The sequence below is a fragment of the Ovis canadensis genome, chromosome 16 (assembly GCF_042477335.2).
Source record: "Ovis canadensis isolate MfBH-ARS-UI-01 breed Bighorn chromosome 16, ARS-UI_OviCan_v2, whole genome shotgun sequence".
Lineage (NCBI taxonomy): Eukaryota > Metazoa > Chordata > Mammalia > Artiodactyla > Bovidae > Ovis > Ovis canadensis.
Window position 1 is genome coordinate 5,172,958 of NC_091260.1, and position 69,934 is coordinate 5,242,891.

A 69,934-nucleotide genomic window follows, 5' to 3' on the forward strand; every position below is an offset into this window, starting at 1 on the left:
CTCCCCAGGGGAGTCAGTCCTCGTCTCGAATGCGGGCATGCACTTGCGCTTCCTCCAGAGCGGTAGCAGCAGTGTCACGCAGTCCGCCGCGTGGATCAAAGGATCTATGGTTTTCCCTCGAGTCTTTCCCACGAGGCTTTCCCACGACGCTTTCCCACAGGGCTGTCCCACGTGCACACGTTGTGGGAGTCGATCCTCGGCTTGAACTTCAAGGCAGTGCAGGGAAAACAGGTTCCTCTGGAATGGACTGACATATCTGGGGGACTCTTGGAATGGTGGCATGACCCTGGAGTTCCTCTCGCCTTTCCTGTGGAGAGCGCCTCCTCTTGAGATGCGACGGGAACGCCGGGAATTCTTTCCCTACGAAACAGGGAAAGGATCCCTCATCTCGAGCTAGGAGGCGGAAACGGGGCTCCCCTGAGTGTGTGCGGGACCCCACGTGCTTCCTCTCGAGTGGAGACGGGTATGTTGGGGAACTTCTTGAGTTGCAGCAAGGGTGTGAAGGACCCTTTGGAAGTTCCAGTGGTTAGATGTGATTGGCCTCGAGAAGCCTCAGCGGAAATGGGCCTCTTCTCGCCTGGAGGGCAAAACCTCCTGGATTTTCTCGAGTTGCGGCAGGTGCTCTCGACTTACGACGGGGACCTCAGGGACCCGCTCTGGTGGCCTCAGGAAAGGCCAGTCCCCATGCGAGTTCCTCGGGGGCCTCTCGGGATTCCTCTCCCGTCGATTCCGGGGCCTAAGACCTTGTGTGGAGTCGGGGCCGGAACCTGAGGATTCCTCTCCAGTGCTGACATGGATCTTGGGGTACTTCTGGAGTCTCCCCAGGGGAGTCAGTCCTCGTCTCGAATGCGGGCATGCACTTGCGCTTCCTCCAGAGCGGTAGCAGCAGTGTCACGCAGTCCGCCGCGTGGATCAAAGGATCTATGGTTTTCCCTCGAGTCTTTCCCACGAGGCTTTCCCACGAGGCTTTCCCACAGGGCTGTCCCACGTGCACACGTGGTGGGAGTCGATCCTCGGCTTGAACGTCAAGGCAGTGCAGGGAAAACAGGTTGTTCTGGAATGGACTGACACATCTGGGGGACTCTTGGAATGGTGTCACGACCCTGGAGTTCCTCTCGCCTTTCCTGTGGAGAGCGCCTCCTCTTGAGATGCGACGGGAACGCCGGGAATTCTTTCCCTACGAAACAGGGAAAGGATCCCTCATCTCGAGCTAGGAGGCGGAAACGGGGCTCCCCTGGATGTGTGCGGGACCCCACGTGCTTCCTCTCGAGTGGAGACGGGTATGTCGGGGAACTTCTTGAGTTGCAGCACGGGTGTGAAGGACCCTTTGGAAGTTCCAGTGGTTAGATGTGATTGGCCTCGAGAAGCCTCAGCGGAAATGGGCCTCATCTCGCCTGGAGGGCAAAACCTCCTGGATTTTCTCGAGTTGCGGCAGGTGCTCTCGACTTACGACGGGGACCTCAGGGACCCGCTCTGGTGGCCTCAGGAAAGGCCAGTCCCCATGCGAGTTCCTCGGGGGTGTCTCGGGATTCCTCTCCCGTCGATGCCGGGGCCTAAGACCTTGTGTGGAGTCGGGGCCGGAACCTGAGGATTCCTCTCCAGTGCTGACATGGATCTTGGGGTACTTCTGGAGTCTCCCCAGGGGAGTCAGTCCTCGTCTCGAATGCGGGCATGCACTTGCGCTTTCCTCCAGAGCGGTAGCAGCAGTGTCACGCAGTCCGCCGCGTGGATCAAAGGATCTATGGTTTTCCCTCGAGTCTTTCCCACGAGGCTTTCCCACAGGGCTGTCCCACGTGCACACGTGGTGGGAGTCGATCCTCGGCTTGAACGTCAAGGCAGTGCAGGGAAAACAGGTTGTTCTGGAATGATCTGACACATCTGGGGGACTCTTGGAATGGTGGCATGACCCTGGAGTTCCTCTCGCCTTTCCTGTGGAGAGCGCCTCCTCTTGAGATGCGACGGGAACGCCGGGAATTCTTTCCCTACGAAACAGGGAAAGGATCCCTCATCTCGAGCTAGGAGGCGGAAACGGGGCTCCCCTGGATGTGTGCGGGACACCACGTGCTTCCTCTCGAGTGCAGACGGGTATGTCGGGGAACTTCTTGAGTTGCAGCAAGGGTGTGAAGGACCCTTTGGAAGTTCCAGTGGATAGATGTGATTGGCCTCGAGAAGCCTCAGCGGAAATGGGCCTCATCTCGCCTGGAGGGCAAAACCTCCTGGATTTTCTCGAGTTGCGGCAGGTGCTCTCGACTTACGAAGGGGACCTCAGGGACCCGCTCTGGTGGCATCAGGAAAGGCCAGTCCCCATGCGAGTTCCTCGGGGGCCTATCGGGATTCCTCTCCCGTCGATGCCGGGGCCTAAGACCTTGTGTGGAGTCGGGGCCGGAACCTGAGGATTCCTCTCCAGTGCTGACATGGATCTTGGGGTACTTCTGGAGTCTCCCCAGGGGAGTCAGTCCTCGTCTCGAATGCGGGCATGCACTTGCGCTTTCCTCCAGAGCGGTAGCAGAAGTGTCACGCAGTCCGCCGCGTGGATCAAAGGATCTATGGTTTTCCCTCGAGTCTTTCCCACGAGGCTTTCCCACGAGGCTTTCCCACAGGGCTGTCCCACGTGCACACGTGGTGGGAGTCGATCCTCGGCTTGAACGTCAAGGCAGTGCAGGGAAAACAGGTACCTCTGGAATGGACTGACACATCTGGGGGACTCTTGGAATGGTGGCACGACCCTGGAGTTCCTCTCGCCTTTCCTGTGGAGAGCGCCTCCTCTTGAGATGCGACGGGAACGCCGGGAATTCTTTCCCTACGAAACAGGGAAAGGATCCCTCATCTCGAGCTAGGAGGCGGAAACGGGGCTCCCCTGGGTGTGTGCGGGACCCCACGTGCTTCCTCTCGAGTGGAGACGGGTATGTTGGGGAACTTCTTGAGTTGCAGCAAGGGTGTGAAGGACCCTTTGGAAGTTCCAGTGGTTAGATGTGATTGGCCTCGAGAAGCCTCAGCGGAAATGGGCCTCATCTCGCCTGGAGGGCAAAACCTCCTGGATTTTCTCGAGTTGCGGAAGGTGCTCTCGACTTACGACGGGGACCTCAGGGACCCGCTCTGGTGGCCTCAGGAAAGGCCAGTCCCCATGCGAGTTCCTCGGGGGCCTCTCGGGATTCCTCTCCCGTCGATGCCGGGGCCTAAGACCTTGTGTGGAGTCGGGGCCGGAACCTGAGGATTCCTCTCCAGTGCTGACATGGATCTTGGGGTACTTCTGGAGTCTCCCCAGGGGAGTCAGTCCTCGTCTCGAATGCGGGCATGCACTTGCGCTTCCTCCAGAGCGGTAGCAGCAGTGTCACGCAGTCCGCCGCGTGGATCAAAGGATCTATGGTTTTCCCTCGAGTCTTTCCCACGAGGCTTTCCCACGACGCTTTCCCACAGGGCTGTCCCACGTGCACACGTTGTGGGAGTCGATCCTCAGCTTGAACGTCAAGGCAGTGCAGGGAAAACAGGTTCCTCTGGAATGGACTGACATATCTGGGGGACTCTTGGAATGGTGGCATGACCCTGGTGTTCCTCTCGCCTTTCCTGTGGAGAGCGCCTCCTCTTGAGATGCGACGGGAACGCCGGGAATTCTTTCCCTACGAAACAGGGAAAGGATCCCTCATCTCGAGCTAGGAGGCGGAAACGGGGCTCCCCTGAGTGTGTGCGGGACCCCACGTGCTTCCTCTCGAGTGGAGACGGGTATCTTGGGGAACTTCTTGAGTTGCAGCAACGGTGTGAAGGACCCTTTGGAAGTTCCAGTGGTTAGATGTGATTGGCCTCGAGAAGCCTCAGCGGAAATGGGCCTCTTCTCGCCTGGAGGGCAAAACCTCCTGGATTTTCTCTAGTTGCGGCAGGTGCTCTCGACTTACCACGGGGACCTCAGGGACCCGCTCTGGTGGCCTCAGGAAAGGCCAGTCCCCATGCGAGTTCCTCGGGGGCCTCTCGGGATTCCTCTCCCGTCGATTCCGGGGCCTAAGACCTTGTGTGGAGTCGGGGCCGGAACCTGAGGATTCCTCTCCAGTGCTGACATGGATCTTGGGGTACTTCTGGAGTCTCCCCAGGGGAGTCAGTCCTCGTCTCGAATGCGGGCATGCACTTGCGCTTCCTCCAGAGCGGTAGCAGCAGTGTCACGCAGTCCGCCGCGTGGATCAAAGGATCTATGGTTTTCCCTCGAGTCTTTCCCACGAGGCTTTCCCACGAGGCTTTCCCACAGGGCTGTCCCACGTGCACACGTGGTGGGAGTCGATCCTCGGCTTGAACGTCAAGGCAGTGCAGGGAAAACAGGTTCCTCTGGAATGGACTGACACATCTGGGGGACTCTTGGAATGGTGGCATGACCCTGGAGTTCCTCTCGCCTTTCCTGTGGAGAGCGCCTCCTCTTGAGATGCGACGGGAACGCCGGGAATTCTTTCCCTACGAAACAGGGAAAGGATCCCTCATCTCGAGCTAGGAGGCGGAAACGGGGCTCCCCTGGATGTGTGCGGGACCCCACGTGCTTCCTCTCGAGTGGAGACGGGTATGTCGGGGAACTTCTTGAGTTGCAGCAACGGTGTGAAGGACCCTTTGGAAGTTCCAGTGGTTAGATGTGATTGGCCTCGAGAAGCCTCAGCGGAAATGGGCCTCATCTCGCCTGGTGGGCAAAACCTCCTGGATTTTCTCGAGTTGCGGCAGGTGCTCTCGACTTACGACGGGGACCTCAGGGACCCGCTCTGGTGGCCTCAGGAAAGGTCAGTCCCCATGCGAGTTCCTCGGGGGCCTCTCGGGATTCCTCTCCCGTCGATGCCGGGGCCTAAGACCTTGTGTGGAGTCGGGGCCGGAACCTGAGGATTACTCTCCAGTGCTGACAAGGATCGTGGGGTACTTCTCGAGTCTCCCCAGGGGAGTCAGTCCTCGTCTCGAATGCGGGCATGCACTTGCGCTTTCCTCCAGAGCGGTAGCAGCAGTGTCACGCAGTCCGCCGCGTGGATCAAAGGATCTATGGTTTTCCCTCGAGTCTTTCCCACGAGGCTTTCCCACGAGGCTTTCCCACAGGGCTGTCCCACGTGCACACGTGGTGGGAGTCGATCCTCGGCTTGAACGTCAAGGCAGTGCAGGGAAAACAGGTTCCTCTGGAATGGACTGACACATCTGGGGGACTCTTGGAATGGTGGCATGACCCTGGAGTTCCTCTCGCCTTTCCTGTGGAGAGCGCCTCCTCTTGAGATGCGACGGGAACGCCGGGAATTCTTTCCCTAAGAAACAGGGAAAGGATCCCTCATCTCGAGCTAGGAGGCGGAAACCGGGCTCCCCTGGATGTGTGCGGGACCCCACGTGCTTCCTCTCGAGTGCAGACGGGTATGTCGGGGAACTTCTTGAGTTGCAGCAAGGGTGTGAAGGACCCTTTGGAAGTTCCAGTGGTTAGATGTGATTGGCCTCGAGAAGCCTCAGCGGAAATGGGCCTCATCTCGCCTGGAGGGCAAAACCTCCTGGATTTTCTCGAGTTGCGGCAGGTGCTCTCGACTTACGACGGGGACCTCAGGGACCCGCTCTGGTGGCCTCAGGAAAGGCCAGTCCCCATGCGAGTTCCTCGGGGGCCTCTCGGGATACCTCTCCCGTCGATGCCGGGGCCTAAGACCCTGTGTGGAGTCGGGGCCGGAACCTGAGGATTCCTCTCCAGTGCTGACATGGATCTTGGGGTACTTCTGGAGTCTCCCCAGGGGAGTCAGTCGTCGTCTCGAATGCGGGCATGCACTTGCGCTTCCTCCAGAGCGGTAGCAGCAGTGTCACGCAGTCCGCCGCGTGGATCAAAGGATCTATGGTTTTCCCTCGAGTCTTTCCCACGAGGCTTTCCCACGAGGCTTTCCCACAGGGCTGTCCCACGTGCACACGTGGTGGGAGTCGATCCTCGGCTTGAACGTCAAGGCAGTGCAGGGAAAACAGGTTCCTCTGGAATGGACTGACACATCTGGGGGACTCTTGGAATGGTGGCAGGACCCTGGAGTTCCTCTCGCCTTTCCTGTGGAGAGCGCCTCCTCTTGAGATGCGACGGGAACGCCGGGAATTCTTTCCCTAAGAAACAGGGAAAGGATCCCTCATCTCGAGCTAGGAGGCGGAAACCGGGCTCCCCTGGATGTGTGCGGGACCCCACGTGCTTCCTCTCGAGTGTAGACGGGTATGTCGGGGAACTTCTTGAGTTGCAGCAAGGGTGTGAAGGACCCTTTGGAAGTTCCAGTGGTTAGATGTGATTGGCCTCGAGAAGCCTCAGCGGAAATGGGCCTCATCTCGCCTGGAGGGCAAAACCTCCTGGATTTTCTCGAGTTGCGGCAGGTGCTCTCGACTTACGACGGGGACCTCAGGGACCCGCTCTGGTGGCCTCAGGAAAGGCCAGTCCCCATGCGAGTTCCTCGGGGGCCTCTCGGGATACCTCTCCCGTCGATGCCGGGGCCTAAGACCCTGTGTGGAGTCGGGGCCGGAACCTGAGGATTCCTCTCCAGTGCTGACATGGATCTTGGGGTACTTCTGGAGTCTCCCCAGGGGAGTCAGTCCTCGTCTCGAATGCGGGCATGCACTTGCGCTTCCTCCAGAGCGGTAGCAGCAGTGTCACGCATTCCGCCGCGTGGATCAAAGGATCTATGGTTTTCCCTCGAGTCTTTCCCACGAGGCTTTCCCACGAGGCTTTCCCACAGGGCTGTCCCACGTGCACACGTGGTGGGAGTCGATCCTCGGCTTGAACGTCAAGGCAGTGCAGGGAAAACAGGTTCCTCTGGAATGGACTGACACATCTGGGGGACTCTTGGAATGGTGGCAGGACCCTGGAGTTCCTCTCGCCTTTCCTGTGGAGAGCGCCTCCTCTTGAGATGCGACGGGAACGCCGGGAATTCTTTCCCTACGAAACAGGGAAAGGATCCCTCATCTCGAGCTAGGAGGCGGAAACGGGGCTCCCCTGGATGTGTGCGGGACCCCACGTGCTTCCTCTCGAGTGCAGACGGGTATGTCGGGGAACTTCTTGAGTTGCAGCAAGGGTGTGAAGGACCCTTTGGAAGTTCCAGTGGTTAGATGTGATTGGGCTCGGGAAGCCTCAGCGGAAATGGGCCTCATCTCGCCTGGTGGGCAAAACCTCCTGGATTTTCTCGAGTTGCGGCAGGTGCTCTCGACTTACGACGGGGACCTCAGGGACCCGCTCTGGTGGCCTCAGGAAAGGCCAGTCCCCATGCGAGTTCCTCGGGGGTGTCTCGGGATACCTCTCCCGTCGATGCCGGGGCCTAAGACCTTGTGTGGAGTCGGCCCGGAACCTGAGGATTCCTCTCGAGTGCTGACATGGATCTTGGGGTACTTCTGGAGTCTCCCAAGGGGAGTCAGTCCTCGTCTCGAATGCGGGCATGCACTTGCGCTTTCCTCCAGAGCGGTAGCAGCAGTGTCACGCAGTCCGCCGCGTGGATCAAAGGATCTATGGTTTTCCCTCGAGTCTTTCCCACGAGGCTTTCCCACGAGGCTTTTCCACAGGGCTGTCCCACGTGCAAACGTGGTGGGAGTCGATCCTCGGCTTGAACGTCAAGGCAGTGCAGGGAAAACAGGTTCCTCTGGAATGGACTGACACATCTGGGGGACTCTTGGAATGGTGGCATGACCCTGGAGTTCCTCTCGCCTTTCCTGTGGAGAGCGCCTCCTCTTGAGATGCGACGCGAACGCCGGGAATTCTTTCCCTAAGAAACAGGGAAAGGATCCCTCATCTCGAGCTAAGAGGCGGAAACGGGGCTCCCCTGGATGTGTGCGGGACACCACGTGCTTCCTCTCGAGTGCAGACGGGTATGTCGGGGAACTTCTTGAGTTGCAGCAAGGGTGTGAAGGACCCTTTGGAAGTTCCAGTGGTTAGATGTGATTGGCCTCGAGAAGCCTCAGCGGAAATGGGCCTCATCTCGCCTGGAGGGCAAAACCTCCTGGATTTTCTCGAGTTGCGGAAGGTGCTCTCGACTTACGACGGGGACCTCAGGGACCCGCTCTGGTGGCCTCAGGAAAGGCCAGTCCCCATGCGAGTTCCTCGGGGGCCTCTCGGGATTCCTCTCCCGTCGATGCCGGGGCCTAAGTCCTTGTGTGGAGTCGGGGCCGGAACCTGAGGATTCCTCTCCAGTGCTGACATGGATCTTGGGGGTACTTCTGGAGTCTCCCCAGGGGAGTCAGTCCTCGTCTCGAATGCGGGCATGCACTTGCGCTTCCTCCAGAGCGTTAGCAGCAGTGTCACGCAGTCCGCCGCGTGGATCAAAGGATCTATGGTTTTCCCTCGAGTCTTTCCCACGAGGCTTTCCCACGAGGCTTTCCCACAGGGCTGTCCCACGTGCACACGTGGTGGGAGTCGATCCACGGCTTGAACGTCAAGTCAGTGCAGGGAAAACAGGTTCCTCTGGAATGGACTGACACATCTGGGGGACTCTTGGAATGGTGGCATGACCCTGGAGTTCCTCTCGCCTTTCCTGTGGAGAGCGCCTCCTCTTGAGATGCGACGGGGACGCCGGGAATTCTTTCCCTACGAAACAGGGAAAGGATCCCTCATCTTGAGCTAGGAGGCGGAAACGGGGCTCCCCTGGATGTGTGCGGGACCCCACGTGCTTCCTCTCGAGTGCAGACGGGTATTTCGGGGAACTTCTTGAGTTGCAGCAAGGGTGTGAAGGACCCTTTGGAAGTTCCAGTGGTTAGATGTGATTGGCCTTGAGAAGCCTCAGCGGAAATGGGCCTCATCTCGCCTGGTGGGCAAAACCTCCTGGATTTTCTCGAGTTGCGGCAGGTGCTCTCGACTTACGACGGGGACCTCAGGGACCCGCTCTGGTGGCCTCACGAAAGGCCAGTCCCCATGCGAGTTCCTCGGGGGCCTCTCGGGATTCATCTCCCGTCGATGCCGGGGCCTAAGACCTTGTGTGGAGTCGGGGCCGGAACCTGAGGATTCCTCTCCAGTGCTGACATGGATCTTGGGGTACTTCTGGAGTCTCCCCAGGGGAGTCAGTCCTCGTCTCGAATGCGGGCATGCACTTGCGCTTTCCTCCAGAGCGGTAGCAGCAGTGTCACGCAGTCCGCCGCGTGGATCAAAGGATCTATGGTTTTCCCTCGAGTCTTTCCCACGAGGCTTTCCCACGAGGCTTTCCCACAGGGCTGTCCCACGTGCACACGTGGTGGGAGTCGATCCTCGGCTTGAACGTCAAGGCAGTGCAGGGAAAACAGGTTCCTCTTGAATGGACTGACACATCCGGGGGACTCTTGGAATGGTGGCACGACCCTGGAGTTCCTCTCGCCTTTCCTGTGGAGAGCGCCTCCTCTTGAGATGCGACGGGAACACCGGGAATTCTTTCCCTACGAAACAGGGAAAGGATCCCTCATCTCGAGCTAGGAGGCGGAAACGGGGCTCCCCTGGATGTGGGCGGGACACCACGTGCTTCCTCTTGAGTGGAGACGGGTATGTCGGGGAACTTCTTGAGTTGCAGCAAGGGTGTGAAGGACCCTTTGAATTTCCAGTGGTTAGACGTGATTAGCCTCGAGAAGCCTCAGCGGAAATGGGCCTCATCTCGCCTGGAGGGCAAAACCTCCTGGATTTTCTCGAGTTGCGGCAGGTGCTCTCGACTTACGACGGGGACCTCAGGGACCCACTCTGGTGGCCTCAGGAAAGGCCAGTCCCCATGCGAGTTCTTTGGGGGCCTTTCGGGATTCCTCTCCCGTCGATGCCGGGCCTAAGACCTTGTGTGGAGTCGGGGCCGGAAACTGAGGATTCCTCTTCAGTGCTGACATGGATCTTGGGGTACTTCTGGAGTCTCCCCAGGGGAGTCAGTCCTCGTCTCGAATGCGGGCATGCACTTGCGCTTTCCTCCAGAGCGGTAGCAGCAGTGTCACGCAGTCCGCCGCGTGGATCAAAGGATCTATGGTTTTCCTCGAGTCTTTCCCACGAGGCTTCCCCACGAGGCTTTCCCACAGGGCTGTCCCACGTGCACACGTGGTGGGAGTCGATCCTCGGCTTGAACGTCAAGGCAGTGCAGGGAAAACAGGTTCCTCTGGAATGGACTGACACATCTGGGGGAATCTTGGAGTGGTGTCACGACCCTGGAGTTCCTCTCGCCTTTCCTGTGGAGAGCGCCTCCTCTTGAGATGCGACGGGAACGCCGGGAATTCTTTCCCTACGAAACAGGGAAAGGATCCCTCATCTCGAGCTAGGGGGCGTAAACGGAGCTCCCCTGGATGTGTGCGGGACCCCACGTGCTTCCTCTCGAGTGGAGACGGGTATGTCGGGGAACTTCTTGAGTTGCAGCAATGGTGTGAAGGACCCTTTGGAACTTCCAGTGGTTAGATGTGATTGGCCTTGAGAAGCCTCAGCGGAAATGGGCCTCATGTCGCCTGGAGGGCAAATCTCCTGAATTTTCTCGAGTTGCGGCAGGTGCTCTCGACTTACGACGGGGACCTCAGGGACCCGCTCTGGTGGCCTCAGGAAAGGCCAGTCCCCATGCGAGTTCCTCGGGGGCCTCTCAGGATTCCACTCCCGTCGATGCCGGGGCCTAAGACCTTGTGTGGAGTCGGGGCCGGAACCTGAGGATTCCTCTCCAGTGCTGACATGGATCATGGGGTACTTCTGGAGTCTCCCCAGGGGAGTCAGTCCTCGTCTCGAATGCGGGCATGCACTTGCGCTTTCCTCCAGAGCGGTAGCAGCAGTGTCACGCAGTCCGCCGCGTGAATCAAAGGATCTATGTTTTTCCCTCGAGTCTTTCCCACGAGGCTTTCCCACGAGGCTTTCCCACAGGGCTGTCCCACGTGCACACATGATGGGAGTCGATCCTCGGCTTGAACGTCAAGGCAGTGCAGGGAAAACAGGTTCCTCTGGAATGGACTGACACATCTGGGGGACTCTTGGAATGGTGGCACGACCCTGGAGTTCCTCTCGCCTTTCCTGTGGAGAGCGCCTCCTCTTGAGATGCGACGGGAACGCCGGGAATTCTTTCCCTACGAAACAGGGAAAGGATCCCTCATCTCGAGCTAGGAGGCGGAAACGGGGCTCCCCTGGATGTGTGCGGGACCCCACGTGCTTCCTCTCGAGTGCAGACGGGTATGTCGGGGAACTTCTTGAGTTGCAGCAAGGGTGTGAAGGACCCTTTGGAAGTTCCAGTGGTTAGATGTGATTGGGCTCGGGAAGCCTCAGCGGAAATGGGCCTCATCTCGCCTGGTGGGCAAAACCTCCTGGATTTTCTCGAGTTGCGGCAGGTGCTCTCGACTTACGACGGGGACCTCAGGGACCCGCTCTGGTGGCCTCAGGAAAGGCCAGTCCCCATGCGAGTTCCTCGGGGGTGTCTCGGGATACCTCTCCCGTCGATGCCGGGGCCTAAGACCTTGTGTGGAGTCGGCCCGGAACCTGAGGATTCCTCTCGAGTGCTGACATGGATCTTGGGGTACTTCTGGAGTCTCCCAAGGGGAGTCAGTCCTCGTCTCGAATGCGGGCATGCACTTGCGCTTTCCTCCAGAGCGGTAGCAGCAGTGTCACGCAGTCCGCCGCGTGGATCAAAGGATCTATGGTTTTCCCTCGAGTCTTTCCCACGAGGCTTTCCCACGAGGCTTTTCCACAGGGCTGTCCCACGTGCAAACGTGGTGGGAGTCGATCCTCGGCTTGAACGTCAAGGCAGTGCAGGGAAAACAGGTTCCTCTGGAATGGACTGACACATCTGGGGGACTCTTGGAATGGTGGCATGACCCTGGAGTTCCTCTCGCCTTTCCTGTGGAGAGCGCCTCCTCTTGAGATGCGACGCGAACGCCGGGAATTCTTTCCCTAAGAAACAGGGAAAGGATCCCTCATCTCGAGCTAAGAGGCGGAAACGGGGCTCCCCTGGATGTGTGCGGGACACCACGTGCTTCCTCTCGAGTGCAGACGGGTATGTCGGGGAACTTCTTGAGTTGCAGCAAGGGTGTGAAGGACCCTTTGGAAGTTCCAGTGGTTAGATGTGATTGGCCTCGAGAAGCCTCAGCGGAAATGGGCCTCATCTCGCCTGGAGGGCAAAACCTCCTGGATTTTCTCGAGTTGCGGAAGGTGCTCTCGACTTACGACGGGGACCTCAGGGACCCGCTCTGGTGGCCTCAGGAAAGGCCAGTCCCCATGCGAGTTCCTCGGGGGCCTCTCGGGATTCCTCTCCCGTCGATGCCGGGGCCTAAGTCCTTGTGTGGAGTCGGGGCCGGAACCTGAGGATTCCTCTCCAATGCTGACATGGATCTTGGGGGTACTTCTGGAGTCTCCCCAGGGGAGTCAGTCCTCGTCTCGAATGCGGGCATGCACTTGCGCTTCCTCCAGAGCGTTAGCAGCAGTGTCACGCAGTCCGCCGCGTGGATCAAAGGATCTATGGTTTTCCCTCGAGTCTTTCCCACGAGGCTTTCCCACGAGGCTTTCCCACAGGGCTGTCCCACGTGCACACGTGGTGGGAGTCGATCCACGGCTTGAACGTCAAGTCATTGCAGGGAAAACAGGTTCCTCTGGAATGGACTGACACATCTGGGGGACTCTTGGAATGGTGGCATGACCCTGGAGTTCCTCTCGCCTTTCCTGTGGAGAGCGCCTCCTCTTGAGATGCGACGGGGACGCCGGGAATTCTTTCCCTACGAAACAGGGAAAGGATCCCTCATCTTGAGCTAGGAGGCGGAAACGGGGCTCCCCTGGATGTGTGCGGGACCCCACGTGCTTCCTCTCGAGTGCAGACGGGTATGTCGGGGAACTTCTTGAGTTGCAGCAAGGGTGTGAAGGACCCTTTGGAAGTTCCAGTGGTTAGATGTGATTGGCCTTGAGAAGCCTCAGCGGAAATGGGCCTCATCTCGCCTGGTGGGCAAAACCTCCTGGATTTTCTCGAGTTGCGGCAGGTGCTCTCGACTTACGACGGGGACCTCAGGGACCCGCTCTGGTGGCCTCACGAAAGGCCAGTCCCCATGCGAGTTCCTCGGGGGCCTCTCGGGATTCATCTCCCGTCGATGCCGGGGCCTAAGACCTTGTGTGGAGTCGGGGCCGGAACCTGAGGATTCCTCTCCAGTGCTGACATGGATCGTGGGGTACTTCTGGAGTCTCCCCAGGGGAGTCAGTCCTCGTCTCGAATGCGGGCATGCACTTGCGCTTTCCTCCAGAGCGGTAGCAGCAGTGTCACGCAGTCCGCCGCGTGGATCAAAGGATCTATGGTTTTCCCTCGAGTCTTTCCCACGAGGCTTTCCCACGAGGCTTTCCCACAGGGCTGTCCCACGTGCACACGTGGTGGGAGTCGATCCTCGGCTTGAACGTCAAGGCAGTGCAGGGAAAACAGGTTCCTCTTGAATGGACTGACACATCCGGGGGACTCTTGGAATGGTGGCACGACCCTGGAGTTCCTCTCGCCTTTCCTGTGGAGAGCGCCTCCTCTTGAGATGCGACGGGAACACCGGGAATTCTTTCCCTACGAAACAGGGAAAGGATCCCTCATCTCGAGCTAGGAGGCGGAAACGGGGCTCCCCTGGATGTGGGCGGGACACCACGTGCTTCCTCTCGAGTGGAGACGGGTATGTCGGGGAACTTCTTGAGTTGCAGCAAGGGTGTGAAGGACCCTTTGAATTTCCAGTGGTTAGACGTGATTAGCCTCGAGAAGCCTCAGCGGAAATGGGCCTCATCTCGCCTGGAGGGCAAAACCTCCTGGATTTTCTCGAGTTGCGGCAGGTGCTCTCGACTTACGACGGGGACCTCAGGGACCCACTCTGGTGGCCTCAGGAAAGGCCAGTCCCCATGCGAGTTCTTTGGGGGCCTTTCGGGATTCCTCTCCCGTCGATGCCGGGCCTAAGACCTTGTGTGGAGTCGGGGCCGGAAACTGAGGATTCCTCTTCAGTGCTGACATGGATCTTGGGGTACTTCTGGAGTCTCCCCAGGGGAGTCAGTCCTCGTCTCGAATGCGGGCATGCACTTGCGCTTTCCTCCAGAGCGGTAGCAGCAGTGTCACGCAGTCCGCCGCGTGGATCAAAGGATCTATGGTTTTCCCTCGAGTCTTTCCCACGAGGCTTCCCCACGAGGCTTTCCCACAGGGCTGTCCCACGTGCACACGTGGTGGGAGTCGATCCTCGGCTTGAACGTCAAGGCAGTGCAGGGAAAACAGGTTCCTCTGGAATGGACTGACACATCTGGGGGAATCTTGGAGTGGTGTCACGACCCTGGAGTTCCTCTCGCCTTTCCTGTGGAGAGCGCCTCCTCTTGAGATGCGACGGGAACGCCGGGAATTCTTTCCCTACGAAACAGGGAAAGGATCCCTCATCTCGAGCTAGGGGGCGTAAACGGAGCTCCCCTGGATGTGTGCGGGACCCCACGTGCTTCCTCTCGAGTGGAGACGGGTATGTCGGGGAACTTCTTGAGTTGCAGCAATGGTGTGAAGGACCCTTTGGAACTTCCAGTGGTTAGATGTGATTGGCCTTGAGAAGCCTCAGCGGAAATGGGCCTCATGTCGCCTGGAGGGCAAATCTCCTGAATTTTCTCGAGTTGCGGCAGGTGCTCTCGACTTACGACGGGGACCTCAGGGACCCGCTCTGGTGGCCTCAGGAAAGGCCAGTCCCCATGCGAGTTCCTCGGGGGCCTCTCAGGATTCCACTCCCGTCGATGCCGGGGCCTAAGACCTTGTGTGGAGTCGGGGCCGGAACCTGAGGATTCCTCTCCAGTGCTGACATGGATCATGGGGTACTTCTGGAGTCTCCCCAGGGGAGTCAGTCCTCGTCTCGAATGCGGGCATGCACTTGCGCTTTCCTCCAGAGCGGTAGCAGCAGTGTCACGCAGTCCGCCGCGTGAATCAAAGGATCTATGTTTTTCCCTCGAGTCTTTCCCACGAGGCTTTCCCACGAGGCTTTCCCACAGGGCTGTCCCACGTGCACACATGATGGGAGTCGATCCTCGGCTTGAACGTCAAGGCAGTGCAGGGAAAACAGGTTCCTCTGGAATGGACTGACACATCTGGGGGACTCTTGGAATGGTGGCACGACCCTGGAGTTCCTCTCGCCTTTCCTGTGGAGAGCGCCTCCTCTTGAGATGCGACGGGAACGCCGGGAATTCTTTCCCTACGAAACAGGGAAAGGATCCCTCATCTCGAGCTAGGAGGCGGAAACGGGGCTCCCCTGGATGTGGGCGGGACACCACGTGCTTCCTCTCGAGTGGAGACGGGTATGTCGGGGAACTTCTTGAGTTGCAGCAAGGGTGTGAAGGACCCTTTGGAAGTTCCAGTGGTTAGACGTGATTAGCCTCGAGAAGCCTCAGCGGAAATGGGCCTCATCTCGCCTGGAGGGCAAAACCTCCTGGATTTTCTCGAGTTGCGGCAGGTGCTCTCGACTTACGACGGGGACCTCAGGGACCCGCTCTGGTGGCCTCAGGAAAGGCCAGTCCCCATGCGAGTTCTTTGGGGGCTTTTCGGGATTCCTCTCCCGTCGATGCCGGGCCTAAGACCTTGTGTGGAGTCGGGGCCGGAAAATGAGGATTCCTCTTCAGTGCTGACATGGATCTTGGGGTACTTCTGGAGTCTCCCCAGGGGAGTCAGTCCTCGTCTCGAATGCGGGCATGCACTTGCGATTTCCTCCAGAGCTGTAGCAGCAGTGTCACGCAGTCCGCCGCGTGGATCAAAGGATCTGTGGTTTTCCCTAGAGTCTTTCCCACGAGGCTTTCCCACGAGGCTTTCCCACAGGGCTGTCCCACGTGCACACGTGGTGGGAGTCGATCCTCGGCTTGAACGTCAAGGCAGTGAAGGGAAAACAGGTTCCTCTGGAATGGACTGACACATCTGGGGGACTCTTGGAATGGTGTCACGACCCTGGAGTTCCTCTCGCCTTTCCTGTGGAGAGCGCCTCCTCTTGAGATGCAACGGGAACGCCGGGAATTCTTTCCCTACGAAACAGGGAAAGGATCCCTCATCTCGAGCTAGGAGGCGGAAACGGGGCTCCCCTGGATGTGTGCGGGACCCCACGTGCTTCCTCTCGAGTGGAGACGGGTATCGGGGACCTTCTTGAGATGCAGCAAGGGTGTGAAGGACCCTTTGGAAGTTCCAGTGGTTAGATGTGATTGGCCTCGAGAAGCCTCAGCGGAAATGGGCCTCATCTCGCCTGGAGGGCAAAACCTCCTGGATTTTCTCGAGTTGCGGCAGGTGCTCTCGACTTACGACGAGGACCTCAGGGACCCGCTCTGGTGGCCTCAGGAAAGGCCAGTCCCCATGCGAGTTACTCTGGGGATTCCTCTCCCGTCGATGCCGGGGCCTAAGACCTTGTGTGGAGTCGGGGCCGGAACTTGAGGATTCCTCTCCAGTGCTGACATGGATCTTGGGGTACTTCTGGAGTCTCCCCAGGGGAGTCAGTCCTCGTCTCGAATGCGGGCATGCACTTGCGCTTTCCTCCAGAGCGGTAGCAGCAGTGTCACGCAGTCCTCCGCGTGGATCAAAGGATCTATGGTTTTCCCTCGAGTCTTTCCCACGAGGCTTTCCCACGACGCTTTCCCACAGGGCTGTCCCACGTGCACATGTGGTGGGAGTCGATCCTCGGCTTGAACGTCAAGGCAGTGCAGGGAAAACAGGTTCCTCTGGAATGGACTGACACATCTGGGGGACTCTTGGAATGATGGCACGACCCTGGAGTTCCTCTCGCCTTTCCTGTGGAGAGCGCCTCCTCTTGAGATGCGACGGGAACGCCGGGAATTCTTTCCCTACGAAACAGGGAAAGGATCCCTCATCTCGAGCTAGGAGGCGGAAACGGGGCTCCCCTGGATGTGTGCGGGACCCACGTGCTTCCTCTCGAGTGGAGACGGGTATGTCGGGGAACTTCTTGAGTTGCAGCAAGGGTGTGAAGGGCCCTTTGGAAGTTCCAGTGGTTAGACGTGATTAGCCTCGAGAAGCCTCAGCGGAAATGGGCCTCATCTCGCCTGGAGGGCAAAACCTCCTGGATTTTCTCGAGTTGCGGCAGGTGCTCTCGACTTACGACGGGGACCTCAGGGACCCGCTCTGGTGGCCTCAGGAAAGGCCAGTCCCCATGCGAGTTCCTCGGGGGCCTCTCGGGATTCCTCTCCCGTCGATGCCGGGGCCTAAGACCTTGTGTGGAGTCGGGGCCGGAACCTGAGGATTCCTCTCCAGTGCTGACATGGATCTTGGGGTACTTCTGGAGTCTCCCCAGGGGAGTCAGTCCTCGTCTCGAATGCGGGCATGCACTTGCGCTTTCCTCCAGAGCGGTAGCAGCAGTGTCACGCAGTCCGCCGCGTGGATCAAAGGATCTATGGTTTTCCCTCGAGTCTTTCCCACGAGGCTTTCCCACGAGGCTTTCCCACAGGGCTGTCCCACGTGCACACGTGGTGGGAGTCGATCCTCGGCTTCAACTTCAAGGCAGTGCAGGGAAAACAGGTTCCTCTGGAATGGACTGACACATCTGGGGGACTCTTGGAATGGTGGCACGACCCTGGAGTTCCTCTCGCCATTCCTGTGGAGAGCGCCTCCTCTTGAGATGCGACGGGAACGCCGGGAATTCTTTCCCTACGAAACAGGGAAAGGATCCCTCATCTGGAGCTAGGAGGCGGAAACGGGGCTCCCCTGCATGTGTGCAGGACCCACGTGCTTCCTCTCGAGTGGAGACGGGTATGTCGGGGAACTTCTTGAGTTGCAGCAACGGTGTGAAGGACCCTTTGGAAGTTCCAGTGGTGAGATGTGATTGGCCTCGACAAGCCTCAGCGGAAATGGGCCTCATCTCGCCTGGAGGGCAAAACCTCCTGGATTTTCTCGAGTTGCGGCAGGTGCTCTCGACTTACGACGGGGACCTCAGGGACCCGCTCTGGTGGCCTCAGGAAAGGCCAGTCCCCATGCGAGTTCCTTGGGGGCCTCTCGGGATTCCTCTCCGGTCGATGCCGGGGCCTAAGACCTTGTGTGGAGTCGGGGCCGGAACCTGAGGATTCCTCTCCAGTGCTGACATGGATCTTGGGGTACTTCTGGAGTCTCCCCAGGGGAGTCAGTCCTCGTCTCGAATGCGGGCATGCACTTGCGCTTCCTCCAGAGCGGTAGCAGCAGTGTCACGCAGTCCGCCGCGTGGATCAAAGGATCTATGGTTTTCCCTCGAGTCTTTCCCACGAGGCTTTCCCACGAGGCTTTCCCACAGGGCTGTCCCACGTGCACACGTGGTGGGAGTCGATCCTCGGATTGAACGTCAAGGCAGTGCAGGGAAAACAGGTTCCTCTGGAATGGACTGACACATCTGGGGGACTCTTGGAATGGTGGCACGACCCTGGAGTTCCTCTCGCCTTTCCTGTGGAGAGCGCCTCCTCTTGAGATGCGACGGGAAAGCCGGGAATTCTTTCCCTACGAAACAGGGAAAGGATCCCTCATCTCGAGCTAGGAGGTGGAAACGGGGCTCCCCGGATGTGTGCTGGACCCCACGTGCTTCCTCTCGAGTGGAGACGGGTATGTCGGGGAACTTCTTGAGTTGCAGCAAGGGTGTGAAGGACCCTTTGGAAGTTCCAGTGGTTAGATGTGATTGGCCTCGAGAAGCCTCAGCGGAAATGGGCCTCATCTCGCCTGGAGGTGAAAACCTCCTGGATTTTCTCGAGTTACGGCAGGTGTTCTCGACATACGACGGGGACCTCGGGGACCCGCTCTGGTAGCCTCAGGAAAGGCCAGTCCCCATGCGAGTTCCTCGGGGGCCTCTCGGGATTCCTCTCCCGTTGATGCCGGGGCCTAAGACCTTGTGTGGAGTCGGGGCCGGAACCTGAGGTTTCCTCTCCAGTGCTGACATGGATCTTGGGGTACTTCTGGAGTCTCCCCAGGGGAGTCAGTCCTCGTCTCGAATGCGGGCATGCACTTGCGCTTCCTCCAGAGCGGTAGCAGCAGTTTCACGCAGTCCGCCGCGTGGATCAAAGGATCTATGGTTTTCCCTCGAGTCTTTCCCACGAGGCTTTCCCACGAGGCTTTCCCACAGGGCTGTCCCACGTGCACACGTGGTGGGAGTCGATCCTCGGCTTGAACGTCAAGGCAGTGCAGGGAAAACAGGTTCCTCTGGAATGGACTGACACATCTGGGGGACTCTTGGAATGGTGGCACGACCCTGGAGTTCCTCTCGCCATTCCTGTGGAGAGCGCCTCCTCTTGAGATGCGACGGGAACGCCGGGAATTCTTTCCCTACGAAACAGGGAAAGGATCCCTCATCTCGAGCTAGGAGGCGGAAACGGGGCTCCCCTGGATGTGTGCGGGACACCACGTGCTTCCTCTCGAGTGCAGACGGGTATGTCGGGGAACTTCTTGAGTTGCAGCAAGGGTGTGAAGGACCCTTTGGAAGTTCCAGTGGTTAGATGTGATTGGCCTCGAGAAGCCTCAGCGGAAATGGGCCTCATCTCGCCTGGAGGGCAAAACCTCCTGGATTTTCTCGAGTTGCGGCAGGTGCTCTCGACTTACGACGGGGACCTCAGGGACCCGCTCTGGTGGCCTCAGGAAAGGCCAGTCCCCATGCGAGTTCCTCGGGGGCCTCTCGGGATTCCTCTCCCGTCGATGCCGGGGCCTAAGTCCTTGTGTGGAGTCGGGGCCGGAACCTGAGGATTCCTCTCCAGTGCTGCCATGGATCTTGGGGGTACTTCTGGAGTCTCCCCAGGGGAGTCAGTCCTCGTCTCGAATGCGGGCATGCACTTGCGCTTCCTCCAGAGCGGTAGCAGCAGTGTCACGCAGTCCGCCGCGTGGATCAAAGGATCTATGGTTTTCCCTCGAGTCTTTCCCACGAGGCTTTCCCACGAGGCTTTCCCACAGGGCTGTCCCACGTGCACACGTGGTGGGAGTCGAACCTCGGCTTGAACGTCAAGGCAGTGCAGGGAAAACAGGTTCCTCTGGAATGGACTGACACATCTGGGGGACTCTTGGAGTGGTGTCACGACCCTGGAGTTCCTCTCGCCTTTCCTGTGGAGAGCGCCTCCTCTTGAGATGCGACGGGAACGCCGGGAATTCTTTCCCTACGAAACAGGGAAAGGATCCCTCATCTCGAGCTAGGGGGCGGAAACGGAGCTCCCCTGGATGTGTGCGGGAACCCACGTGCTTCCTCTCGAGTGGAGACGGGTATGTCGGGGAACTTCTTGAGTTGCAGCAATGGTGTGAAGGACCCTTTGGAACTTCCAGTGGTTAGATGTGATTGGCCTTGAGAAGCCTCAGCGGAAATGGGCCTCATCTCGCCTGGAGGGCAAATCTCCTGAATTTTCTCGAGTTGCGGCAGGTGCTCTCGATTTACGACGGGGACCTCAGGGACCCGCTCTGGTGGCCTCAGGAAAGGCCAGTCCCCATGCGAGTTCCTCGGGGGCCTCTCAGGATTCCACTCCCGTCGATGCCGGGGCCTAAGACCTTGTGTGGAGTCGGGGCCGGAACCTGAGGATTCCTCTCCAGTGCTGACATGGATCATGGGGTACTTCTGGAGTCTCCCCAGGGGAGTCAGTCCTCGTCTCGAATGCGGGCATGCACTTGCGCTTTCCTCCAGAGCGGTAGCAGCAGTGTCACGCAGTCCGCCGCGTGGATCAAAGGATCTATGGTTTTCCCTCGAGTCTTTCCCACGAGGCTTTCCCACGAGGCTTTCCCACTGGCTGTCCCACGTGCACACGTGGTGGGAGTGGATCCTCGGCTTGAACGTCAAGGCAGTGCAGGGAAAACAGGTTCCTCTGGAATGGACTGACACATCTGGGGGACTATTGGAATGGTGGCACGACCCTGGAGTTCCTCTTGTCTTTCCTGTGGAGAGCGCCTCCTCTTGAGATGCGACGGGAACGCCGGGAATTCTTTCCCTACGAAACAGGGAAAGGATCCCTCATCTCGAGCTAGGAGGCGGAAACGGGGCTCCCCTGGATGTGTGCGGGACACCACGTGCTTCCTCTCGAGTGGAGACGGGAATGTCGGGGAACTTCTTGAGTTGCAGCAACGGTGTGAAGGACCCTTTGGAAGTTCCAGTGGTTAGACGTGATTCGCCTCGAGAAGCCTCAGCGGAAATGGGCCTCATCTTGCCTGGAGGGCAAAACCTCCTGGATTTTCTCGAGTTGCGGCAGGTGCTCTCGACTTACGACGGGGACCTCAGGGACCCGCTCTGGTGGCCTCAGGAAAGGCCAGTCCCCATGCGAGTTCCTCGGGGGCCTCTCGGGATTCCTCTCCCGTCGATGCCGGGGCCTAAGACCTTGTGTGGAGTCGGGGCCGGAACCTGAGGATTCCTCTCCAGTGCTGACATGGATCTTGGGGTACTTCTGGAGTCTCCCCAGGGGAGTCAGTCCTCGTCTCGAATGCGGGCATGCACTTGCGCTTTCCTCCAGAGCGGTAGCAGCAGTGTCACGCAGTCCGCCGCGTGGATCAAAGGATCTATGGTTTTCCCTCGAGTCTTTCCCACGAGGCTTTCCCACGAGGCTTTCCCACAGGGCTGTCCCACGTGCACACGTGGTGGGAGTGGATCCTCGTCTTGAACGTCAAGGCAGTGCAGGGAAAACAGGTTCCTCTGGAATGGACTGACACATCTGGGGGACTCTTGGAATGGTGGCACGACCCTGGAGTTCCTCTCGCCTTTCCTGTGGAGAGCGCCTCCTCTTGAGATGCAACGGGAACGCCGGGAATTCTTTCCCTACGAAACAGGGAAAGGATCCCTCATCTCGAGCTAGGAGGCGGAAACGGGGCTCCCCTGGATGTGGGCGGGACACCACGTGCTTCCTCTCGAGTGGAGACGGGTATGTCGGGGAACTTCTTGAGTTGCAGCAAGGGTGTGAAGGACCCTTTGGAAATTCCAGTGGTTAGACGTGATTAGCCTCGAGAAGCCTCAGCGGAAATGGGCCTCATCTCGCCTGGAGGGCAAAACCTCCTGGATTTTTTCGAGTTGCGGCAGGTGCTCTCGACTTAAGACGGGGACCTCAGGGACCCGCTCTGGTGGCCTCAGGAAAGGCCAGTCCACATGCGAGTTCTTTGGGGGCCTTTCGGGATTCCTCTCCCGTCGATGCCGGGCCTAAGACCTTGTGTGGAGTCGGGGCCGGAACCTGAGGATTCCTCTTCAGTGCTGACATGGATCTTGGGGTACTTCTGGAGTCTCCCCAGGGGAGTCAGTCCTCGTCTCGAATGCGGGCATGCACTTGCGATTTCCTCCAGAGCTGTAGCAGCAGTGTCATGCAGTCCGCCGCGTGGATCAAAGGATCTATGGTTTTCCCTCGAGTCTTTCCCACGAACTTTCCCACGAGGCTTTCCCACTGGGCTGTCCCACGTGCACACGTGGTGGGAGTGGATCCTCGGTTTGAATGTCAAGGCAGTGCAGGGAAAACAGGTTCCTCTGGAATGGACTGACACATCTGGGGGACTCTTGGAATGGTGTCACGACCCTGGAGTTCCTCTCGCCTTTCCTGTGGAGATCGCCTCCTCTTGAGATGCGACGGGAACGTCGGGAATTCTTTCCCTACGAAACAGGGAAAGGATCCCTCATCTCGAGCTAGGAGGCGGAAACGGGGCTCCCCTGGATGTGTGCGGGACATCACGTGCTTCCTCTCGAGTGGAGACGGGTATGTCGGGGAACTTCTTGAGTTGCAGCAAGGGTGTAAAGGACCCTTTGGAAGTTCCAGTGGTTAGATGTGATTGGCCTCGAGAAGCCTCATTGGAAATGGGCCTCATCTCGCCTGGAGGGCAAAACCTCCTGGATTTTCTCGAGTTGCGGCAGGTGCTCTCGACTTACGACGGGGACCTCAGGGACCCGCTCTGGTGGCCTCAGGAAAGGCCAGTCCCCATGCGAGGTCCACGGGGGCCTCTCGGCATTCCTCTCCCGTCGATGCCGGGGCCTAAGACCGTGTGTGGAGTCGGGGCCGGAACCTGAGGATTCCTCTCCAGTGCTGACATGGATCTTGGGGGTATTTCTGGAGTCTCCCCAGGGGAGTCAGTCCTCGTCTCGAATGCGGGCATGCACTTGCGCTTTCCTCCAGAGCGGTAGCAGCAGTGTCACGCAGTCCGGCGCGTGGATCAAAGGATCTATGGTTTTCCCTCGAGGCTTTCCAACGAGGCTTTCCCACGAGGCTTTCCCTCAGGGCTGTCCCACGTGCACACGTGGTGGGAGTCGATCCTCGGCTTGAACGTCAAGGCAGTGCAGGGAAAACAGGTTCCTCTGGAATGGACTGACACATCTGGGGGACTCTTGGAATGGTGGCACGACCCTTGAGTTCCTCTCGCCTTTCCTGTGGAGAGCGCCTCCTCTTGAGATGCGACGGGAACGCCGGGAATTCTTTCCCTACGAAACAGGGAAAGGATCCCTCATCTCGAGCTAGGAGGCGGAAACGGGGCTCCCCTGGATGTGTGCAGGACCCACGTGCTTCCTCTCGAGTGGAGACGGGTATGTCGGGGAACTTCTTGAGTTGCAGCAAGGGTGTGAAGGACCCTTTGGAAGTTCCAGTGGTTAGACGTGATTAGCCTCGAGAAGCCTCAGCGGAATTGGGCCTCATCTCGCCTGGAGGGCAAAACCTCCTGGATTTTCTCGAGTTGCGGCAGGTGCTCTCGACTTACGACGGGGACCTCAGGGACCCGCTCTGGTGGCCTCAGGAAAGGCCAGTCCCCATGCGACTTCCTCGGGGGCCTCTCGGGATTCCTCTCCCGTCGATGCCGGGGCCTAAGACCTTGTGTGGAGTCGGGGCCGGAACCTGAGGATTCCTCTCCAGTGCTGACATGGATCTTGGGGTACTTCTGGAGTCTCCCCAGGGGAGTCAGTCCTCGTCTCGAATGCGGGCATGCACTTGCGCTTTCCTCCAGAGCGGTAGCAGCAGTGTCACGCAGTCCGCCGCGTGGATCAAAGGATCTATGGTTTTCCCTCGAGTCTTTCCCACGAGGCTTTCCCACGAGGCTTTCCCACAGGGCTGTCCCACGTGCACACGTGGTGGGAGTCGATCCTCGGCTTGAACGTCAAGGCAGTGCAGGGAAAACAGGTTCCTCTGGAATGGACTGACACATCTGGGGGACTCTTGGAATGGTGGCACGACCCTGGAGTTCCTCTCGCCTTTCCTGTGGAGAGCGCATCCTCTTGAGATGCGACGGGAACGCCGGGAATTCTTTCCCTACGAAACAGGGAAAGGATCCCTCATCTCGAGCTAGGAGGCGGAAACGGGGCTCCCCTGGATGTGTGCGGGACACCACGTGCTTCCTCTCGAGTGGAGACGGGTATGTCGGGGAACTTCTTGAGTTGCAGCAAGGGTGTGAAGGACCCTTTGGAAGTTCCAGTGGTTAGATGTGATTGGCCTCGAGAAGCCTCAGCGGAAATGGGCCTCATCTCGCCTGGAGGGCAAAACCTCCTGGATTTTCTCGAGTTGCGGCAGGTGCTCTCGACTTACGACGGGGACCTCAGGGAACCGCTCTGGTGGCCTCAGGAAAGGCCAGTCCCCATGCGAGTTCCTCGGGGGCCTCTCGGGATTCCTCTCCCGTCGATGCCGGGGCCTAAGACCTTGTGTGGAGTCGGGGCCGGAACCTGAGGATTCCTCTCCAGTGCTGACATGGATCTTGGGGTACTTCTGGAGTCTCCCCAGGGGAATCAGTCCTCGTCTCGAATGCGGGCATGCACTTGCGCTTTCCTCCAGAGCGGTAGCAACAGTGTCACGCAGTCCGCCGCGTGGATCAAAGGATCTATGGTTTTCCCTCGAGTCTTTCCCACGAGGCTTTCCCACGAGGCTTTCCCACAGGGCTGTCCCACGTGCACACGTGGTGGGAGTGGATCCTCGGCTTGAACGTCAAGGCAGTGCAGGGAAAACAGGTTCCTCTGGAATGGACTGACACATCTGGGGGACTCTTGGAATGGTGGCACGACCCTGGAGTTCCTCTCGTCTTTCCTGTGGAGAGCGCCTCCTCTTGAGATGCGACGGGAACGCCGGGAATTCTTTCCCTACGAAACAGGGAAAGGATCCCTCATCTCGAGCTAGGAGGCGGAAACGGGGCTCCCCTGGATGTGTGCGGGACACCACGTGCTTCCTCTCGAGTGGAGACGGGTATGTCGGGGAACTTCTTGAGTTGCAGCAAGGGTGTGAAGGACCCTTTATAAGTTCCAGTGGTTAGACGTGATTCGCCTCGAGAAGCCTCAGCGGAAATGGGCCTCATCTTGCCTGGAGGGCAAAACCTCCTGGATTTTCTCGAGTTGCGGCAGGTGCTCTCGACTTACGACGGGGACCTCAGGGACCCGCTCTGGTGGCCTCAGGAAAGGCCAGTCCCCATGCGAGGTCCACGGGGGCCTCTCGGCATTCCTCTCCCGTCGATGCCGGGGCCTAAGACCGTGTGTGGAGTCAGGGCCGGAACCTGAGGATTCCTCTCCAGTGCTGACATGGATCTTGGGGGTACTTCTGGAGTCTCCCCAGGGGAGTCAGTCCTCGTCTCGAATGCGGGCATGCACTTGCGCTTTCCTCCAGAGCGGTAGCAGCAGTGTCACGCAGTCCGCCGCGTGGATCAAAGGATCTATGGTTTTCCCTCGAGTCTTTCCCACGAGGCTTTCCCACGAGGCTTTCCCACAGGGCTGTCCCACGTGCACACGTGGTGGGAGTCGATCCTCGGCTTGAACGTCAAGGCAGTGCAGGGAAAACAGGTTCCTCTGGAATGGACTGACACATCTGGGGGACTCTTGGAATGGTGGCACGACCCTGGAGTTCCTCTCGCCTTTCCTGTGGAGATCGCCACCTCTTGAGATGCGACGGGAACGCCGGGAATTCTTTCCCTACGAAACAGGGAAAGGATCCCTCATCTCGAGCTAGGAGGCGGAAACGGGGCTCCCCTGGATGTGTGCAGGACCCACGTGCTTCCTCTCGAGTGGAGACGGGTATGTCGGAGAACTTCTTGAGTTGCAGCAAGGGTGTGAAGGACCCTTTGGAAGTTCCAGTGGTTAAACGTGATTAGCCTCGAGAAGACTCAGCAGAAATGGGCCTCATCTCGCCTGGAGGGCAAAACCTCCTGGATTTTCTCGAGTTGCGGCAGGTGCTCTCGACTTATGACGGGGACCTCAGGGACCCGCTCTGGTGGCCTCAGGAAAGGCCAGTCCCCATGCGAGTTCCTCGGGGGCCTCTCGGGATTCCTCTCCCGTCGATGCCGGGGCCTAAGACCTTGTGTGGAGTCGGGGCCGGAACCTGAGGATTCCTCTCCAGTGCTGACATGGATCTTGGGGTACTTCTGGAGTCTCCCCAGGAGAGTCAGTCCTCGTCTCGAATGCGGGCATGCACTTGCGCTTTCCTCCAGAGCGGTAGCAGCAGTGTCACGCAGTCCGCCGCGTGGATCAAAGGATCTATGGTTTTCCCTCGAGTCTTTCCCACGAGGCTTTCCCACGAGGCTTTCCCACAGGGCTGTCCCACGTGCACACGTGGTGGGAGTCGATCCTCGGCTTGAACGTCAAGGCAGTGCAGGGAAAACAGGTTCCTCTGGAATGGACTGACACATCTGGGGGACTCTTGGAATGGTGGCACGACCCTGGAGTTCCTCTCGCCTTTCCTGTGGAGAGCGCCTCCTCTTGAGATGCGACGGGAACGCCGGGAATTCTTTCCCTACGAAACAGGGAAAGGATCCCTCATCTCGAGCTAGGAGGCGGAAACGGGGCTCCCCTGGATGTGTGCGGGACACCACGTGCTTCCTCTCGAGTGGAGACGGGCATGTCGGGGAACTTCTTGAGTTGCAGCAAGGGTGTGAAGGACCCTTTGGAAGTTCCAGTGGTTAGATGTGATTGGCCTCGAGAAGCCTCAGCGGAAATGGGCCTCATCTCGCCTGGAGGGCAAAACCTCCTGGATTTTCTCGAGTTGCGGCAGGTGCTCTCGACTTACGACGGGGACCTCAGGGAACCGCTCTGGTGGCCTCAGGAAAGGCCAGTCCCCATGCGAGTTCCTCGGGGGCCTCTCGGGATTCCTCTCCCGTCGATGCCGGGGCCTAAGACCTTGTGTGGAGTCGGGGCCGGAACCTGAGGATTCCTCTCCAGTGCTGACATGGATCTTGGGGTACTTCTGGAGTCTCCCCAGGGGAGTCAGTCCTCGTCTCGAATGCGGGCATGCACTTGCGCTTTCCTCCAGAGCGGTAGCAGCAGTGTCACGCAGTCCGCCGCGTGGATCAAAGGATCTATGGTTTTCCCTCGAGTCTTTCCCACGAGGCTTACCCACGAGGCTTTCCCATAGGGCTGTCCCACGTGCACACGTGGTGGGAGTGGATCCTCGGCTTGAACGTCAAGGCAGTGCAGGGAAAACAGGTTCCTCTGGAATGGACTGACACATCTGGGGGACTATTGGAATGGTGGCACGACCCTGGAGTTCCTCTCGTCTTTCCTGTGGAGAGCGCCTCCTCTTGAGATGCGACGGGAACGCCGGGAATTCTTTCCCTACGAAACAGGGAAAGGATCCCTCATCTCGAGCTAGGAGGCGGAAACGGGGCTCCCCTGGATGTGTACGGGACACCACGTGCTTCCTCTCGAGTGGAGACGGGTATGTCGGGGAACTTCTTGAGTTGCAGCAAGGGTGTGAAGGACCCTTTGGAAGTTCCAGTGGTTAGACGTGATTCGCCTCGAGAAGCCTCAGCGGAAATGGGCCTCATCTTGCCTGGAGGGCAAAACCTCCTGGATTTTCTCGAGTTGCGGCAGGTGCTCTCGACTTACGACGGGGACCTCAGGGACCCGCTCTGGTGGCCTCAGGAAAGGCCAGTCCCCATGCGAGGTCCACGGGGGCCTCTCGGCATTCCTCTCCCGTCGATGCCGGGGCCTAAGACCGTGTGTGGAGTCAGGGCCGGAACCTGAGGATTCCTCTCCAGTGCTGACATGGATCTTGGGGGTACTTCTGGAGTCTCCCCAGGGGAGTCAGTCCTCGTCTCGAATGCGGGCATGCACTTGCGCTTTCCTCCAGAGCGGTAGCAGCAGTGTCACGCAGTCCGCCGCGTGGATCAAAGAATCTATGGTTTTCCCTCGAGTCTTTCCCACGAGGCTTTCCCACGAGGCTTTCCCACAGGGCTGTCCCACGTGCACACGTGGTGGGAGTCGATCCTCGGCTTGAACGTCAAGGCAGTGCAGGGAAAACAGGTTCCTCTGGAATGGACTGACACATCTGGGGGACTCTTGGAATGGTGGCACGACCCTGGAGTTCCTCTCGCCTTTCCTGTGGAGAGCGCCTCCTCTTGAGATGCGACGGGAACGCCGGGAATTCTTTCCCTTCGAAACAGGGAAAGGATCCCTCATCTCGAGCTAGGAGGCGGAAACGGGGCTCCCCTGGATGTGTGCGGGACACCACGTGCTTCCTCTCGAGTGGAGACGGGTATGTCGGGGAACTTCTTGAGTTGCAGCAAGGGTGTGAAGGACCCTTTGGAAGTTCCAGTGGTTAGATGTGATTGGCCTCGAGAAGCATCAGCGGAAATGGGCCTCATCTCGCCTGGAGGGCAAAACCTCCTGGATTTTCTCGAGTTGCGGCAGGTGCTCTCGACTTACGACGGGGACCTCAGGGAACCGCTCTGGTGGCCTCAGGAAAGGCCAGTCCCCATGCGAGTTCCTCGGGGGCCTCTCGGGATTCCTCTCCCGTCGATGCGGGGGCCTAAGACCTTGTGTGGAGTCGGGGCCGGAACCTGAGGATTCCTCTCCAGTGCTGACATGGATCTTGGGGTACTTCTTGAGTCTCCCCAGGGGAGTCAGTCCTCGTCTGGAATGCGGGCATGCACTTGCCCTTTCCTCCAGAGCGGTAGCAGCAGTGTCACGCAGTCCGCCGCGCGGATCAAAGGATCTATGGTTTTCCCTCGAGTCTTTCCCACGAGGCTTTCCCACGAGGCTTTCCCACAGGGCTGTCCCACGTGCACTCGTGGTGGGAGTGGATCCTCGGCTTGAACGTCAAGGCAGTGCAGGGAAAACAGGTTGTTCTGGAATGGACTGACACATCTGGGGGACTCTTGGAATGGTGGCACGACCCTGGAGTTCTTCTCGCCTTTCCTGTGGAGAGCGCCTCCTCTTGAGATGCGACGGGAACGCCGGGAATTCTTTCCCTACGAAACAGGGACAGGATCCCTCATCTCGAGCTAGGAGGCGGAAACGGGGCTCCCCTGGATGTGTGCGGGACACCACGTGCTTCCTCTCGAGTGGAGACGGGTATGTCGGGGAACTTCTTGAGTTGCAGCAAGGGTGTGAAGGACCCTTTGGAAGTTCCAGTGGTTAGATGTGATTGGCCTCAAGAAGCCTCAGCGGAAATGGGCCTCATCTCGCCTGGAGGGCAAAACCTCCTGGATTTTCTCGAGTTGCGGCAGGTGCTCTCGACTTACGACGGGGACCTCAGGGACCCCCTCTGGTGGCCTCAGGAAAGGCCAGTCCCCATGCGACTTCCTCGGGGGCCTCTCGGGATTCCTCTCCCGTCGATGCCGGGGCCTAAGACCTTGTGTGGAGTCGGGGCCGGAACCTGAGGATTCCTCTCCAGTGCTGACATGGATCTTGGGGTACTTCTGGAGTCTCCCCAGGGGAGTCAGTCCTCGTCTCGAATGCGGGCATGCACTTGCGCTTCCCTCCAGAGAGGTAGCAGCAGTGTCACGCAGTCCGCCGCGTGGATCAAAGGATCTATGGTTTTCCCTCGAGTCTTTCCCACGAGGCTTTCCCACGAGGCTTTCCCACAGGGCTGTCCCACGTGCACACGTGGTGGGAGTGGATCCTCGGCTTGAACGTCAAGGAAGTTCAGGGAAAACAGGTTCCTCTGGAATGGACTGACACATCTGGGGGACTCTTGGAATGGTGGCACGACCCTAGAGTTCCTCTCGCCTTTCCTGTGGAGAGCGCCTCCTCTTGAGATGCGACGGGAACGCCGGGAATTCTTTCCCTACGAAACAGGGAAAGGATCCCTCATCTGGAGCTAGGAGGCGGAAACGGGGCTCCCCTGGATGTGTGCGGGACCCCACGTGCTTCCTCTCGAGTGGAGACGGGTATGTCGGGGAACTTCTTGAGTTGCAGCAATGGTGTGAAGGACCCTTTGGAAGTTCCAGTGGTAGATATGATTGGCCTCGAGAAGCCTCAGCGGAAATGGGCCTCATCTCGCCTGGAGGGCAAAACCTCCTGGATTTTCTCGAGTTGCGGCAGGTGCTCTCGACTTATGACGGGGACCTCAGGGACCCGCTCTGGTGGCCTCAGGAAAGGCCAGTGCCCATGCGAGTTCCTCGGGGGCCTCTCGGGATTCCTCTCCCGTCGATGCCGGGGCCTAAGACCTTGTGTGGATTCGGGGCCGGAACCTGAGGATTCCTCTCCAGTGCTGACATGGATCTTGGGGTACTTCTGGAGTCTCCCCAGGGGAGTCAGTCCTCGTCTCGAATGCGGGCATGCACTTGCGCTTTCCTCCAGAGCGGTAGCAGCAGTGTCACGCAGTCCGCCGCGTGGATCAAAGGATCTATGGTTTTCCCTCGAGTCTTTCCCACGAGGCTTTCCCACGAGGCTTTCCCACAGGGCTGTCCCACGTGCACACGTGGTGGGAGTCGATCCTCGGCTTGAACGTCAAGGCAGTGCAGGGAAAACAGGTTCCTCTGGAATGGACTGACACATCTGGGGGACTCTTGGAATGGTGGCACTACCCTGGAGTTCCTCTCGCCTTTCCTGTGGAGAGCGCCTCCTCTTGAGATGCGACGGGAACGCCGGGAATTCTTTCCCTACGAAACAGGGAAAGGATCCCTCATCTCGAGCTAGGAGGCGGAAACGGGGCTCACCTGGATGTGTGCGGGACACCACGTGCTTCCTCTCGAGTGGAGACGGGTATGTCGGGGAACTTCTTGAGTTGCAGCAAGGGTGTGAAGGACCCTTTGGAAGTTCCAGTGGTTAGACGTGATTAGCCTCGAGAAGCCTCAGCGGAAATGGGCCTCATCTCGCCTGGAGGGCAAAACCTCCTGGATTTTCTCGAGTTGCGGCAGGTGCTCTCGACTTACGACGGGGACCTCAGGGACCCGCTCTGGTGGCCTCAGGAAAGGCCAGTCCCCATGCGAGTTCCTCGGGGGCCTCTCGGGATTCCTCTCCCGTCGATGCCGGGGCCTAAGACCTTGTGTGGAGTCGGGGCCGGAACCTGAGGATTCCTCTCCAGTGCTGACATGGATCTTGGGGTACTTCTGGAGTCTCCCCAGGGGAGTCAGTCCTCGTCTCGAATGCGGGCGTGCACTTGCGCTTTCCTCCAGAGCAGTAGCAGCAGTGTCACGCAGTCCGCCGCGTGGATCAAAGGATCTATGGTTTTCCCTCGAGTCTTTCCCACGAGGCTTTCCCACGAGGCTTTCCCACAGGGCTGTCCCACGTGCACACGTGGTGGGAGTCGATCCTCGGCTTGAACGTCAAGGCAGTGCAGGGAAAACAGGTTCCTCTGGAATGGACTGACACATCTGGGGGACTCTTGGAATGGTGGCACGACACTGGCGTTCCTCTCGCCTTTCCTGTGGAGAGCGCCTCCTCTTGAGATGCGACGGGAACGCCGGGAATTCTTTCCCTACGAAACAGGGAAAGGATCCCTCATCTCGAGCTAGGAGGCGGAAACGGGGCTCCCCTGGATGTGTGCGGGACACCACGTGCTTCTTCTCGAGTGCAGACGGGTATGTCGGGGAACTTCTTGAGTTGCAGCAAGGGTGTGAAGGACCCTTTGGAAGTTCCAGTGGTTAGATGTGATTGGCCTCAAGAAGCCTCAGCGGAAATGGGCCTCATCTCGCCTGGTGGGCAAAACCTCCTGGATTTTCTCGAGTTGCGGCAGGTGCTCTCGACTTACGACGGGGACCTCAGGGACCCGCTCTGGTGGCCTCAGGAAAGGCCAGTGCCCATGCGAGTTCCTCGGGGGCCTCTCGGGATTCCTCTCCCGTCGATGCCGGGGCCTAAGACCTTGTGTGGAGTCGGGGCCGGAACCTGAGGATTCCTCTCCAGTCCTGACATGGATCTTGGGGTACTTCTGGAGTCTCCCCAGGGGAGTCAGTCCTCGTGTCGAATGCGGGCATGCATTTGCCTTTTCCTCCAGAGCGGTAGCAGCAGTGTCACGCAGTCCGCCGCGTGGATCAAAGGATCTATGGTTTTCCCTCGAGTCTTTCCGACGAGGCTTTCCCACGAGGCTTTCCCACAGGGCTGTCCCACGTGCACACGTGGTGGGAGTCGATCCTCGGCTTGAACGTCAAGGCAGTGCAGGGAAAACAGGTTCCTCTGGAATGGACTGACACATCTGGGGGACTCTTGGAATGGTGGCACGACCCTGGAGTTCCTCTCGCCTTTCCTGTGGAGAGCGCCTCCTCTTGAGATGCGACGGGAACGCCGGGAATTCTTTCCCTACGAAACAGGGAAAGGATCCCTCATCTCGAGCTAGGAGGCGGAAACGGGGCTCCCCTGGATGTGTGCGGGACCCCACGTGCTTCCTCTCGAGTGGAGACGGGTATGTCGGGGAACTTCTTGAGTTGCAGCAAGGGTGTGAAGGACCCTTTGGAAGTTCCAGTGGTAGATATGATTGGCCTCGAGAAGCCTCAGCGGAAATGGGCCTCATCTCGCCTGGAGGGCAAAACCTCCTGGATTTTCTCGAGTTGCGGCAGGTGCTCTCGACTTACGACGGGGACCTCAGGGACCCGCTCTGGTGGCCTCAGGAAAGGCCAGTGCCCATGCGAGTTCCTCGGGGGCCTCTCGGGATTCCTCTCCCGTCGATGCCGGGGCCTAAGACCTTGTGTGGATTCGGGGCCGGAACCTGAGGATTCCTCTCCAGTGCTGACATGGATCTTGGGGTACTTCTGGAGTCTCCCCAGGGGAGTCAGTCCTCGTCTCGAATGGGGGCATGCACTTGCGCTTTCCTCCAGAGCGGTAGCAGCAGTGTCACGCAGTCCGCCGCGTGGATCAAAGGATCTATGGTTTTCCCTCGAGTCTTTCCCACGAGGCTTTCCCACGAGGCTTTCCCACAGGGCTGTCCCACGTGCACACGTGGTGGGAGTGGATCCTCGGCTTGAACGTCAAGGCAGTGCAGGGAAAACAGGTTCCTCTGGAATGGACTGACACATCTGGGGGACTCTTGGAATGGTGGCACTACCCTGGAGTTCCTCTCGCCTTTCCTGTGGAGAGCGCCTCCTCTTGAGATGCGACGGGAACGCCGGGAATTCTTTCCCTACGAAACAGGGAAAGGATCCCTCATCTCGAGCTAGGAGGCGGAAACGGGGCTCACCTGGATGTGTGCGGGACACCACGTGCTTCCTCTCGAGTGGAGACGGGTATGTCGGGGAACTTCTTGAGTTGCAGCAAGGGTGTGAAGGACCCTTTGGAAGTTCCAGTGGTTAGACGTGATTAGCCTCGAGAAGCCTCAGCGGAAATGGGCCTCATCTCGCCTGGAGGGCAAAACCTCCTGGATTTTCTCGAGTTGCGGCAGGTGCTCTCGACTTACGACGGGGACCTCAGGGAACCGCTCTGGTGGACTCAGGAAAGGCCAGTCCCCATGCGAGTTCCTCGGGGGCCTCTCGGGATTCCTCTCCCGTCGATGCCGGGGCCAAAGACCTTGTGTGGAGTCGGGGCCGGAACCTGAGGATTCCTCTCCAGTGCTGACATGGATCTTGGGGTACTTCTTGAGTCTCCCCAGGGGAGTCAGTCCTCGTCTCGAATGCGGGCATGCACTTGCACTTTCCTCCAGAGCGGTAGCAGCAGTGTCACGCAGTCCGACGCATGGATCAAAGGATCTATGGTTTTCCCTCGAGTCTTTCCCACGAGGCTTTCCCACGAGGCTTTCCCACAGGGCTGTCCCACGTGCACACGTGGTGGGAGTCGATCCTCGGCTTGAACGTCAAGGCAGTGCAGGGAAAACAGGTTCCTCTGGAATGGACTGACACATCTGGGGGACTCTTGGAATGGTGGCACGACCCTGGAGTTCCTCTCGCCTTTCCTGTGGAGAGCGCCTCCTCTTGAGATGCGACGGGAACGCCGGGAATTCTTTCCCTACGAAACAGGGAAAGGATCCCTCATCTCGAGCTAGGAGGCGGAAACGGGGCTCCCCTGGATGTGTGCGGGACACCACGTGCTTCTTCTCGAGTGCAGACGGGTATGTCGGGGAACTTCTTGAGTTGCAGCAAGGGTGTGAAGGACCCTTTGGAAGTTCCAGTGGTTAGATGTGATTGGCCTCAAGAAGCCTCAGCGGAAATGGGCCTCATCTCGCCTGGAGGGCAAAACCTCATGGATTTTCTCGAGTTGCGGCAGGTGCTCTCGACTTACGACGGGGACCTCAGGGACCCGCTCTGGTGGCCTCAGGAAAGGCAAGTGCCCATGCGAGTTCCTCGGGGGCCTCTCGGGATTCCTCTCCCGTCGATGCCGGGGCCTAAGACCTTGTGTGGAGTCGGGGCCGGAACCTGAGGATTCCTCTCCAGTCCTGACATGGATCTTGGGGTACTTCTGGAGTCTCCCCAGGGGAGTCAGTCCTCGTGTCGAATGCGGGCATGCATTTGCCTTTTCCTCCAGAGCGGTAGCAGCAGTGTCACGCAGTCCGCCGCGTGGATCAAAGGATCTATGGTTTTCCCTCGAGTCTTTCCGACGAGGCTTTCCCACGAGGCTTTCCCACAGGGCTGTCCCACGTGCACACGTGGTGGGAGTCGATCCTCGGCTTGAACGTCAAGGCAGTGCAGGGAAAACAGGTTCCTCTGGAATGGACTGACACATCTGGGGGACTCTTGGAATGGTGGCACGACCCTGGAGTTCCTCTCGCCTTTCCTGTGGAGAGTGCCTCCTCTTGAGATGCGACGGGAACCCCGGGAATTCTTTCCCTACGAAACAGGGAAAGGATCCCTCATCTCGAGCTAGGAGGCGGAAACGGGGCTCCCCTGGATGTGTGCGGGACCCCACGTGCTTCCTCTCGAGTGGAGACGGGTATGTCGGGGAACTTCTTGAGTTGCAGCAATGGTGTGAAGGACCCTTTGGAAGTTCCAGTGGTAGATATGATTGGCCTCGAGAAGCCTCAGCGGAAATGGGCCTCATCTCGCCTGGAGGGCAAAACCTCCTGGATTTTCTCGAGTTGCGGCAGGTGCTCTCGACTTACGACGGGGACCTCAGGGACCCGCTCTGGTGGCCTCAGGAAAGGCCAGTGCCCATGCGAGTTCCTCGGGGGCCTCTCGGGATTCCTCTCCCGTCGATGCCGGGGCCTAAGACCTAGTGTGGATTCGGGGCCGGAACCTGAGGATTCCTCTCCAGTGCTGACATGGATCTTGGGGTACTTCTGGAGTCTCCCCAGGGGAGTCAGTCCTCGTCTCGAATGCGGGCATGCACTTGCGCTTTCCTCCAGAACGGTAGCAGCAGTGTCACGCAGTCCGCCGCGTGGATCAAAGGATCTATGGATTTCCCTCGAGTCTTTCCCACGAGGCTTTCCCACGAGGCTTTCCCACAGGGCTGTCCCACGTGCACACGTGGTGGGAGTGGATCCTCGGCTTGAACGTCAAGGCAGTGCAGGGAAAACAGGTTCCTCTGGAATGGACTGACACATCTGGGGGACTCTTGGAATGGTGGCACGACCCTGGAGTTCCTCTCGCCTTTCCTGTGGAGAGCGCCTCCTCTTGAGATGCGACTGGAACGCCGGGAATTCTTTCCCTACGAAACAGGGAAAGGATCCCTCATCTCGAGCTAGGAGGCGGAAACGGGGCTCCCCTGGATGTGTGCGGGACATCAAGTGCTTCCTCTCGAGTGGAGATGTGTATGTCGGGGAAGTTCTTGAGTTGCAGCAAGGGTGTGAAGGACCCTTTGGATGTTCCAGTGGTTAGACGTGATTGGCCTCGAGAAGCCTCAGCGGAAATGGGCCTCATCTCGCCTGGAGGGCAAAACCTCCTGGATTTTCTCGAGTTGCGGCAGGTGCTCTCGACTTACGATGGGGACCTCAGGGACCCGCTCTGGTGGCCTCAGGAAAGGCCAGTCCCCATGCGAGTTCCTCGGGGGCCTCTCGGGATTCCTCTCCCGTCGATGCCGGGGCCTAAGACCTTGTGTGGAGTCGGGGCCGGAACCTGAGGATTCCTCTCCAGTGCTGACATGGATCTTGGGGTACTTCTGGAGTCTCCCCCGGGGAGTCAGTCCTCGTCTCGAATGCGGGCATGCACTTGCGCTTTCCTCCAGAGCGGTAGCAGCAGTGTCACGCAGTCCGCCGCGTGGATCAAAGGATCTATGGTTTTCCCTCGAGTCTTTCCCACGAGGCTTTCCCACGAGGCTTTCCCACAGGGCTGTCCCACGTGCACACGTGGTGGGAGTCGATCCTCGGCTTGAACGTCAAGGCAGTGCAGGGAAAACAGGTTCCTCTGGAATGGTCTGACACATCTGGGGGACTCTTGGAATGGTGTCACGACCCTGGAGTTCCTCTCGCCTTTCCTGTGGAGAGCGCCTCCTCTTGAGATGCGACGGGAACGCCGGGAATTCTTTCCCTACGAAACAGGGAAAGGATCCCTCATCTCGAGCTAGGAGGCGGAAACGGGGCTCCCCTGGATGTGTGCGGGACACCACGTGCTTCCTCTCGAGTGGAGACGGGTATGTCGGGGAACTTCTTGAGTTGCAGCAAGGGTGTGAAGGACCCTTTGGAAGTTCCAGTGGTTAGATGTGATTGGCCTCGAGAAGCCTCAGCGGAAATGGGCCTCATCTCGCCTGGAGGGCAAAACCTCCTGGATTTTCTCGAGTTGCGGCAGGTGCTCTCGACTTATGACGGGGACCTCAGGGACCCGCTCTGGTGGCCTCAGGAAAGGCCAGTCCCCATGCGAGTTCCTCGGGGGCCTCTCGGGATTCCTCTCCCGTCGATGCCGGGGCCTAAGACCTTGTGTGGAGTCGGGGCCGGAACCTGAGGATTCCTCTCCAGTGCTGACATGGATCTTGGGGTACTTCTGGAGTCTCCCCAGGGGAGTCAGTCCTCGTCTCGAATGCGGGCATGCACTTGCGCTTTCCTCCAGAGCGGTAGCAGCAGTGTCACGCAGTCCGCCGCGTGGATCAAAGGATCTATGGTTTTCCCTCGAGTCTTTCCCACGAGGCTTTCCCACGAGGCTTTCCCACAGGGCTGTCCCACGTGCACACGTGGTGGGAGTCGATCCTCGGCTTGAACGTCAAGGCAGTGCAGGGAAAACAGGTTCCTCTGGAATGGACTGACATATCTGGGTGACTCTTGGAATGGTGTCACGACCCTGGAGTTCCTCTCGCCTTTCCTGTGGAGAGCGCCTCCTCTTGAGATGCGACGGGAACGCCGGGAATTCTTTCCCTACGAAACAGGGAAAGGATCCCTCATCTCGAGCTAGGAGGGGGAAACGGGGCTCCCCTGGATGTGAGCGGGACCCCACGTGCTTCCTCTCGAGGGGAGACGGGTATGTCGGGGAACTTCTTGAGTTGCAGCAATGGTGTGAAGGACCCTTTGGAAGTTCCAGTGGTTAGATGTGATTGGCCTCGAGAAGCCTCAGCGGAAATGGGCCTCATCTCGCCTGGAGGGCAAAACCTCCTGGATTTTCTCGAGTTGCGGCAGGTGCTCTCGACTTACGACGGGGACCTCAGGGAACCGCTCTGGTGGCCTCAGGAAAGGCCAGTCCCCATGCGAGTTCCTCGGGGGCGTCTCGGGATTCCTCTCCCGTCGATGCCGGGGCCTAAGACCTTGTGTGGAGTCGGGGCCGGAACCTGAGGATTCCTCTCCAGTGCTGACATGGATCTTGGGGTACTTCTGGAGACTCCCCAGGGGAGTCAGTCCTCGTCTCGAATGCGGTCATGCATTGCGCTTTCCTCCAGAGCGGTAGCAGCAGTGTCTCGCAGTCCGCCGCGTGGATCAAAGGATCTATGGTTTTCCCTCGAGTCTTTCCCACGAGGCTTTCCCACGAGGCTTTCCCACAGGGCTGTCCCACGTGCACACGTGGTGGGAGTCGATCCTCGGCTTGAACGTCAAGGCAGTGCAGGGAAAACAGGTTCCTCTGGAATGGACTGACACATCTGGGGGTCTCTTGGAATGGTGCCACGACCCTGGAGTTCCTCTCGCCTTTCCTGTGGAGAGCGCCTCCTCTTGTGATGCGACGGGAACGCCGGGAATTCTTTCCCTACGAAACAGGGAAAGGATCCCTCATCTCGAGCTAGGAGGCGGAAACGGGGCTCCCCTGGATGTGTACGGGACACCACGTGCTTCCTCTCGAGTGGGGACGGGTATGTCGGGGAACTTCTTGAGTTGCAGCAAGGGTGTGAAAGACCCTTTGGAAGTTCCAGTGGTTAGATGTGATTGGCCTCGAGAAGCCTCAGCGGAAATGGGCCTCATCTCGCCTGGAGGGCAAAACCTCCTGGATTTTCTCGAGTTGCGGCAGGTGCTCTCGACTTACGACGGGGACCTCAGGGACCCGCTCTGGTGGCCTCAGGAAAGGCCAGTCCCCATGCGAGTTCCTCGGGGGCCTCTCGGCATTCCTCTCCCGTCGATGCAGGGGCCTAAGACCTTGTGTGGAGTCGGGGCCGGAACCTGAGGATTCCTCTCCAGTGCTGACATGGATCTTGGTGTACTTCTGGAGTCTCCCAAGGGGAGTCGTCCTCGTCTCGAATGCGGGCATGCACTTGCGCTTTCCTCCAGAGCGGTTGCAGCAGTGTCACGCAGTCCGCCGCGTGGATCAAAGGATCTATGGTTTTCCCTCGAGTCTTTCCCATGAGGCTTTCCCACGAGGCTTTCCCACTGGGCTGTCCCACGAGCACACGTGGTGGGAGTCGATCCTGGGCTTGAACGTCAAGGGAGGGCAGGGAAAACAGGTTCCTCTGGATTGGACTGACACATCTGGGGGACTCTTGGAATGGTGGCATGACCCTGGAGTTCCTCTCGCCTTTCCTGTGGAGAGTGCCTCCTCTTGAGATGCGACGGGAACGCCGGGAATTCTTTCCCTACGAAACAGGGAAAGGATCCATCATCTCGAGGTAGGATGCGGAAACGGGGCTCCCCTGGATGTGTGCGGGACCCCACGTGCTTCCTCTCGAGTGGAGACGGGTATGTCGGGGAACTTCTTGAGTTGCAGCAAGGGTGTGAAGGACCGTTTGGAAGTTCCAGTGGTTAGATGTGATTGGCCTCGAGAAGCCTCAGCGGAAATGGGCCTCATCTCGCCTGGAGGGCGAAACCTCCTGGATTTTCTCGAGTTGCGGCAGGTGCTCTCGACTTACGACGGGGACCTCAGGGACCCGCTCTGGTGGCCTCAGTAAAGGCCAGTCCCCATACGAGTTCCTCGGGGGCCTCTCGGGATTCCTCTCCCGTCAATGCCAGGGCCTAAGACCTTGTGTGGAGTCGGGGCCGGAACCTGAGGATTCCTCTCCAGTGCTGACATGGATCTTGGGGTCTTTCTGGAGTCTCCCCAGGGGAGTCAGTCCTCGTCTCGAATGCGGGCATGCACTTGCGCTTTCCTCCAGAGCGGTAGCAGCAGTGTCACGCAGTCCGCCACGTGGATCAAAGGATCTATGGTTTTCCCTCGAGTCTTTCCCACGAGGCTTTCCCACGAGGCTTTCCCACAGGGCTGTCCCACGTGCACACGTGGTGGGAGTTGATCCTCGGCTTGAACGTCAAGGCAGTGAAGGGAAAACAGGTTCCTCTGGAATGGACTGACACATCTGGGGGACTCTTGGAATGGTGGCATGACCCAGGAGTTCCTCTCGCCTTTCCTGTGGAGAGCGCCTCCTCTTGAGATGCGACCGGAACGCCGGGAATTCTTTCCCTGCGAAACAGGGAAAGGATCCCTCATCTCGAGCTAGGAGGCGGAAACGGGGCTCCCCTGGATGTGTGCGGGACCCCACGTGCTTCCTCTCGAGTGGAGACGGGTTGTCGCGGAACTGCTTGAGTTGCAGCAAGGGTGTGAAGGAACCTTTGGAATTTCCAGTGGTTAGATGTGATTAGCATCGAGAAGCCTCAGCGGAAATGGGCCTCATCTCGCCTGGAGGGCAAAACCTGGATTTTCTCGAGTTGCGGCAGGTGCTCTCGACTTACGACGGGGACCTCAGGGACCCGCTCTGGTGGCCTCAGGAAAGGCCAGTCCCCATGCGAGTTCCTCGGGGGCCTCTCGGCATTCCTCTCCCGTCGATGCCGGGGCCTAAGGCCTTGTGTGGAGTCGGGGCCGGAACCTGAGGATTCCTCTCCAGTGCTGACATGGATCTTGGGGGTACTTCTGGAGTCTCCCCAGGGGAGTCAGTCCTCGTCTCGAATGCGGGCATGCACTTGCGCTTTCCTCCAGAGCGGTAGCAGCAATGTCACGCAGTCCGCTGCGTGGATCAAAGGATCTATGGTTTTCCCTCGAGTCTTTCCCACGAGGCTTTCCCACGAGGCTTTCCCACAGGGCTGTCCCACGAGCACACGTGGTGGGAGTCGATCCTCGGCTTGAACGTCAAGGCAGTGCAGGGAAAACAGGTTCCTCTGGAATGGACTGACACATCTGGGGGACTCTTGGAATGGTGGCATGACCCTGGAGTTCCTCTCGCCTTTCCTGTGGAGAGCGCCTCCTCTTGAGATGCGACGGGAACGCCGGGAATTCTTTCCCTACGAAACAGGGAAAGGATCCCTCATCTCGAGCAAGGAGTCGGAAACGGGGCTCCCCTGGATGGGTGCGGGACCCCACGTGCTTCCTCTCGAGTGGAGACGGGTATGTCGGGGAACTTCTTGAGTTGCAGCAAGGGTGTGAAAGACCCTTTCGAAGTTCCAGTGGTTAGATGTGATTGGCCTCGAGAAGCCTCAGCGGAAATGGGCCTCATCTCGCCTGGAGGCCAAAACCTCCTGGATTTTCTCGAGTTGCGGCAGGTGCTCTCGACTTACGACGGGGACCTCAGGGACCCGCTCTGGTGGCCTCAGGAAAGGCCAGTCCCCATGCGAGTTCCTCGGGGGCCTCTCGGGATTCCTCTCCCGTCGATGCCGGGGCCTAAGACCTTGTGTGGAGTCGGGGCCGGAACCTGAGGATTCCTCTCCAGTGCTGACATGGATCTTGGGGTACTTCTGGAGTCTCCCCAGGGGAGTCAGTCCTCGTCTCGAGTGCGGGCATGCACTTGCGCTTTCCTCCAGAGCGGTAGCAGCAGTGTCACACAGTCCGCCCCGTGGATCAAAGGATCTATGGTTTTCCCTCGCGTCTTTCCAACGAGGCTTTCCCACGAGGCTTTCCCACAGGGCTGTCCCACGTGCACACGTGGTGGGAGTCGATCCTCGGCTTGAACGTCAAGGCAGTGCAGGGAAAACAGGTTCCTCTGGAATGGACTGACACATCTGGGGGACTCTTGGAATGGTGTCACGACCCTGGAGTTCCTCTCGCCTTTCCTGTGGAGAGCGCCTCCTCTTGAGATGCGACGGGAACGCCGGGAATTCTTTCCCTACGAAACAGGGAAAGGATCCCTCATCTCGAGCTAGGAGGCGGAAACGGGGCTCCCCTGGATGTGTGCGGGACCCACGTGCTTCCTCTCGAGTGGAGACGGGTATGTCGGGGAACTTCTTGAGTTGCAGCAAGGGTGTGAAGGACCCTTTGGAAGTTCCAGTGGTTAGATGTGATTAGCCTCGAGAAGCCTCAGCGGAAATGGGCCTCATCTCGCCTGGAGGGCAAAAACTCCTGGATTTTCTCGAGTTGCGGCAGGAGCTCTCGACTTACGACGGGGACCTCAGGGACCCGCTCTGGTGGCCTCAGGAAAGGCCAGTCCCCATGCGAGTTCCTCGGCGGCCTCTCGGGATTCCTCTCCCGTCGATGCCAGGGCCTAAGACCTTGTGTGGAGTCGGGGCCGGAACCTGAGGATTCCTCTCCAGTGTTGACATGGATCTTGGGGTACTTCTGGAGTCTCCCCAGGGGAGTCAGTCCTCGTCTCGAATGCGGGCATGCACTTGCGCTTTCCTCCAGAGCGGTAGCAGCAGTGTCACGCAGTCCGCTGCGTGGATCAAAGGATCTATGGTTTTCCCTCGAGTCTTTCCGACGAGGCTTTCCCACGAGGCTTTCCCACAGGGCTGTCCCACGAGCACACGTGGTGGGAGTCGATCCTCGGCTTGAACGTCAAGGCAGTGCAGGGAAAACAGGTTCCTCTGGAATGGACTGACACATCTGGGGGACTCTTGGAATGGTGGCATGACCCTGGAGTTCCTCTCGCCTTTCCTGTGGAAAGCGCCTCCTCTTGAGATGCGACGGGAACGCCGGGAATTCTTTCCCTACGAAACAGGGAAAGGATCCCTCATCTCGAGCAAGGAGTCGGAAACGGGGCTCCCCTGGATGGGTGCGGGACCCCACGTGCTTCCTCTCGAGTGGAGACGGGTATGTCGGGGAACTTCTTGAGTTGCAGCAAGGGTGTGAAAGACCCTTTCGAAGTTCCAGTGGTTAGATGTGATTGGCCTCGAGAAGCCTCAGCGGAAATGGGCCTCATCTCGCCTGGAGGGCAAAACCTCCTGGATTTTCTCGAGTTGCGGCAGGTGCTCTCGACTTACGACGGGGACCTCAGGGACCCGCTCTGGTGGCCTCAGGAAAGGCCAGTCCCCATGCGAGTTCCTCGGGGGCCTCTCGGGATTCCTCTCCCGTCGATGCCTGGGCCTAAGACCTTGTGTGAAGTCGGGGCCGGAACCTGAGGATTCCTCTCCAGTGCTGACATGGATCTTGGGGTACTTCTGGAGTCTCCCCAGGGGAGTCAGTCCTCGTCTCCAATGCGGGCATGCACTTGCGCTTTCCTCCAGAGCGGTAGCAGCAGTGTCACGCAGTCCGCCGCGTGGATCAAAGGATCTATGGTTTTCCCTCGAGTCTTTCCCACGAGGCTTTCCCACGAGGCTTTCCCACAGGGCTGTCCCACGTGCACACGTGTTGGGAGTCGATCCTCGGCTTGAAAGTCAAGGCAGTGCAGGGAAAACTGGTTCCTCTGGAATGGACTGACACATCTCGGGGACTCTTGGAATGGTGTCACGACCCTGGAGTTCCTCTCGTCTATCCTGTGGAGAGCGCCTCCTCTTGAGATGCGACGGGAACGCCGGGAATTCTTTCCCTACGAAACAGGGAAAGGATCCCTCATCTCGAGCTAGGAGGCGGAAACGGGGCTCCCCTGGATGTGTGCGGGACCCACGTGCTTCCTCTCGAGTGGAGACGGGTATGTCGGGGAACTTCTTGAGTTGCAGCAAGGGTGTGAAGGACCCTTTGGAAGTTCCCGTGGTTAGACGTGATTAGCCTCGAGAAGCCTCAGCGGAAATGGGCCTCATCTCGCCTGGAGGGCAAAACCTCCTGGATTTTCTCGAGTTGCGGCAGGTGCTCTCGACTTACGACGGGGACCTCAGGGACCCGCTCTGGTGGCCTCAGGAAAGGCCAGTCCCCATGCGAGTTCCTCGGGGGCCTCTCGGGATTCCTCTCCCGTCGATGCCGGGGCCTAAGACCTTGTGTGGAGTCGGGGCCGGAACCTGAGGATTCCTCTCCAGTGCTGACATGGATCTTGGGGTACTTCTGGAGTCTCCCCAGGGGAGTCAGTCCTCGTCTCGAATGCGGGCATGCACTTGCGCTTTCCTCCAGAGCGGTAGCAGCAGTGTCACGCAGTCCGCCGCGTGGATCAAAGGATATATGGTTTTCCCTCGAGTCTTTCCCACGAGGCTTTCCCACGAGGCTTTCCCACAGGGCTGTCCCACGTGCACACGTGGTGGGAGTCGATCCTCGGCTTGAACGTCAAGGCAGTGCAGGGAAAACAGGTTCCTCTGGAATGGACTGACACATCTGGGGGACTCTTGGAATGGTGGCACGACCCTGGAGTTCCTCTCGCCTTTCCTGTGGAGAGCGCCTCCTCTTGAGATGCGACGGGAACGCCGGGAATTCTTTCCCTACGAAACAGGGAAAGGATCCCTCATCTCGAGCTAGGAGCCGGAAACGGGGCTCCCCTGGATGTGTGCGGGACCCCACGTGCTTCCTCTCGAGTGGAGACGGGTATGTTGGGGAACTTCTTGAGTTGCAGCAAGGATGTGAAGGACCCTTTGGAAGTTCCAGTGGTTAGACGTGATTAGCCTCGAGAAGCCTCAGCGGAAATGGGCCTCATCTCGCCTGGAGGGCAAAACCTTCTGGATTTTCTCGAGTTGCGGCAGGTGCTCTCGACTTACGACGGGGACCTCAGGGACCCGCTCTGGTGGCCTCAGGAAAGCCAGTCCCCATGCGAGTTCCACGGGGGCCTCTCGGGATTCCTCTCCCGTCGATGCCGGGGCCTAAGACCTTGTGTGGAGTCGGGGCCGGAACCTGAGGATTCCTCTCCCGTGCTGACATGGATCTTGGGGTACTTCTGGAGTCTCCCCAGGGGAGTCAGTCCTCGTCTCGAATGCGGGCATGCACTTGCGCTTTCCTCCAGAGCGGTAGCAGCAGTGTCACGCAGTCCGCCGCGTGGATCAAAGGATCTATGGTTTTCCCTCGAGTCTTTCCCACGAGGCTTTCCCACGAGGCTTTCCCACAGGGCTGTCCCACGTGCACACGTGGTGGGAGTCGATCCTCGGCTTGAACGTCAAGGCAGTGCAGGGAAAACAGGTTCCTCTGGAATGGACTGACACATCTGGGGGACTCTTGGAATGGTGGCACGACACTGGAGTTCCTCTCGCCTTTCCTGTGGAGAGCGCCACCTCTTGAGATGCGACGGGAACGACGGGAATTCTTTCCCTACGAAACAGGGAAAGGATCCCTCATCTCGAGCTAGGAGGCGGAAACGGGGCTCCCCTGGATGTATGCGGGACCCCACGTGCTTCCTCTCGAGTGGAGACGGGTATGTCGGGGAACTTCTTGAGTTGCAGCAAGGGTGTGAAGGACCCTTTGGAAGTTCCAGTGGTTAGACGTGATTACCCTCGAGAAGCCTCAGCAGAAATGGGCCTCATCTCGCCTGGAGGGCAAAACCTCCTGGATTTTCTCGAGTTGCGGCAGGTGCTCTCGACTTACGACGGGGACCTCAGGGACCCGCTCTGGTGGCCTCAGGAAAGGCCAGTCCCCATGCGAGTTCCTCGGGGGCCTCTTGGGATTCCTCTCCCGTCGATGCCGGGGCCTAAGACCTTGTATGGAGTCGGGGCCCGAACCTGAGGATTCCTCTCCAGTGCTGACATGGATCTTGGGGTACTTCTGGAGTCTCCCCAGGGGAGTCAGTCCTCGTCTCGAATGCGGGCATGCACTTGCGCTTTCCTCCAGAGCGGTAGCAGCAGTGTCACGCAGTCCGCCGCGTGGATCAAAGGATCTATGGTTTTCCCTCGAGTCTTTCCCACGAGGCTTTCCCACGAGGCTTTCCCACAGGGCTGTCCCACGTGCACACGTGGTGGGAGTCGATCCTCGGCTTGAACGTCAAGGCAGTGCAGGGAAAACAGGTTCCTCTGGAATGGACTGACACATCTGGGGGACTCTTGGAATTGTGGCACGACCCTGGAGTTCCTCTCGCCTTTCCTGTGGAGAGCGCCTCCTCTTGAGATGCGACGGGAACGCCGGGAATTCTTTCCCTACGAAACAGGGAAAGGATCCCTCATCTCGAGCTAGGAGGCCGAAACGGGGCTCCCCTGGATGTGTGCGGGACCCCACGTGCTTCCTCTCGAGTGGAGACGGGTATGTCGGGGAACTTCTTGAGTTGCAGCAAGGGTGTGAAGGACCCTTTGAAGTTCCAGTGGTTAGACGTGATTAGCCTCGAGAAGCCTCAGCGGAAATGGGCCTCATCTCACCTGGAGGGCAAAACCTCCTGGATTTTCTCGAGTTGCGGCAGGTGCTCTCGACTTACGACGGGGACCTCAGGGACCCGCTCTGGTGGCCTCAGGAAAGGCCAGTCCCCATGCGAGTTCCTCGGGGGCCTTTCGGCATTCCTCTCCCGTCGATGCCGGGGCCTAAGACCTTGTGTGGAGTCGGGGCCGGAACCTGAGGATTCCTCTCCAGTGCTGACATTAATCTTGGTGTAATTCTGGAGTCTCCCCAGGGGAGTCAGTCCTCGTCTCGAATGCGGGCATGCACTTGCGCTTTCCTCCAGAGCGGTAGCAGCAGTGTCACGCAGTCCGCCGCGTGGATCAAAGGATCTATGGTTTTCCCTCGAGTCTTTCCCACGAGGCTTTCCCACGAGGCTTTTCCACAGGGCTGTCCCACGTGCACACGTGGTGGGAGTCGATCCTCGGCTTGAACGTCAAGGCAGTGCAGGGAAAACAGGTTCCTCTGGAATGGACTGACACATCTGGGGGACTCTTGGAATGGTGGCACGACCCTGGAGTTCCTCTCGCCTTTCCTGTGGAGAGCGCCTCCTCTTGAGATGCGACGGGAACGCCGGGAATTCTTTCCCTACGAAACAGGGAAAGGATCCCTCATCTCGAGCTAGGAGGCCGAAACGGGGCTCCCCTGGATGTGTGCGGGACCCAACGTGCTTCCTCTCGAGTGGAGACGGGTATGTGGGGGAACTTCTTGAGTTGCAGCAAGGGTGTGAAGGACCCTTTGGAAGTTCCAGTGGTTAGACGTGATTAGCCTCGAGAAGCCTCAGCGGAAATGGGCCTCATCTCACCTGGAGGGCAAAACCTCCTGGATTTTCTCGAGTTGCGGCAGGTGCTCTCGACTTACGACGGGGACCTCAGGGACCCGCTCTGGTGGCCTCAGGAAAGGCCAGTCCCCATGCGAGTTCCTCGGGGGCCTTTCGGCATTCCTCTCCCGTCGATGCCGGGGCCTAAGACCTTGTGTGGAGTCGGGGCCGGAACCTGAGGATTCCTCTCCAGTGCTGACATGGATCTTGGGTTACTTCTGGAGTCTCCCCAGGGGAGTCAGTCCTCGTCTCGAATGCGGGCATGCACTTGCGCTTTCCTCCAGAGCGGTAGCAGCAGTGTCACGCAGTCCGCCGCGTGGATCAAAGGATCTATGGTTTTCCCTCGAGTCTTTCCCACGAGGCTTTCCCACGAGGCTTTCCCACAGGGCTTTCCCACGTGCACACGTGGTGGGAGTCGATCCTCGGCTTGAACGTCAAGGCAGTGCAGGGAAAACAGGTTCCTCTGGAATGGACTGACACATCTGGGGGACTCTTGGAATGGTGGCACGACCCTGGAGTTCCTCTCGCCTTTCCTGTGGAGAGCGCCTCCTCTTGAGATGCGACGGGAACGCCGGGAATTCTTTCCCTACGAAACAGGGAAAGGATCCCTCATCTCGAGCTAGGAGGCGGAAACGGGGCTCCCCTGGATGTGTGCGGGACCGCACGTGCTTCCTCTCGAGTGGAGACGGGTATGTCGGGGAACTTCTTGAGTTGCAGCAAGGGTGTGAAGGACCCTTTGGAAGTTCCAGTGGTTAGACGTGATTAGCCTCGAGAAGCCTCAGCGGAAATGGGCCTCATCTCGCCTGGAGGGCAAAACCTCCTGGATTTTCTCGAGTTGCAGCAGGTGCTCTCGACTTACAACGGGGACCTCAGGGACCCGCTCTGGTGGCCTCAGGAAAGGCCAGTCCCCATGCGAGTTCCTCGGGGGCCTCTCGGGATTCCTCTCCCGTCGATGCCGGGGCCTAAGACCTTGTGTGGAGTCGGGGCCGGAACCTGAGGATTCCTCTCCAGTGCTGACATGGATCTTGGGGTACTTCTGGAGTCTCCCCAGGGGAGTCAGTCCTCGTCTCGAATGCGGGCATGCACTTGCGCTTTCCTCCAGAGCGGTAGCAGCAGTGTCACGCAGTCCGCCGCGTGGATCAAAGGATCTATGGTTTTCCCTCGAGTCTTTCCCACGAGGCTTTCCCACGAGGCTTTCCCACAGGGCTGTCCCACGTGCACACGTGGTGGGAGTCGATCCTCGGCTTGAACGTCAAGGCAGTGCAGGGAAAACAGGTTCCTCTGGAATGGACTGACACATCTGGGGGACTCTTGGAATGGTGGCACGACCCTGGAGTTCCTCTCGCCTTTCCTGTGGAGAGCGCCTCCTCTTGAGATGCGACGGGAACGCCGGGAATTCTTTCCCTACGAAACAGGGAAAGGATCCCTCATCTCGAGGTAGGAGGCGGAAACGGGGCTCCCCTGGATGTGTGCGGGACCCCACGTGCTTTCTCTCGAGTGGAGACGGGTATGTCGGGGAACTTCTTGAGTTGCAGCAAGGGTGTGAAGGACCCTTTGGAAGTTCCAGTGGTTAGACGTGATTAGCCTCGAGAAGCCTCAGCGGAAATGGGCCTCATCTCGCCTGGAGGGCAAAACCTCCTGGATTTTCTCGAGTTGCGGCAGGTGCTCTCGACTTACGACGGGGACCTCAGGGACCCGCTCTGGTGGCCTCAGGAAAGGCCAGTCCCCATGCGAGTTCCTCGGGGGCCTTTCGGCATTCCTCTCCCGTCGATGCCGGGGCCTAAGACCTTGTGTGGAGTCGGGGCCGGAACCTGAGGATTCCTCTCCAGTGCTGACATGGATCTTGGGGTACTTCTGGAGTCTCCCCAGGGGAGTCAGTCCTCGTCTCGGATGCGGGCATGCATTTGCGCTTTCCTCCAGAGCGGTAGCAGCAGTGTCACGCAGTCCGCCGCGTGGATCAAAGGATCTATGGTTTTCCCTCGAGTCTTTCCCACGAGGCTTTCCCACGAGGCTTTCCCTCAGGGCTGTCCCACGTGCACACGTGGTAGGAGTCGATCCTCGGCTTGAACGTCAAGGCAGTGCAGGGAAAACAGGTTCCTCTGGAATGGACTGACACATCTGGGGGACTCTTGGAATGGTGGCACGACCCTGGAGTTCCTCTCGCCTTTCCTTTGGAGAGCGCCTCCTCTTGAGATGCGACGGGAACGCCGGGAATTCTTTCCCTACGAAACAGGGAAAGGATCCCTCATCTCGAGCTAGGAGGCGGAAACGGGGCTCCCCTGGATGTGTGCGGGACACCACGTGCTTCCTCTCGAGTGGAGACGGGTATGTCGGGGAACTTCTAGAGTTGCAGCAAGGGTGTGAAGGACCCCTTGGAAGTTCCAGTGGTTAGAAGTGATTCGACTCGAGAAGCCTCACCGGAAATGGGCCTCATCTCGCCTGGAGGGCAAAACCTCCTGGATTTTCTCGAGTTGCGGCAGGTGCTCTCGACTTACGACGGGGACCTCAGGGACCCGCTCTGCTGGCCTCAGGAAAGGCCAGTCCCCATGCGAGTTCCTCGGGGGCCTCTCGGGATTCCTCTCCCTTCGATGCCGGGGCCTAAGACCTTGTGTGGAGTCGGGGCCGGAACCTGAGGATTCCTCTCCTGTGCTGACATGGATCTTGGGGTACTTCTGGAGTCTCCCCAGGGGAGTCAGTCCTCGTCTCGAATGCGGGCATGCACTTGCGCTTTCCTCCAGAGCGGTAGCAGCAGTGTCACGCAGTCCGCCGCGTGGATCAAAGGATCTATGGTTTTCCCTCGAGTCTTTCCCACGAGGCTTTCCCACGAGGCTTTCCCACAGGGCTGTCCCACGTGCACACGTGATTGGAGTCGATCCTCGGCTTGAACGTCAAGGCAGTGCAGGGAAAACAGGTTCCTCTGGAATGGACTGACACATCTGGGGGACTCTTGGAATGGTGGCACGACCCTGGAGTTCCTCTCGCCTTTCCTGTGGAGAGCGCCTCCTCTTGAGATGCGACGGGAACGCCGGGAATTCTTTCCCTACGAAACAGGGAAAGGATCCCTCATCTCGAGCTAGGAGGCGGAAACGGGGCTCCCCTGGATGTGTGCGGGACCCCACGTGCTTCCTCTCGAGTGGAGACGGGTATGTCGGGGAACTTCTTGAGTTGCAGCAAGGGTGTGAAGGACCCTTTGGAAGTTCCAGTGGTTAGACGTGATTAGCCTCGAGAAGCCTCAGCGGAAATGGGCCTCATCTCGCCTGGAGGGCAAAACCTCCTGGATTTTCTCGAGTTGCAGCAGGTGCTCTCGACTTACGACGGGGACCTCAGGGACCCGCTCTGGTGGCCTCAGGAAAGGCCAGTCCCCATGCGAGTTCCTCGGGGGCCTCTCGGGATTCCTCTCCCGTCGATGCCGGGGCCTAAGACCTTGTGTGGAGTCGGGGCCGGAACCTGAGGATTCCTCTCCAGTGCTGACATGGATCTTGGGGTACTTCTCGAGTCTCCCCAGGGGAGTCAGTCCTCGTCTCGAATGCGGGCATGCACTTGCGCTTTCCTCCAGAGCGGTAGCAGCAGTGTCACGCAGTCCGCCGCGTGGATCAAAGGATCTATGGTTTTCCCTCGAGTCTTTCCCACGAGGCTTTCCCACGAGGCTTTCCCACAGGGCTGTCCCACGTGCACACGTGGTGGGAGTCGATCCTCGGCTTGAACGTCAAGGCAGTGCAGGGAAAACAGGTTCCTCTGGAATGGACTGACACATCTGGGGGTCTCTTAGAATGGTGCCACGACCCTGGAGTTCCTCTCGCCTTTCCTGTGGAGAGCGCCACCTCTTGAGATGCGACGGGAACGCCGGGAATTCTTTCCCTACGAAACAGGGAAAGGATCCCTCATCTCGAGCTAGGAGGCGGAAACGGGGCTCCCCTGGATGTGTGCGGGACCCCACGTGCTTCCTCTGGAGTGGAGACGGGTATGTCGCGGAACTGCTTCAGTTTCAGCAAGGGTGTGAAGGACCCTTTGGAAGTTCCAGTGGTTAGACGTGATTAGCCTCGAGAAGCCTCAGCGGAAATGGGCCTCATCTCGCCTGGAGGGCAAAACCTCCTGGATTTTCTCGAGTTGCAGCAGGTGCTCTCGACTTACGACGGGGACCTCAGGGACCCGCTCTGGTGGCCTCAGGAAAGGCCAGTCCCCATGCGAGTTCCTCGGGGGCCTCTCGGGATTCCTCTCCCGTCGATGCCGGGGCCTAAGACCTTGTGTGGAGTCGGGGCCGGAACCTGAGGATTCCTCTCCAGTGCTGACATGGATCTTGGGGTACTTCTCGAGTCTCCCCAGGGGAGTCAGTCCTCGTCTCGAATGCGGGCATGCACTTGCGCTTTCCTCCAGAGCGGTAGCAGCAGTGTCACGCAGTCCGCCGCGTGGATCAAAGGATCTATGGTTTTCCCTCGAGTCTTTCCCACGAGGCTTTCCCACGAGGCTTTCCCACAGGGCTGTCCCACGTGCACACGTGGTGGGAGTCGATCCTCGGCTTGAACGTCAAGGCAGTGCAGGGAAAACAGGTTCCTCTGGAATGGACTGACACATCTGGGGGTCTCTTGGAATGGTGCCACGACCCTGGAGTTCCTCTCGCCTTTCCTGTGGAGAGCGCCACCTCTTGAGATGCGACGGGAACGCCGGGAATTCTTTCCCTACGAAACAGGGAAAGGATCCCTCATCTCGAGCTAGGAGGCGGAAACGGGGCTCCCCTGGATGTGTGCGGGACCCCACGTGCTTCCTCTGGAGTGGAGACGGGTATGTCGCGGAACTGCTTCAGTTTCAGCAAGGGTGTGAAGGACCCTTTGGAAGTTCCAGTGGTTAGACGTGATTAGCCTCGAGAAGCCTCAGCGGAAATGGGCCTCATCTCGCCTGGAGGGCAAAACCTCCTGGATTTTCTCGAGTTGCGGCAAGTGCTCTCGACTTACGATGGGGACCTCAGGGACCCGCTCTGGTGGCCTCAGGAAAGGCCAGTCCCCATGCGAGTTCCTCTAGGGCATCTCGGGATTCCTCTCCCGTCGATGCCGGGGCCTAAGACCTTGTGTGGAGTCGGGGCCGGAACCTGAGGATTCCTCTCCAGTGCTGACATGGATCTTGGGGTAATTCTGGAGTCTCCCCAGGGGAGTCAGTCCTCGTCTCTAATGCGGGCATGCACTTGCGCTTTCCTCCAGAGCGGTAGCAGCAGTGTCACGCAGTCCGCCGCGTGGATCAAAGGATCTATGGTTTTCCCTCGAGTCTTTCCCACGAGGCTTTCCCACGAGACTTTCCCACAGGGCTGTCCCACGTGCACACGTGGTGGGAGTGGATCCTCGGCTTGAACGTCAAGGCAGTGCAGGGAAAACAGGTTCCTCTGGAATGGACTGACACATCTGGGGGACTCTTGGAATGGTGGCACGACCCTGGAGTTCCTCTCGCCTTTACTGTGGAGAGCGCCTCCTCTTGAGAGTCGACGGGAACGCCGGGAATTCTTTCCCTACGAAACAGGGAAAGGATCCCTCATCTCGAGGTAGGAGGCGGAAACGGGGCTCCCCTGGATGTGTGCGGGACCCCACGTGCTTCCTCTCGAGTGGAGACGGGTATGTCGGGGAACTTCTTGAGTTGCAGCAAGGGTGTGAAGGACCCTTTGGAAGTTCCAGTGGTTAGACGTGATTAGCCTCGAGAAGCCTCAGCGGAAATGGGCCTCATCTCGCCTGGAGGGCAAAACCTCCTGGATTTTCTCGAGTTGCGGCAGGTGCTCTCGACTTACGACGGGGACCTCAGGGACCCGCTCTGGTGGCCTCAGGAAAGGCCAGTCCCCATGCGAGTTCCTCGGGGGCCTCTCGGGATTCCTCTCCCGTCGATGCCGGGGCCTAAGACCTTGTGTGGAGTCGGGGCCGGAACCTGAGGATTCCTCTCCAGTGCTGACATGGATCTTGGGGTACTTCTGGAGTCTCCCCAGGGGAGTCAGTCCTCGTCTCGGATGCGGGCATGCATTTGCGCTTTCCTCCAGAGCGGTAGCAGCAGTGTCACGCAGTCCGCCGCGTGGATCAAAGGATCTATGGTTTTCCCTCGAGTCTTTCCCACGAGGCTTTCCCACGAGGCTTTCCCTCAGGGCTGTCCCACGTGCACACGTGGTAGGAGTCGATCCTCGGCTTGAACGTCAAGTCAGTGCAGGGAAAACAGGTTCCTCTGGAATGGACTGACACATCTGGGGGACTCTTGGAATGGTGGCACGACCCTGGAGTTCCTCTCGCCTTTCCTTTGGAGAGCGCCTCCTCTTGAGATGCGACGGGAACGCCGGGAATTCTTTCCCTACGAAACAGGGAAAGGATCCCTCATCTCGAGCTAGGAGGCGGAAACGGGGCTCCCCTGGATGTGTGCGGGACACCACGTGCTTCCTCTCGAGTGGAGACGGGTATGTCGGGGAACTTCTAGAGTTGCAGCAAGGGTATGAAGGACCCCTTGGATGTTCCAGTGGTTAGACGTGATTCGCCTCGAGAAGCCTCAGCGGAAATGGGCCTCATCTCGCCTGGAGGGCAAAACCTCCTGGATTTTCTCGAGTTGCGGCAGGTGCTCTCGACTTACTACGGGGACCTCAGGGACCCGCTCTGGTGGCCTCAGGAAAGGCCAGTCCCCATGCGAGTTCCTCGGGGGCCTCTCGGGATTCCTCTCCCGTCGATGCCGGGGCCTAAGACCTTGTGTGGAGTCGGGGCCGGAACCTGAGGATTCCTCTCCAGTGCTGACATGGATCTTGGGGTACTTCTGGATTCTCCCCAGGGGAGTCAGTCCTCGTCTCGAATGCGGGCATGCACTTGCGCTTTCCTCCAGAGCGGTAGCAGCAGTGTCACGCAGTCCGCCGCGTGGATCAAAGGATCTATGGTTTTCCCTCGAGTCTTTCCCACGAGGCTTTCCCACGAGGCTTTCCCACAGGGCTGTCCCACGTTCACACGTGGTGGGAGTCGATCCTCGGCTTGAACGTCAAGGCAGTGCAGGGAAAACAGGTTCCTCTGGAATGGACTGACACATCTGGGGGACTCTTGGAATGGTGGCACGACCCTGGAGTTCCTCTCGCCTTTCCTGTGGAGAGCGCCTCCTCTTGAGATGCGACGGGAACGCCGGGAATTCTTTCCCTACGAAACAGGGAAAGGATCCCTCATCTCGAGCTAGGAGGCGGAAACGGGGCTCCCCTGGATGTGTGCGGGACACCACGTGCTTCCTCTCGAGTGGAGACGGGTATGTCGGGGAACTTCTAGAGTTGCAGCAAGGGTGTGAAGGACCCTTTGGAAGTTCCAGTGGTTAGACGTGATTCGCCTCGAGAAGCCTCAGCGGAAATGGGCCTCATCTCGCCTGGAGGGCAAAACCTCCTGGATTTTCTCAAGTTGCGGCTGGTGCTCTCGACTTACAACGGGGACCTCAGGACCCGCTCTGGTGGCCTCAGGAAAGGCCAGTCCCCATGCGAGTTCCTCGGGGGCCTCTCGGGATTCCTCTCCCGTCGATGCCGGGGCCTAAGACCTTGTGTGGAGTCGGGGCCGGAACCTGAGGATTCCTCTCCAGTGCTGACATGGATCTTGGGGTACTTCTGGAGTCTCCCCAGGGGAGTCAGTCCTCGTCTCGAATGCGGGCATGCACTTGCGCTTTCCTCCAGAGCGGTAGCAGCAGTGTCCGCAGTCCGCCGCGTGAATCAAAGGATCTATGGTTTTCCCTCGAGTCTTTCCCACGAGGCTTTCCCACGAGGCTTTCCCACAGGGCTGTCCCACGTGCACACGTGGTGGGAGTCGATCCTCGGCTTGAACGTCAAGGCAGTGCAGGGAAAACAGGTTCCTCTGGAATGGACTGACACATCTGGGGGACTCTTGGAATGGTGGCACGACCCTGGAGTTCCTCTCGCCTTTCCTGTGGAGAGCGCCTCCTCTTGAGATGCGACGGGAACGCCGGGAATTCTTTCCCTACGAAACAGGGAAAGGATCCCTCATCTCGAGCTAGGAGGCGGAAACGGGGCTCCCCTGGATGTGTGCGGGACCCCACGTGCTTCCTCTCGAGTGGAGACGGGTATGTCGGGGAACTTCTTGAGTTGCAGCAAGGGTGTGAAGGACCCTTTGGAAGTTCCAGTGGTTAGACGTGATTAGCCTCGAGAAGCCTCAGCGGAAATGGGCCTCATCTCGCCTGGAGGGCAAAACCTCCTGGATTTTCTCGAGTTGCGGCAGGTGCTCTCGACTTACGACGGGGACCTCAGGGACCCGCTCTGGTGGCCTCAGGAAAGGCCAGTCCCCATGCGAGTTCCTCGGGGGCCTCTCGGGATTCCTCTCCCGTCGATGCCGGGGCCTAAGACCTTTTGTGGAGTCGGGGCCGGAACCTGAGGATTCCTCTCCAGTGCTGACATGGATCTTGGGGTACTTCTGGAGTCTCCCCAGGGGAGTCAGTCCTCGTCTCGAATGCGGGCATGCACTTGCGCTTTCCTCCAGAGCGGTAGCAGCAGTGTCACACAGTCTGCCGCGTGGATCAAAGGATCTATGGTTTTCCCTCGAGTCTTTCCCACGAGGCTTTCCCACGAGGCTTTCCCACAGGGCTGTCCCAAGTGCACACGTGGTGGGAGTTGATCCTCGGCTTGAACGTCAAGGCAGTGCAGGGAAAACAGGTTCCTCTGGAATGGACTGACATATCTGGGGGTCTCTTGGAATGGTGCCACGACCCTGGAGTTCCTCTCGCCTTTCCTGTGGAGAGCGCCACCTCTTGAGATGCGACGGGAACGCTGGGAATTCTTTCCCTACGAAACAGGGAAAGGATCCCTCATCTCGAGCTAGGAGGCGGAAACGGGGCTCCCCTGGATGTGTGCGGGACCCCACGTGCTTCCTCTCGAGTGGAGACGGGTATGTCGTGGAACTGCTTGAGTTGCAGCAAGGGTGTGAAGGACCCTTTGGATGTTCCAGTGGTTAGATGTGATTAGCCTCGAGAAGCCTCAGCGGAAATGGGCCTCATCTCGCCTGGAGGGCAAAACCTCCTGGATTTTCTCGAGTTGCGGCAGGTGCTCTCGACTTACGATGGGGACCTCAGGGATCCGCTCTGGTGGCCTCAGGAAAGGCCAGTCCCCATGCGAGTTCCTCGGGGGCCTCTGGGGATTCCTCTCCCGTCGATGCCGGGGCCTAAGACCTTGTGTGGAGTCGGGGCCGGAACCTGAGGATTCCTCTCCAGTGCTGACATGGATCTTGGGGTACTTCTGGAGTCTCCCCAGGGGAGTCAGTCCTCGTCTCGAATGCGGGCATGCACTTGCGCTTTCCTCCAGAGCGGTAGCAGCAGTGTCACGCAGTCCGCCGCGTGGATCAAAGGATCTATGGTTTTCCCTCGAGTCTTTCCCACGAGGCTTTCCCACGAGGCTTTCCCACAGGGCTGTCCCACGTGCACACGTGGTGGGAGTCGATCCTCGGCTTGAACGTCAAGGCAGTGCAGGGAAAACAGGTTCCTCTGGAATGGACTGACACATCTGGGGGACTCTTGGAATGGTGGCACGACCCTGGAGTTCCTCTCGCCTTTCCTGTGGAGAGCGCCTCCTCTTGAGATGCGACGGGAACGCCGGTAATTCTTTCCCTACGAAACAGGGAAAGGATCCCTCATCTCGAGCTAGGAGGCGGAAACGGGGCTCCCCTGGATGTGTGCGGGACCCCACGTGCTTCCTCTCGAGTGGAGACGGGTATGTCGGGGAACTTCTTGAGTTGCAGCAAGGGTGTGAAGGACCCTTTGGAAGTTCCAGTGGTTAGACGTGATTAGCCTGGAGAAGCCTCAGCAGAAATGGGCCTCATCTCGCCTGGAGGGCAAAACCTCCTGGATTTTCTTGAGTTGCGGCAGGTGCTCTCGACTTACGACGGGGACCTCAGGGACCCGCTCTGGTGGCCTCAGGAAAGCCCAGTCCCCATGCGAGTTCCTCGGGGGCCTCTCGGGATTCCTCTCCCGTCGATGCCGGGGCCTAAGACCTTGTGTGGAATCGGAGCCGGAACCTGAGGATTCCTCTCCAGTGCTGACATGGATCTTGGGGTACTTCTGGAGTCTCCCCAGGGGAGTCAGTCCTCGTCTCGAATGCGGGCATGCACTTGCGCTTTCCTCCAGAGCGGTAGCAGCAGTGTCACGCAGTCCGCCGCGTGGATCAAAGGATCTATGGTTTTCCCTCGAGTCTTTCCCACGAGGTTTTCCCACGAGGCTTTCCCACAGGGCTGTCCCACGTGCACACGTGGTGGGAGTGGATCCTCGGCTTGAACGTCAAGGCAGTGCAGGGAAAACAGGTTCCTCTGGAATGGACTGACACATCTGGGGGACTCTTGGAATGGTGGCACGACCCTGGAGTTCCTCTCGACTTTCCTGTGGAGAGCGCCTCCTCTTGAGATGCGACGGGAACGCCGGGAATTCTTTCCCTACGAAACAGGGAAAGGATCCCTCATCTCGAGCTAGGAGGCGAAAACGGGGCTCCCCTGGATGTGTGCGGGACCCCACGTGCTTCCTCTCGAGTGGAGACGGGTATGTCGGGGAACTTCTTGAGTTTCAGCAAGGGTGTGAAGGACCCTTTGGAAGTTCCAGTGGTTAGACGTGATTAGCCTCGAGAAGCCTCAGCGGAAATGGGCCTCATCTCGCCTGGAGGGCAAAACCTCCTGGATTTTCTCGAGTTGCGGCAGGTGCTCTCGACTTACGACGGTGACCTCAGGGACCCGCTCTGGTGGCCTCAGGAAAGGCCAGTCCCCATGCGAGTTCCTCGGGGGCCTCTGGGGATTCCTCTCCCGTCGATGCCGGGGCCTAAGACCTTGTGTGGAGTCGGGGCCGGAACCTGAGGATTCCTCTCCAGTGCTGACATGGATCTTGGGGTACTTCTGGAGTCTCCCCAGGGGAGTCAGTCCTCGTCTCGAATGCGGGCATGCACTTGCGCTTTCCTCCAGAGCGGTAGCAGCAGTGTCACGCAGTCCGCCGCGTGGATCAAAGGATCTATGGTTTTCCCTCGAGTCTTTCCCACGAGGCTTTCCCACGAGGCTTTCCCACAGGGCTGTCCCACGTGCACACGTGGTGGGAGTGGATCCTCGGCTTGAACGTCAAGGCAGTGCAGGGAAAACAGGTTCCTCTGGAATGGACTGACACATCTGGGGGACTCTTGGAATGGTGGCACGACCCTGGAGTTCCTCTCGCCTTTCCTGTGGAGAGCGCCTCCTCTTGAGATGCGACGGGAACGCCGGGAATTCTTTCCCTACGAAACAGGGAAAGGATCCCTCATCTCGAGCTAGGAGGCGGAAACGGGGCTCCCCTGGATGTGTGCGGGACCCCACGTGCTTCCTCTCGAGTGGAGACGGGTATGTCGGGGAACTTCTTGAGTTGCAGCAAGGGTGTGAAGGACCCTTTGGAAGTTCCAGTGGTTAGACGTGATTAGCCTGGAGAAGCCTCAGCAGAAATGGGCCTCATCTCGCCTGGAGGGCAAAACCTCCTGGATTTTCTTGAGTTGCGGCAGGTGCTCTCGACTTACGACGGGGACCTCAGGGACCCGCTCTGGTGGCCTCAGGAAAGCCCAGTCCCCATGCGAGTTCCTCGGGGGCCTCTCGGGATTCCTCTCCCGTCGATGCCGGGGCCTAAGACCTTGTGTGGAGTCGGAGCCGGAACCTGAGGATTCCTCTCCAGTGCTGACATGGATCTTGGGGTACTTCTGGAGTCTACCCAGGGGAGTCAGTCCTCGTCTCGAATGCGGGCATGCACTTGCGCTTTCCTCCAGAGCGGTAGCAGCAGTCTCACGCAGTCCGCCGCGTGGATCAAAGGATCTATGGTTTTCCCTCGAGTCTTTCCCACGAGGCTTTCCCACGAGGCTTTCCCACAGGGCTGTCCCACGTGCACACGTGGTGGGAGTCGATCCTCGGCTTGAACGTCAAGACAGTGCAGGGAAAACAGGTTCCTCTGGAATGGACTGACACATCTGGGGGTCTCTTGGAATGGTGCCACGACCCTGGAGTTCCTCTCGCCTTTCCTGTGGAGAGCGCCACCTCTTGAGATGCGACGGGAACGCCGGGAATTCTTTCCCTACGAAACAGGGAAAGGATCCCTCATCTCGAGCTAGGAGGCGGAAACGGGGCTCCCCTGGATGTGTGCGGGACCCCACGTGCTTCCTCTCGAGTGGAGACGGGTATGTCGCGGAACTGCTTCAGTTGCAGCAAGGGTGTGAAGGACCCTTTGGAAGTTCCAGTGGTTAGATGTGATTAGCCTCGAGAAGCCTCAGCGGAAATGGGTCTTATCTCGCCTGGAGGGCAAAACCTCCTGGATGTTCTCGAGTTGTGGCAGGTGCTCTCGACTTACGATGGGGACCTCAGGGACCCGCTCCGGTGGCCTCAGGAAAGGCCAGTCCCCATGCGAGTTCCTCGGGGGCCTCTCGGCATTCCTCTCCCGTCGATGCCGGGGCCTAAGACCTTGTGTGTAGTCGGGGCCGGAACCTGAGGATTCCTCTCCAGTGCTGACATGGATCTTGGGGTACTTCTGGAGTCTCCCCAGGGGAGTCAGTCCTCGTCTCGAATGCGGGCATGCACTTGAGCTTTCCTCCAGAGCGGTAGCAGCAGTGTCACGCAGTCCGCCGCGTGGATCAAAGGATCTATGGTTTTCCCTCGAGTCTTTCCCACGAGGCTTTCCCACGAGGCTTTCCCTCAGGGCTTTCCCACGAGCACACGTGGTAGGAGTCGATCCTCGGCTTGAACGTCAAGGCAGTGCACGGAAAACAGGTTCCTCTGGAATGGACTGACACATCTGGGGGACTCTTGGAATGGTGGCACGACCCTGGAGTTCCTCTCGCCTTTCCTGTGGAGAGCGCCTCCTCTTGAGATGCGACGGGAACGCCGGGAATTCTTTCCCTACGAAACAGGGAAAGGATCCCTCATCTCGAGCCAGGAGGCGGAAACGGGGCTCCCCTGGATGTGTGCGGGACACCACGTGCTTCCTCTCGAGTGGAGACGGGTATGTCGGGGAACTTCTAGAGTTGCAGCAAGGGTGTGAAGGACCCTTTGGAAGTTCCAGTGGTTAGACGTGATTCGCCTCGAGAAGCCTCAGCGGAAATAGGCCTCATCTCGCCTGGAGGGCAAAACCTCCTGGATTTTCTCGAGTTGCGGCAGGTGCTCTCGACTTACGACGGGGACGTCAGGGACCCGCTCTGGTGGCCTCAGGAAAGGCCAGTCCCCATGCGAGTTCCTCGGGGGCCTCTCGGGATTCCTCTCCCGTCGATGCCGGGGCCTAAGACCTTGTGTGGAGTCGGGGCCGGAACCTGAGGATTCCTCTCCAGTGCTGACATGGATCTTGGGGTACTTCTGGAGTCTCCCCAGGGGAGTCAGTCCTCGTCTCGAATGCGGGCATGCACTTGCGCTTTCCTCCAGAGCGGTAGCAGCAGTGTCACGCAGTCCGCCGCGTGGATCAAAGGATCTATGGTTTTCCCTCGAGTCTTTCCCACGAGGCTTTCCCACGAGGCTTTCCCACAGGGCTGTCCCACGTGCACACGTGGTGGGAGTGGATCCTCGGCTTGAACGTCAAGGCAGTGCAGGGAAAACAGGTTCCTCTGGAATGGACTGACACATCTGGGGGACTCTTGGAATGGTGGCACGACCCTGGAGTTCCTCTTGCCTTTCCTGTGGAGAGCGCCTCCTCTTGAGATGCGACGGGAACGCCGGGAATTCTTTCCCTACGAAACAGGGAAAGGATCCCTCATCTCGAGCTAAGAGGCGGAAACGGGGCTCCCCTGGATGTGTGCGGGAACCCACGTGCTTCCTCTCGAGTGGAGACGGGTATGTTGGGGAACTTCTTGAGTTGCAGCAAGGGTGTGAAGGACCCTTTGGAAGTTCCAGTGGTTAGACGTGATTAGCCTCGAGAAGCCTCAGCGGAAATGGTCCTCATCTCGCCTGGAGGGTAAAACCTCCTGGATTTTCTCGAATTGCAGCAGGTGCTCTCGACTTACGACGGGGACCTCAGGGACCCGCTCTGGTGGCCTCAGGAAAGGCCAGTCCCGATGCGAGTTCCTCGGGGGCCTCTCGGGATTCCTCTCCCGTCGATGCCGGGGCCTAAGACCTTGTGTGGAGTCGGGGCCGGAACCTGAGGATTCCTCTCCAGTGCTGACATGGATCTTGGGGTACTTCTGGAGTCTCCCCAGGCGAGTCAGTCCTCGTCTCGAATGCGGGCATGCACTTGCGCTTTCCTCCAGAGCGGTAGCAGCAGTGTCACGCAGTCCGCTGCGTGGATCAAAGGATCTATGGTTTTCACTCGAGTCTTTCCCAGGAGGCTTTCCCACGAGGCTTTCCCACAGGGCTGTCCCACGTGCACACGTGGTGGGAGTGGATCCTCGGCTTGAACGTCAAGGCAGTGCAGGGAAAACAGGTTCCTCTGGAATGGACTGACACATCTGGGGGTCTCTTGGAATGGTGCCACGACCCTGGAGTTCCTCTCGCCTTTCCTGTGGAGAGCACCTCCTCTTGAGATGCGACGGGAACGCCGGGAATTCTTTCCCTACGAAACAGGGAAAGGATCCCTCATCTCGAGCTAGGAGGCGGAAACGGGGCTCCCCTGGATGTGTGCGGGACCCCACGTCCTTCCTCTGGAGTGGAGACGGGAATGTCGCGGAACTGCTTCAGTTGCAGCAAGGGTGTGAAGGACCCTTTGGAAGTTCCAGTGGTTAGACGTGATTAGCCTCTAAAAGCCTCAGCGGAAATGGGCCTCATCTCGCCTGGAGGGCAAAACCTCCTGGATTTTCTCGAGTTGCGGCAGGTGCTCTCGACTTACGACGGGGACCTCAGGGACCCGCTCTGGTGGCCTCAGGAAAGGCCAGTCCCCATGCGAGTTCCTCGGGGGCCTCTCGGCATTCCTCTCCCGTCGATGCCGGGGCCTAAGACCTTGTGTGGAGTCGGGGCCAGAACCTGAGGATTCCTCTCCAGTGCTGACATGGATCTTGGGGTACTTCTGGAGTCTCCCCAGGGGAGTCAGTCCTCGTCTCGAATGCGGGCATGCACTTACGCTTTCCTCCAGAGCGGTAGCAGCAGTGTCACGCAGTCCGCCGAGTGGATCAAAGGATCTATGGTTTTCCCTCGAGTCTTTCCCACGAGGCTTTCCCACGAGGCTTTCCCACAGGGCTGTCCCACGTGCACACGTGGTGGGAGTGGATCCTTGGCTTGAACGTCAAGGCAGTGCAGGGAAAACAGGTTCCTCTGGAATGGACTGACACATCTGGGGCACTCTTGGAATGGTGGCACGACCCTGGAGTTCCTCTCGCCTTTCCTGTGGAGAGCGCCTCCTCTTGAGATGCGACGGGAACGCCGGGAATTCTTTCCCTACGAAACAGGGAAAGGATCCCTCATCTCGAGCTAGGAGGCCGAAACGGGGCTCCCCTGGATGTGTGCGGGACCCCACGTGCTTCCTCTCGAGTGGAGACGGGTATGTCGGGGAACTTCTTGAGTTGAAGCAAGGGTGTGAAGGACCCTTTGGAAGTTCCAGTGGTCAGACGTGATTAGCCTCGAGAAGCCTCAGCGGAAATGGGCCTCATCTCGCCTGGAGGGCAAAACCTTCTGGATTTTCTCGAGTTGCGGCAGGTGCTCTCGACTTACGACGGGGACCTCAGGGACCCGCTCTGGTGGCCTCAGGAAAGGCCAGTCCCCATGCGAGTTCCTCGGGGGCCTCTCGGGATTCCTCTCCCGTCGATGCCGGGGCCTAAGACGTTGTGTGGAGTCGGGGCCGGAACCTGAGGATTCCTCTCCAGTGCTGACATGGATCTTGGGGTACTTCTGGAGTCTCCCCAGGGGAGTCAGTCCTCGTCTCGAATGCGGGCATGCACTTGCGCTTTCCTCCAGAGCGGTAGCAGCAGTGTCACGCAGTCCGCCGCGTGAATCAAAGGATCTATGGTTTTCCGTCGAGTCTTTCCCACGAGGCTTTCCCACGAGGCTTTCCCACAGGGCTGTCCCACGTGCACACGTGGTGGGAGTCGATCCTCGGCTTGAACGTCAAGGCAGTGCAGGGAAAACAGGTTCCTCTGGAATGGACTGACACATCTGGGGGTCTCTTGGAATGGTGGCACGACCCTGGAGTTCCTCTCGCCTTTCCTGTGGAAAGCGCCTCCTCTTGAGATGCGACGGGAACGCCGGGAATTCGTTCCCTACGAAACAGGGAAAGGATCCCTCATCTCGAGCTAGGACGCGCAAATGGGGCTCCCCTGCATGTTTGCGGGACCCACGTGCTTCCTCTCGAGTGGATACGGGTATGTGGGGGAACTTCTTGAGTTGCAGCAAGGGTGGAAGGACCCTTTGGAAGTTCCAGTGGTTAGATGTGATTGGCCTCGAGAAGCCTCAGCGGAAATGGGCCTCATCTCGCCTGGAGGGCAAAACCTCCTGGATTTTCTCGAGTTGCGGCAAGTGCTCTCGTCTTACGACGGGGACGTCAGGGACCCGCTCTGGTGGCCTCAGGAAAGGCCAGTCCCCATGCGAGTTCCTCGGGGGCCTCTCGGGATTCCTCTCCCGTCGATGCCGGCGCCGAAGACCTTGTGTGGAGTCGGGGCCGGAACCTGAGGATTCCTCTCCAGTGCTGACATGGATCTTGGGGTACTTCTGGAGTCTCCCCAGGGGAGTCAGTCCTCGTCTCGAATGTGGGCATGCACTTGCGCTTTCCTCCAGAGCGGTAGCAGCAGTGTCACGCAGTCCACCGCGTGGATCAAAGGATCTTTGGTTTTCCCTCGAGTCTTTCCCACGAGGCTTTCCCACGAGGCTTTCCCACAGGGCTGTCCCACGTGCACACGTGGTGGGAGTCGATCCTCGGCTTGAACCTCAAGGCAGTGCAGGGAAAACAGGTTCCTCTGGAATGGACTGACACATCTGGGGGTCTCTTGGAATGGTGGCACTACCCTGGAGTTCCTCTCGCCTTTCCTGTGGAGAGCGCCTCCTCTTGAGATGCGACGGGAACGCCGGGAATTCTTTCCCTACGAAACAGGGAAAGGATCCCTCATCTCGAGCTAGGAGGCGGAAACGGGGCTCCCCTGGATGTGTGCGGGACCCCACGTTCTTCCTCTCGAGTGGAGACGGGTATGTCGGGGAACTTCTTGAGTTGCAGCAAGGGTGTGAAGGACCCTTTGGAAGTTCCAGTGGTTAGATGTGATTAGCCTCGAGAAGCCTCAGCGGAAATGGGCCTCATCTCGCCTGGAGGGCAAAACCTCCTGGATTTTCTCGAGTTGCGGCATGTGCTCTCGACTTACGACGGGGACCGCGGGGACCCGCTCTGGTGGCCTCAGGAAAGGCCAGTCCCCATGCGAGTTCCTCGGGGGCCTCTCGGGATTCCTCTCCCGTCGATGCCGGGGTCTAAGACCTTGTGTGGAGTCGGGGCCGGAACCTGAGGATTCCTCTCCAGTGCTGACATGGATCTTGGGGTACTTCTGGAGTCTCCCCAGGGGAGTCAGTCCTCGTCTCGAATGCGGGCATGCACTTGCGCTTTCCTCCAGAGCGGTAGCAGCAGTGTCACGCAGTCCGCCGCGTGGATCAAAGGATCTATGGTTTTCCCTCGAGTCTTTCCCACGAGGCTTTCCCACGAGGCTTTCCCACAGGGCTGTCCCATGTGCACACGTGGTGGGAGTCGATTCTCGGCTTGAACGTCAAAGCAGTGCAGGGAAAACAGGTTCCTCTGGAATGGACTGACACATCTGGGGGACTTTGTAATGGTGCCACGACCCTGGAGTTCCTCTCGTCTTTCCTGTGGAGAGCGCCTCCTCTTGAGATGCGACGGGAACGCTGGGAATTCTTTCCCTACGAAACAGGGACAGGATCCCTCATCTCGAGCTAGGAGGCGGAAACGGGGCTCCCCTGGATGTGTGCGGGACCCCACGTGCTTCCTCTCGAGTGTAGACGGGTATGTCGCGGAACTGCTTGAGTTGCAGCAAGGGTGTGAAGGACCCTTTGGAAGTTACAGTGGTTAGATGTGATTAGCCTCCAGAAGCCTCAGCGGAAATGGGCCTCATCTCGCCTGGAGGGCAAAACTTCCTGGATTTTCTCTAGTTGCGGCAGGTGCTCTCGACTTACGACGGGGACCTCAGGGACCCGCTCTGGTGGCCTCAGGACAGGCCAGTCCCAATGCGAGTTCCTCGGGGGCCTCTCGGGATTCATCTCCCGTCGATGCTGGGGCCTAAGACCTTGTGTGGAGTCGGGGCCGGAACCTGAGGATTCCTCTCCAGTGCTGACATGGATCTTGGGGTATTTCTGGAGTCTCCCCAGGGGAGTCAGTCCTCGTCTCGAATGCGGGCATGCACTTGCGCTTTCCTCCAGAGCGGTAGCAGCAGTGTCACGCAGTCCGCCGCGTGGATCAAAGGATCTATGGTTTTCCCTCGAGTCTTTCCCATGAGGCTTTCCCACGAGGCTTTCCCACAGGGCTGTCCCACGTGCACACGTGGTGGGAGTGGATCCTCGGCTTGAACATCAAGGCAGTTCAGGGAAAACAGGTTCCTCTGGAATGGACTGACACATCTGGGGGACTCTTGGAATGGTGGCACGACCCTGGAGTTCCTCTCGCCTTTCCAGTGGAGAGCGCCTCCTCTTGAGATGCGACGGGAACGCCGGGAATTCTTTCCCTAAGAAACAGGGAAAGGATCCCTCATCTCGAGCTGGGAGGCGGAAACGGGGCTCCCCTGGATGTGTGCGGGACCCTTGTGCTTCCTCTCGAGGGGAGACGGGTATGTCGGGGAACTTCTTGGGTTGCAGCAAGGGTGTGAAGGACCCTTTGGAAATTCCAGTGGTTAGATGTGATTAGCCTCGAGAAGCCTCAGCGGAAATGGGCCTCATCTCGCCTGGAGGTCAAAACCTCCTGGATTTTCTCGAGTTGCGGCAGGTGCTCTCGACTTATGACGTGGACCTCAGGGACCCTCTCTGGTGGCCTCAGGAAAGCCCAGTCCCCATGCGAGTTCTTCGGGGGCCACTCCGGATTCCTCTCCCGTCGATGCCGGGGCCTAAGACCTTGTGTGGAGTCGGGGCCGGAACCTGAGGATTCCTCTCCAGTGCTGACATGGATCTTGGGGTACTTCTGGAGTCTCCTCAGGGGAGTCAGTCCTCGTCTCGAATGAGGGCATGCACTTGCGCTTTCCTCCAGAGCGGTAGCAACAGTGTCACGCAGTCCGCCGCGTGGATCAAAGGATCTATGGTTTTCCCTCGAGTCTTTCCCACGAGGCTTTCCCACGAGGCTTTCCCACAGGGCTGTCCCACGTGCACACGTGGTGGGAGTCGATCCTCGGCTTGAACCTCAAGGCAGTGCAGGGAAAACAGGTTCCTCTGGAATGGACTGACACATCGGGGGGACTCTTGGAATGGTGGCACGACCCTGGAGTTCCTCTTGCCTTTCCAGTGGAGAGCGCCTCCTCTTGAGAGCGCCTCCTCTTGAGATGCGACGGGAACGCCGGGAATTCTTTCCCTACGAAACAGGGAAAGGATCCCTCATCTCGAGCTAGGAGGCGGAAACGGGGCTCCCCTGGATGTGTGCGGCACCCCACGTGCTTCCTCTCGAGTGGAGACGGGTATGTCGGGGAACTTCTTGAGTTGCAGTAAGGGTGTGAAGGACCCTTTGGAAGTTCCAGTGGTTAGACGTGATTAGCCTCGAGAAGCCTCAGCGGAAATGGGCCTCATCTCGCCTGGAGGGCAAAACCCCCTGGATTTTCTCGAGTTGCGGCAGGTGCTCTCGACTTACGACGGGGACCTCAGGGACCCGCTCTGGTGGCCTCAGGAAAGGATAGTCCCCATGCGAATTCCTCGGGGGCCTCTCGGGATTACTCTCCCTTCGATGCCGGGGCCTAAGACCTTGTGTGGAGTCGGGGCCGGAACCTGAGGATTCCTCTCCAGTGCTGACATGGATCTTGGGGTACTTCTGGAGTCTCCCCAGGGGAGTCAGTCCTCGTCTCGAATGCGGGCATGCACTTGCGCTTTCCTCCAGAGCGGTAGCAGCAGTGTCACGCAGTCCGCCGCGTGGATCAAAGGATCTATGGTTTTCCTTCGAGTCTTTCCCACGAGGCTTTCCCAGGAGGCTTTCCCACAGGGCTGTCCCACGTGCACAGGTGGTGGGAGTCGATCCTCGGCTTGAACGTCAAGGCAGTGCAGGGAAAACAGGCTCCTCTGTAATGGACTGACACATCTGGGCGTCTCTTGGAATGGTGGCACGACCCTGGAGTTCCTCTCGCCTCTCCTGTGGAGAGCGCCTCCTCTTGAGATGCGACGGGAACGCCGGGAATTCTTTCCCTACGAAACAGGGAAAGGATCCCTCATCTCGAGCTAGGAGGCGGAAACGGGGCTCCCCTGGATGTGTGCGGGACCCCACGTGCTTCCTCTCGAGTGGAGACGGGTATGTCGGGGAACTTCTTGAGTTGCAGCAAGGGTTTGAAGGACCCTTTGGAAGTTCCAGTGGTTAGAAGTGATTGGCCTCGAGAAGCCTCAGCGGAAATGGGCCTCATCTCGCCTGGAGGGCAAAACCTCCTGGATTTTCTCGAGTTGCGGCAGGTGCTCTCGACTTACGACGGGGACCTCAGGGACCCGCTCTGGTGGCCTCAGGAAAGGCCAGTCCCCATGCGAGTTCCTCGGGGGCCTCTCGGGATTCCTCTCCCGTCGATGCCGGGGCCTAAGACCTTGTGTGGAGTCGGGGCCCGAACCTGAGGATTCCTCTCCAGTGCTGACATGGATCTTGGGGTACTTCTGGAGTCTCCCCAGGGGAGTCAGTCCTCGTCTCGAATGGGGGCATGCACTTGCACTTTCCTCCAGAGCGGTAGCAGCAGTGTCACGCAGTCCGCCACGTGGATCAAAGGATCTATGGTTTTCTCTCGAGACTTTCCCACGAGGCTTTCCCACGAGGCTTTCCCACAGGGCTGTCCCACGTGCACACGTGGTGGGAGTCGATCCTCGGCTTGAACGTCAAGGCAGTGCAGGGAAAACAGGTTCCTCTGGAATGGACTGACACGTCTGGGGGACTCTTGGAATGGTGGCACGACCCTGGAGTTCTTCTCGCCTTTCCTGTGGAGAGTGCCTCCTCTTGAGATGCGACGGGAACGCCGGGAATTCTTTCCCTACGAAACAGGGACACGATCCCTCATCTCGAGCTAGGATGCGGAAACGGGGCTCCCCTGGATGTGTGCGGGACCCCACGTGCTTCCTCTCGAGTGTAGACGGGTATGTCGCGGAACTGCTTGAGTTGCAGCAAGGGTGTGAAGGACCCTTTGGAAGTTACAGTGGTTAGATGTGATTAGCCTCCAGAAGCCTCAGCAGAAATGGGCCTCATCTCGCCTGGAGGGCAAAACTTCCTGGATTTTCTCTAGTTGCGGCAGGTGCTCTCGACTTACGACGGGGACCTCAGGGACCCGCTCTGGTGGCCTCAGGACAGGCCAGTCCCAATGCGAGTTCCTCGGGGGCCTCTCGGGATTCATCTCCCGTCGATGCTGGGGCCTAAGACCTTGTGTGGAGTCGGGGCCGGAACCTGAGGATTCCTCTCCAGTGCTGACATGGATCGTGGGGTATTTCTGGAGTCTCCCCAGGGGAGTCAGTCCTCGTCTCGAATGCGGGCATGCACTTGCGCTTTCCTCCAGAGCGGTAGCAGCAGTGTCACGCAGTCCGCCGCGTGGATCAAAGGATCTATGGTTTTCCCTCGAGTCTTTCCCATGAGGCTTTCCCACGAGGCTTTCCCACAGGGCTGTCCCACGTGCACACGTGGTGGGAGTGGATCCTCGGCTTGAACATCAAGGCAGTTCAGGGAAAACAGGTTCCTCTGGAATGGACTGACACATCTGGGGGACTCTTGGAATGGTGGCACGACCCTGGAGTTCCTCTCGCCTTTCCAGTGGAGAGCGCCTCCTCTTGAGATGCGACGGGAACGCCGGGAATTCTTTCCCTAAGAAACAGGGAAAGGATCCCTCATCTCGAGCTGGGAGGCGGAAACGGGGCTCCCCTGGATGTGTGCGGGACCCTTGTGCTTCCTCTCGAGGGGAGACGGGTATGTCGGGGAACTTCTTGGGTTGCAGCAAGGGTGTGAAGGACCCTTTGGAAATTCCAGTGGTTAGATGTGATTAGCCTCGAGAAGCCTCAGCGGAAATGGGCCTCATCTCGCCTGGAGGTCAAAACCTCCTGGATTTTCTCGAGTTGCGGCAGGTGCTCTCGACTTATGACGTGGACCTCAGGGACCCTCTCTGGTGGCCTCAGGAAAGCCCAGTCCCCATGCGAGTTCTTCGGGGGCCACTCCGGATTCCTCTCCCGTCGATGCCGGGGCCTAAGACCTTGTGTGGAGTCGGGGCCGGAACCTGAGGATTCCTCTCCAGTGCTGACATGGATCTTGGGGTACTTCTGGAGTCTCCTCAGGGGAGTCAGTCCTCGTCTCGAATGAGGGCATGCACTTGCGCTTTCCTCCAGAGCGGTAGCAACAGTGTCACGCAGTCCGCCGCGTGGATCAAAGGATCTATGGTTTTCCCTCGAGTCTTTCCCACGAGGCTTTCCCACGAGGCTTTCCCACAGGGCTGTCCCACGTGCACACGTGGTGGGAGTCGATCCTCGGCTTGAACGTCAAGGCAGTGCAGGGAAAACAGGTTCCTCTGGAATGGACTGACACATCTGGGGGACTCTTAGAATGGTGGCACGACCCTGGAGTTCCTCTCGCCTTTCCTGTGGAGAGCGCCTCCTCTTGAGATGCGACGGGAACGCCGGGAAATCTTTCCCTACGAAACAGGGAAAGGATCCCTCATCTCGAGCTAGGAGGCGGAAACGGGGCTCCCCTGGATGTGTGCGGGACCCCACGTGCTTCCTCTCGAGTGGAAACTGGTATGTCGGGGAACTTCTTGAGTTGCAGCAAGGGTGTGAAGGACCCTTTGGAAGTTCCAGTGGTTAGATGTGATTGGCCTCGAGAAGCCTCAGCGGAAATGGGCCTCATCTCGCCTGGAGGGCAAATCCTCCTGGATTTTCTCGAGTTGCGGCAGGTGCTCTCGACTTACGACGGGGACCTCAGGGACCCGCTCTGGTGGCGTCAAGAAAGGCCAGTCCCCATGCGAGTTCCTCGGGGGCCTCTCGGGATTCCTCTCCCGTCGATTCCGGGGCCTAAGACCTTGTGTGGAGTAGGGGCCGGAACCTGAGGATTCCTCTCCAGTGCTGACATGGATCTTGGGGTACTTCTGGAGTCTCCCCAGGGGAGTCAGTCCTCGTCTCGAATGCGGGCATGCACTTGCCCTTTCCTCCAGAGCGGTAGCAGCAGTGTCACGCAGTCCGCCGCGTGGATCAAAGGATCTATGGTTTTCCCTCGAGTCTTTCCAACGAGGCTTTCCCACGCGGCTTTCCCACAGGGCTGTCCCACGTGCACACGTGGTGGGAGTCGATCCTCGGCTTGAACCTCAAGGCAGTGCAGGGAAAACAGGTTCCTCTGGAATGGACTGACACATCTGGGGGACTCTTGGAATGGTGGCACGACCCTGGAGTTCCTCTTGCCTTTCCAGTGGAGAGCGCCTCCTCTTGAGAGCGCCTCCTCTTGAGATGCGACGGGAACGCCGGGAATTCTTTCCCTACGAAACAGGGAAAGGATCCCTCATCTCGAGCTAGGAGGCGGAAACGGGGCTCCCCTGGATGTGTGCGGGACCCCA